The sequence below is a fragment of the Trichosurus vulpecula genome, chromosome 5, assembly GCF_011100635.1.
Source record: "Trichosurus vulpecula isolate mTriVul1 chromosome 5, mTriVul1.pri, whole genome shotgun sequence".
Lineage (NCBI taxonomy): Eukaryota > Metazoa > Chordata > Mammalia > Diprotodontia > Phalangeridae > Trichosurus > Trichosurus vulpecula.
In genome coordinates this window covers 299,914,043-299,984,144 of record NC_050577.1, presented here as the reverse complement: position 1 = coordinate 299,984,144, position 70,102 = coordinate 299,914,043, and the positions used below count along the sequence as shown (strand labels likewise).

General features: G+C 49.3%; 3 protein-coding genes across 3 annotated transcripts; 2 read left to right on the top strand and 1 right to left on the bottom strand.

The window, feature by feature from the left end:
• Positions 1-23,658: 23,658 nt before the first annotated feature.
• On the top strand, positions 23,659-27,813 carry SNU13 (small nuclear ribonucleoprotein 13). The gene is made up of 3 exons (XM_036760461.1): positions 23,659-23,866; positions 26,261-26,381; positions 27,436-27,813. Exons 1-3 carry the CDS (start codon positions 23,864-23,866, stop codon positions 27,696-27,698), a joined length of 387 nt encoding a protein of 128 aa, XP_036616356.1. The 5' UTR covers positions 23,659-23,863; the 3' UTR covers positions 27,699-27,813.
• Positions 27,814-28,783: 970 nt separating this feature from the next.
• XRCC6 (X-ray repair cross complementing 6) lies at positions 28,784-50,520 on the bottom strand. The gene is made up of 13 exons (XM_036761647.1): positions 49,609-50,520; positions 49,207-49,298; positions 46,941-47,053; positions 41,962-42,100; positions 41,218-41,472; positions 40,577-40,760; positions 38,976-39,162; positions 36,210-36,378; positions 34,728-34,889; positions 34,422-34,551; positions 33,377-33,477; positions 31,584-31,697; positions 28,784-29,039 (listed from the first exon to the last, which is right to left on the bottom strand). Exons 2-13 carry the CDS (start codon positions 49,283-49,285, stop codon positions 28,855-28,857), a joined length of 1,818 nt encoding a protein of 605 aa, XP_036617542.1. The 5' UTR covers positions 49,286-49,298; positions 49,609-50,520; the 3' UTR covers positions 28,784-28,854.
• A 648-nt stretch (positions 50,521-51,168) lies between these two features.
• Positions 51,169-68,354, top strand: DESI1 (desumoylating isopeptidase 1). Its single transcript, XM_036761645.1, has 6 exons — positions 51,169-51,537; positions 59,774-59,795; positions 60,839-60,908; positions 63,250-63,359; positions 64,176-64,298; positions 66,138-68,354. The coding sequence occupies exons 1-6, from the start codon at positions 51,450-51,452 to the stop codon at positions 66,229-66,231; spliced, it is 507 nt and encodes a 168-aa protein (XP_036617540.1). The 5' UTR covers positions 51,169-51,449; the 3' UTR covers positions 66,232-68,354.
• The last annotated feature ends 1,748 nt before the right edge of the window (positions 68,355-70,102 follow it).

Sequence of the window (70,102 nt, the reverse complement as noted above, 5' to 3'; positions counted from 1 at the left end):
CTCTCCTGACCTGCTCCTCCCGCAGTTAAGTACAGTGTTCTCAACAACATGGGGTCTCATCAGAGAAGCAGTGTGGGGTTTGGAATCAGGAGACCCGGATTCAAAGCCTTATTCTGTACCTCTTTTGTGACCTTGAGTCTGTTGCTTGACTTCTCGGGGGAGGGGAGTAGGTCTCAGTTTACCTATCTGTAAAATGAGGGTTTTGGCCCAGATGACCCCTGAGGACCCTTCTGGTTCTAAGTCTGTGAACCCCAAAGGATCATGCAACCTAATGGAGGAAAAACCCACAAGTAAGAAAAGCCTGAAAAAGCAACTTTTACTAGAAGCTTTGTCTCTTGACAAAGCAGGAAACACCAGGCATTCTCTGGCACAAGATCTGAATCTAGGGCCTATTTGTGGAAGTTGAGCCGGGTTAAAAGACCTCTCAGTCGCTTAACCCAGCTGGATTTTGTAGGTATTTGTTCACTCCGAGCGGTCTGTGCTGATGATCCCCCTGTCCCGTCATCACAGAAGGATTGATCTGGGGATGGAGAGTCCCTTTCCAAGTCCAGGGAAGCACAGCCCCTGGTGAATCCTCTGTGGTTAGACCCTTCAACCTCTTCTCTGTCCCAGGATCTCCCAGGGAGCCCATCCTGGGGTATTCCTGAGCTCCCAGCCCTTCTTAGGAGGTCAGGATCCTCTTGGCCTTGGTTGTGGCTGGAGACAGAGGTTGCTGAGCTGGCTTGCCTCGGAGACCAGGGCATCTTATTCATAAAGGCCGTGCCCAGTCTCATAGCTACAGTTCGAAAAGGTCCTTTGGTCCTGCCTGGGGAATAAGAGGAAGACCCTGACTCAGGCATCTTGCCTCCCTGAGACCAAGAAATCCTTTTTCTCTGTTCTACTGGCAAGAGGTGAACTTCTGAGCTGTGGCTCTGGAGGGTGTCCCCACCAGAATCACTCATGTTCTGCGATTGAGAGCCTGAAGGCATAGACCAGTGACACACCATTGCCCAGGGCAGAGCCTGGCTGTCTTGGAAGACCTTTGTGTTCAGCTCCTTTTTGCAGGGATCTTGGGGCCAATCCTTCATGCTGACCCCAGGACCTGGGCTCCCCAGCTTCGCAAAGACTTCCTGGGCTGCGTTAGAAGGGCCCGGCCTTGACTCTGAGCTGCTCCGCCTGCTTCTGGGAGAGGCCTCCTCTGTAGCCTCCTGACTGCCTCTCCACTCCCTGGCCATGACGGGTGGGGAGTCTTTGGTGCTGAATCCTATCTGTTCCCTAGTAGCACCTCCTAGGGGACAGTCTGGGCTGATTGGCAGCATGGCCCGAGACAGAGCCTCATCACAGAGATCTTGCAGCCCCCAGAGGTTTGAGGACTGTTTGGGCCCCTTAGCTCCATCCAGGCTGATGGAGAAGCCCCTCATGTCTGGACAACCTGGGTCATTTTTGTCTTTCCTCTTTCTGAGTGGCATGGGCAGCTTCCGGGCTTCTTCCTCTTGGCACTTGAGTCTCTCCTTGAATTGGATAAATGGCTGTAGCACAGAGTCAGGAGTGCCACTGGCAGTCTTTGGAAGGCTCGGGTCCTGACAGGTGGGGATCCCCCCTGCTTCGCAGGTACTATGGGTTGTCATCTCTCCCAGGTTAGGCTCACCTTCTTGGGTCTTTGACTCTTCCTTACTGGTGTCCTCCTTTTCTGGGCTGGAGCACTGCATGCCAGTATTAGAAGGTGAAGAGGGCCCCATCAGCTGAAACAACCACTCAGACTCCTGGATCCTTCGTGGGAGACCCCACTTCAGGTGGGCGATCTTACGTCGCATGAGGGATTCCAAAAGGAGCCGGGAGCTCTTCTTTAGGGTTGGCCGCTTTGGGGGCACAGTGTGAGTCGATGTAACTTCCTTGGAATTGGCATCTGAGGGTGTTGGGGCACAGTCACTCTCTTCTGGGGGCATAGCAAAAAGGGGAAGAGGATTCAGAGTCTGGCTTTCTTCACTCCACCCTGGGGGAGTTGTATCATGGTGGCTGAGCTCCAGAGTAGTACCCCCAGCTTGGCCACGCTGGTGTTGATACTGACCTGGCATGAAACCAATGCCACCTCCTGCCCTGTGCCCCCTTCCAGGGAAGTCCTCAAGGATGTCTTGAAGACTTTCCTCCCTTCTAGGGGGCTGGAGACCCTCCCACATTTGCACCAGTGGCTGTGTCAGAGGAGTGGTATCAGGGGACCCCTCAGCAGCCTCCAGTTCCTGTTCTGAGGCTTCTGAGTCAGCGTCTTCCAAAGCTGGGCCCCATGGGAAGCTGGTATCTTTATAGGTATGACTCTCCCATCCTGAGAAATCGGTTTGAGAACCAGCCTCTAAAACATCTTCACCTGCAACCAGCCCCTCCTCCACTCCCAAGGCCCGGGTCGTCAGGGTGCCTTCATCCCTGGTCAGCTGCTGGTCTTCTCTCTCTGGATCCTGTGCTTCAGGCCCTTCCACAAGCTGATCCACAGGCATGCATGGCCCTTCAATGGACAGCAGAGAGTGGCAAGGTATCCTCTCAAGAGCCAGTGGGGAATCAGGAATGCGGATTTCCTTTGAGACTGGGAGAGGTTCTGGAAGGATGACAGATGTTCTCACCGGGGCCTGCTCCATCCAGCCCGGCCCCTCCAGGACTTGGGACAGGGGGACCTTGTAGAGAAGTTGAGCCTGGATGTTGTAGAGCCCCCAAGCAAACCGCCAGCCCCCCAAGATGTGTAGCTCCTTATGGTATTCCTCCAGACACCTACAGGTGCTCGGGAAGAGTGGGGAGCAGACACCAGGCTCACCAGACTTCTCAAGTCCTGTGTGTCCTGACAGCTGGGAGAGCAGGAACTGGGCCCAGGAGTCCCGGAGCTTCTGGGGTGGTCCCCACTTTTGCCGGTGGACTAACTTCTGGACATGGATTTCCAGGCGCTTTTGTGTGCAGGGACAGATGGAGAGCCCAGGAGATGGCACAGGGATGGCTAAGTGGTACCAGGGGGGCACCGCCCTCTTCAGCAGTGACACCTGTGGGATGGAGAAGGCAGACAGCGTCAGGACAGAGGATGGACTTGCCACGGCCCCTTCCTCCACACCCTTACCTCCTATAGAACCTAATAGCCAGTGTAGCCCTCTGGGAGCCTGACCCCTGGCTTTCCCACATTCTAGCTATGCCACATGGGAGATGTCTCTCCCCCATGCCAAGCCTGTTTCCTCAACTATAAAGTGATAGAGTTAGCTAAAATGATCCCTGAAGACTTTGCCAGCTCTAAATCCTACAAGCTCTCTGACTTATCTCTGTAACAGTGCATGTAAGTCAGCCCTCCTCTGTTCCCTGTGGGTCTTGTTACTATCTGCCTTGACTGCAGATTTTCTCCACTCTTTGTCTGTTCTAGTCTATGAGAGCTCACATTTCTACAGTTTGTAAAGCACTTTCCTCACCACAGCCCTGTGGTGCAGATAAATATAATCCTCATTTTCCAGAGGAGGAAATACTTCTGTAGCAAACACATTCATCCTACCTAGCACCAAGTCTCCATTATTTTCATGTTCTAGCCCCTTCCATTCCCCACCCCACCATAGGGCCCTACCTCTAGTGGGTGTTCATTATCTTTGGACTCAGTGGCATGGTTGGGCAGAGAAGAATCCATCAACAAGCTTTTAGTAAGGACTTTCTATGTGCCAGGCAGGCCTTGTACTAGGCTCTGAGGACCTAAAGACAAAAAATATTCCCTGCCCTCCAGGAGCTTACCTTCTGTAGTGGAAGACACAGACACATGTAAGTGTATACAATGCCAACATGAAGCAAACTGGCAGATGAGATATTAGCAGCCACAGAGAGCAGGAAAGGCCTCAGGGAGAAGGTGATGCTTTAACCGAGCTTTGAAGGAAGCTCAGGATTCTAAGAGATGGAGGTGACAAAGGAGGGCATGGAGGACAAGACTGTGCAAAGTTGCCTTGCTGGGCAAAGGAATGCCCAATGTGAGGACCAGCAAGAAATCCAGTTGGACTGAAGCACTGAATGCTCAAAATGGGGTAAAGTGCTATAGGCCCAGAAATGTAGACTGGTTCTAGGTTGTGAGGGTTTAAATGCCAAGCAAAAAAGTTCGCATTTGATCTCCAGTGCCTAGAAGAGGACTGGCACGTAGAAGTCATTTAACAAATGCTTGTTGATCGGTTGAACCTTGAGGTAATAGGGAGCCACTGGAATTTATCGAGAAGGGCAGTGACATGGTAAGATGTTTGCCTTAGGAAAATCACTATGGCAGCTGAGGATAGACTGGAAAGAGCCCAGGGAGGTCAATTGGGAGGTTGTTACAGGTTGTTAATCCAGGTTAAAGGTAGTATAGGAGAAAAGGCAGGGACTTGCCTGAGCTCTCCCAAATTCCCTTCCAAACAAACTTTAAAATAATGCCTCCAAGTGAATTCTGGAGCAGAACCACCAACAAAAGGTGAAACAATTTTCCAGACCAAGACAATTTAGAAGGTCAGCAGAAAAGGTATAGACCTTTCCTACCTGTGAGAGAGGAGCACAGCACAGGCAATACCTGTCAAGACAGCAACAAGTCTCCAGGCACCTGTTTCCTCTGCAGTAGGCCGTGGGGGAAACTGAATCAGCAGCAGCAGCAGTTTCAGTAGCTCTCAGCCCGTAGATGGAAAGGGGCTTAGACAACTGGTCAGAAGGAGATTAAAGGGGGACTCTTTACTGGCATTGGGTTCAGGACTGTAGCACTGCCTATACTAGGAGCCAGGCCCAATACAGGATACAAGCCCAATAAGAATTCCTAGAAGCACTCAAAAAAGATTTAAAAAATCAAATAACAGATGTAGAGGAAAAATTGGGAAAAGAAATGAGACTGATGCAAGAAAATCATGAAAAAAGATTCAACCTCTCAGTAAAATAGGCACTCAAAAATACTGAAGAAAATAATACCTTAAAAAATAGAATAGATCAATACCTTAAAAAAAAACAGAATAGGCCAAAAGCTTGGTAAAATAGGCACCCAAAATACTGAAGATAACAATACCTTAAAAAGCAGAATTGGCCAGAATAGGAATAAAAATCCACTAAAGAGAAAAACTCTTTAAAATGCAGAATTGGCCAAATGGGAAAATATATACAAAGATTCAGTGAAGAACATCTTAAAAAACCAGAATTGGATACGTGGGAAAAGATGTACAAAAATTCACTGAAGAAAATAACTCCTTAAAAAGTAGAATTGGCCAAATGGAAAAGGAGGTACAAAAGCTCACCTCTTTAGTGAAAATAATTCCTTAAAAATTAGAATTGGGCAAAAAGAAGCTAATGACTCCATGAAATATCAAGAAACAATCAAAAAAATCAAAAGATTGAAAAAATAGAATCTCATTGGAAAAAGAACTGACCTGGAAAATAGACGCAGAAGAATTATTGAACCACCTGAAAGTCATGATAAAAACAAGTCTAGACATCATCTTTCAGGAAATTATCAAGGAAAATAGTCCTGATAGTCTAGAAGCAGAGAGTAAAATAGAAATGGAAAGAATCCACCAATCATCTCCTAAAATAGATCCCCGAATAAAAACTCTAAGGAATATTATAGCCAAATTCCAGAGCTCCCAAGTCAAGGAGAAAATATTGCAAGCATCCAGAAAGAAACAATTCAAATATCATGGAGCCACAATCAGAATAACACAAGATTTAGCAGTTTCTACTTTAAAGAATCAGAGGGCTTAGAATATGATATTCTGGAGAGCAAAAGAGCTAGGATTACAACCAAGAATCATCTACCCAGCAAAACTGAGTATAATCCTTCAGGGGGAAAAATTGATATTCAATGAGATAGAGAACTTTCAAGCATTCCTGATGAAAAGACCAGAGCTGAATAGAAAATCTGATTTTCAAATACAAGATTGAAGAGAAGTATAAAAAGGTAAACAGGAAAGAGAAATCATTAAGGATTTAAGAAGGTTAAACTATTTACATTCCAATATGAGGAGATGATACTTCTAAGTCCTAAGAACTTTATCATTATTAGAGAGAAAGAGTATATAGACAGAAGGCATGGATGTGAGTTGAAAATGATGGGATGATATCTAAAAAATTAAAATTAAGGAGTGAGAAAGAGGAATGCACTGGGAGAAGAGAGAGAAGTAGAATGGAAAATTATCTCATAAAAGAGGAGCAAAAGAGCTTGTACAGTGGAGGGGAAGATGGGGGACCTGGATCAGAACTCTTTCAAAGGGGGAATAACACACACTCAGTTGGGTATAGAAATCTATCTTACCCTATAGGAAAGTAAGAGAGGATGGGGATAAGAGAAAGGGGAGGGGGCTGAGAGAAGGGAGAGTAGATTGGGGGAGGCATTAGTTAGAAACAAAACACTTTTGAGGATGGACAGGGTGGAAGAAGAAAGAGAAAAGGATACATGGAGGAGGGGAATTGGATGCAGGGAAATACACAGCTATTAATCATAACTGAAAAAAATTTCTACAGCAAGTTTCTCTTATTTCTCAAATATATAAAGAACTGAGTCAGATTTATAAGAATATAAGTCTTTCCTCAGTTGATAAATGGTCAGTTGCATGGAAAAAATGCTCTAAATCACTGTTGATTAGAGAAATGCAAATTAAAACAACTCTGAGGTACCACTCCACACCAATCCAATTGATTAATTTGACAGAAAAGAAGAAAAATGAGAAATGTTGGAGGGGATGTGGGAAAATTGGGATACTAATTCACTGTTGGTGGACTTGTGAACTGATCCAACCATTCTGGAGAACAATTCGGAACTATGCCCAAAGAACTATAAAGCCATCCATACCCTTTGACCTAGCAATACCATTTCTAAATTTGTACCCAAAAGAGATTTTTTAAAAAAGGAAGAGGACCCATATGCACACAAGTATTGATAGCAGCTCTTTTTGTTATGGCAAAGAATAGGAAATTGAGAGGATGCTATCAACTGGGGAATGGCCAAACAAGCTGTGGTTTTATGATTGTGATAGAATACTATTGGGCTATAGGAAATGATGAGCAAGATGCTCTCAGAAAAAACCTGGAAAGACTTACATGAACTTACACAAAATGAAATGAGCAGAACCAGAACACTGTATACAGTATTGCGATATTGCACAATGATCAACTGCGAATGACTTAGCTACTGTCAGCAACACAATGATCTGAAACAATTTTGAAGGATTTAGGATGAAAAATGCTATCCTCCTCCAGAGAAAGAACTGATGGAGTCTGAATGCAGAGTAAAGCAGAATTTTTCTGTCTTTTCTTTTTGGAGGTTTTTTTGGTCTGTGTTTTCTTTCACAACATGACTAATACGGAAATATGCTTTGCATGCCTACACATGTATATAACCTTTATCGAATTGTTAGACTTCTCAAGGAGGGGAGAGGGGAGGGAGGGAAAGAATTGGGAACTCAAATTTTTTTAAATGAATGTTAAAATTTGTTTTTCCATGTAATTAGGGCAAATAATATTTTTAAAGGGTAATGAGGAGGCTTAAAGACCTTTGGCTCCATATTCTCAGTTTGTGAGATATGCACTGGGACTGGTTAGCAGCATCTTTTCCTTTCTTTTTTTTTGGCTTCATCAATGCCTTTTTAACAAAATATAAAAGTAATATTTATACTATTGTTTCCTAACTCACTTCCTAAGAATCTTCCCCTCTCCCCGCCCCCCAGCCTTGATTGCTCCTGGTCATAATGAAAAACAATTAAGCAAACCCAACACAATCTGGCATTGCAAATCTAGCTTAATAGGAGACTTTGGAGTCCAACACCTTCATTATACAAATGAGGGAATTGAGGTCCAGAAAAAAGTGAAGCTACTTCCCCTGTGTCATCAGAGAATTTTTCTGGCTTGGCTCTGTCACCACAATTGGTTTGAGACTGCAAGTCCCATCAGTAGCGAGAGCCTGCAGAATTCAGCTCCAGTGATTAACTGGTTAGTAATGAGAGAATTTCTGGCTCAGCTTTATTACCTTCGTTCACTTAAGATGAGCATGTCCAGTAACTAATGATAGCTCTGGTGTTGATAGTCTGCAGATTTCAGCTTTATCCCCGGTATTTACTGACCAGTTTATAAGTTCACCTGATGTAAGTCTTTCTTTTTTCCTCTCTGTTCTTTGATGTGTAAATCTTTACCTTCCTCTTCTACCCTCTGTAAAATTCCGTTGTATCCACCCTACCTATGTAACTAAAACCTACATATCAGCAGCAGGCTGCTCAGGGCCACTGTTGGTCTATGCTGAGCACATCGTGAATCAGTTATTAAAATGTTTCTGCTTGTCCGAAGTCTGATTGGCCTCAGTACTTATCGGTGAATCCTTGAACAATTTTTATGTTATGTGTGACATGAAGTTGACAGGTTAAAATCATGATAATGTTTTCTTAAGCGAGATGACTTTTTTAAGTAATCGGGGTTGTCCAGTAATGGAATAGGACGTCTTGAGCAAGGTTCGACCAGAGGATCGTTTGGAGGAATCGAGGATCTTTAAACTGGAGAAGAAAGGCTTTAGAAAGGATTCAATGACTATAGATAATTGTACCTCAGAGGTCACCTGGTACAGCCCCCACCTGAAGTATGAACAAACTGGTGAGGTGGGTGCTACTACCATCCCCATTTTACAGATGACGAGCCTGAGGCTGTGCCTAGGGTCACACACCTAGTAAGGGTCTAAGGTCAACTCTGAACTCAGGTCTTCCTCACTGTGCTCTGTGATGCCCCCCAGCTGCTGGCGCATTCTACTTTGGGACAATGCTTGTGTCAGGATTTGTTTTCCATTTCCTTTGCCCGTTTCTCTGTCCCACAGCATTTCCCATCTCTTCCAAATTCCTTCTCTGATCACTCCAGCCCAGGGGTTCCCAAACTTATTTGGCCTACTGCCCCCTTTAAAAAAGTTACTTAGCCCCCACCCCGATATCTACTTTCTTTAACCCTTGAGTACAGCCTTTTGATTGAGTCCAAGTTTTACAGAACAAATTCTTTTATGAAGAGGATTTGTTCTATGAAGTTCAGATTCTGTTAAAGGGCTACACTTGAGGACCTAGAGGGACATCTGTAGCCTCGAGTCCACCAGTTCCCCACCCGTAGTCTAGCCTGTCCAGTAGTTTGCATTCCCACTAGAAAAGAGGATGGCCTGGCCCCAGAAGACTGAATGATAAATCATTAGAGAAGATCCTCCATATTATAGTGTAAGCCCAGCATGTATGTGTCAAGCTCCCTGCCCCCTTTTTCCATGAATCTGTGTCATCTGTGTCTTTGTCTTTGTTGTGTTAACTGTGTTTGTTAGGTTATTTCCTCTGTCTTTCAATAAAAACTTTATTCTGTTGGGAGTGTGTTTTATTGCCAGTGTGAATCCGAATCCGAACCTAACCTAGCTTAATCTAACGATGACCCAAAGACCCTTGATTCTCAAGACTGCAGCGCACTCCTGGGAGACAAAGGAGAGGAGGAAATGGGCCAAGGGGTAGAAGTGCCCATACACAGGACTCTGAAAAGGGACAGGGCCTTTGGAGGTGGCACCATGGGGTGAAGGGACTGTACAACCATAACAGGAGAAAAGCTGCTTCCTGAGGTTGGCATCCTGGACAAAGACCTGATTGTCCCTCCCCTGGTTATGGCCAAGGTTCCCTGAGCCACGTGGTTCTCTGGGGAGTGCACAAGCCTTCCTTCCAGAGAACTAAGTCTGCATGTGCAACCAACTACTCTCTGTCCAGCTGCTTTTCAAGACTACATTCTCAGGGAATGATAGGTCAGATAGGCATGAACCAGCGATGACAAACCATCAGCCAGTCTTTCTTAAGGGGGTGTTTAAAAGAGGTCAAAGGAATGATCAGAGCCAGGAGAGTTCAGACCATATCAAAGATCTCAGTGACTCAGTAATCATCAGTCTTCTTTAATGCCATGTTAAAGGAACAAGGAGGGGCAGCTGGGTGGCACAGTGGGTAGAGTGCCAGGCCTGGAGTCAGGAAAATCTGAGTTCAAATCCAGCCTCAGACATTTATTAACTGTGTGGTCCCAGGCAAGTAATTTAATGCCTACCTCATCTGTAAAATGGAAACATACTGAAGAAGGAATGGGAAATGACTCCAGTGTCTTTGCCAAGTGGACACAGCTGAGTAAACATTTCATGAGACCGCAGGGCTTTGAGTTGCATGAGACTTCAGACATCATTAGATCCATCTCTGTCATTTTGCAGCTGAGGAAAGTAAGGCCTAGCAGGGAACAAGGACCTGGTCCCCCCAATTTGGGAGGAACTTCTAGAACCATCCCAGGCCAATCCCTCATTTTTATGTGGGGCCATAGTTGTGAGGTGATTTCCTCCAACTCACACAGGTAGAATCCCAAATCTAGACCTGGAATGGATCAAAGAGACCGGTTGGTCCAACCTCCTGCCCATTTTAGAGAAGAAGAAACTGAGACCCAGAAAAACAAAGTGACCCATGGGCATACCTTGTGCGGGATACCAGCTCAGGAGCTGGAGAGGTGCTCAGAACTTTCTCATGAGACAGAGGATCCTGAGGCCCAGTAAAGCCAAGTAAGGCGCCCAGGGTCCCCCAGAACCAAGGCTAGCAACTGGGCCCCCTGGCTCCCTAGCTTGGACTGTCTCCACCTGGCCCCCTAGAGTAAGTGCCTGCCAACCAGCTTCCTCCTTTATAGGAGGGGCCTCCCTCTAAGCCCACCCTTCACCTTCTGTGTGTCCTCTGCTGACTAGACTGTCCTAGGGCACAACAGTGGAGCCTGTACACTCATTCTTAGCATCAAAGAGGATGCTGGCTGAGGATTGCAAAGGAAATTAACTATGGTGAAGCAAAGCTGTCATTTTTTCCCTCGTCCAAGTTGCAGGCTCTCCCTGCTCCTCACCTCGAGGCCTTTCTCCTTGGTGGCCGGGTTCTTGGGGCCCCTGAACCTCTGCCGGACTTGCCAGAGCAGGAAGAGGCAAACGATGAAGAGGTTGCCGCAGCAGCGGGGGTCTCCGCAGCCACAGCCATCCGTCAGGAGGCCCTGCACAGGCTCCCACGACTTGTCCCAAAAGCGTCCAAACAGTGCACAGATACCCAATAGTGGCAGCAACATCTGGCACTTTCAAGGGCCAGGGCCTGAGCCAAGGTGGGCGATGGTGTGGCAGAGGAAGGGGGCAGAAAGGAGGTGTTAAGAGCTCGGTCCTGGGTCCTCAGACTTGATGTGGGGTCATCATTGCCTCATAGAAACCCAGGTTACTGAGGCCACCTCACAAAGGGGCTGCCCCCCCCCACCCCCTGCCCAGGCCCTGGCTGGCTGCCTAGTGGGGCCTCAGCAGGGAGGGCCTGGAGACTTTTTTTCCAAATGAGGGCAAAGAATTCTTCTGAGGAATCTGTTTTTAAATATTCCTAATGCCCAAGGGCAGAGAGGCAACTCTGGAACCACTCTGGGGCATCTGGAGGCAGTGAAATGTGACGGTAAAGACCTAAGCTGAGAAGCAAAAACTGAAAGCCCAAATCCGTTCTCTCTGCTTATTCCCAGAGTTCCCTTGGGCACCTGGAGTCACCTTAGGAAGTTTAGCTTTCCTCTCTGGCCCTAAGCAGACTGCCTTAGCCTCATCCTGAAGTGCTCCCAGCTCTGACAGCCACTCTTAGCTATTCTGAAGTCTGACGTTGGGTCCCAACATCTTCCAGCCTCTGGTCACTCTCTTCTCTAATAGTCTACATTCCTTCTTCTGTGTTCTCTGCTCTCTTGCAGCTCTATGTCCTATGTCTTAGGTCCCTCACCATTCTAGCCTGGAAGGCTCCTCCCAGCCCTAATACGCCATTCAAGGCCCCCCCTCCCCCCAGCTGCCATGCTTTGTCCTAAGGTTGCTCCTAACTCTGATTGTCCACGTTCTAAGGTCCTAACTCTGACTTTCCAAGTTCTAGGGTCCCTTCCACCTTCAAATACAATGAACACTGCCTTCTGCAGAATTCCTGCATGTGACCCCTGGATGGGGGCGGGAAAGTGGGGAAGCTTCAATATCCATTATTCATTCCTTTGATCTACGACAGGGATAATAATCCCCTGGTTCTCTGGGTACTGTGCAGCTGGAGTAAAGGGCACTTCATAGATCGTTCTGGCAGACTGACACTTTCCAGGACACAGCCACCATGTTTAGTAATCCACTTTTCTTTGTTATCTGAACACCAGTCTAACCCCAAAGGTCCCTTCCCTGGCTGTTAGGGCATAATGGCCACAGATGGCGCAGTGGGGGATCAAGCACCAGCTATGGAGTCAAGAAATTGGACCCAGATGCCTACTAGCTGTGTGATCTTGGGCGAGTCATTTGCTTGCCCTCTGTAACCTCTCTTTGCCTCAGTTTTCTTATCTGTAAAATGAGGATAATAATGCCACCTGGTCACAGGGTTGTTGCGAGGACCAAATGAGATTATATCTTTATAGTGCCTAGCATGTAGTAAGTGCTATACAAACGTTTGCTAATATTATTATAAGCTTGTATTTATTTGGTCTGGGCAGCTGGACGGGGCAGTGGATAGAGTGCCAGGCCTGGAATCAGGAAGACACTTCCTAGTTCTGTGACCCTGGGCAAGTCACTTCACCCTGTTTGCCTCAGTTTCCTCCTCTATAAAATGAGCTGGAGAAGGAAACAGCAAACCACTATGGGATCTCTGCCAAGAAGACCCCCAATGGGGTCATGAAGAGTCAGATATGACTGAAAAACAAGTCAACAACAAATTTATTTGGTCTGCCTGGGCAAGATGTATATGGCCTCATAGGTTTTCTGAGATGTTACTTGTGTGAAGAATTGAACCTCTGGAATCTTGCCCACTGCCCTCCAAGGCAGACAAGGATTCTTGCCCTGAGGGGAGCAGGGGAAGGGCCCTGAAGCAGAGCCGCAGGCTCTGAGACTAGGGTATTGGACTAGAAGAATCTCATCCACCCGCCCCTCTAAATTCTGCTGGTCGAGGGGAACAGCTTTTAGGTTCAGAACAAAAAAGTCATTTCCCTGGTTGCTAGGCCTTAGCTTACCTGCCTCCCCACCAAGTGACATTATGCAAAAAACTATCATAAATAGAAACTAGAGAAGTTACATAGATTCGAATATAATAGAAAATGCACAAGAGGGAATGAGCTCTTTGAATGGGAGTGAGATGAGGTCTGCCTCTGCCAGGAGAAAGGCCCTGATCTCACCGAGACCAGAATTTCCTGTAGTCTCTAGTGAGGGATGTGCTGAGTAACCTGCTTCCCGAAGCGTCTTTCACTTCCAAAGTCATTTTTTCCCTTCCTTCCTTCCTTCCTTCCTTCCTTCCTTCCTTCCTTCCTTCCTTTCTTTCTTTCTTTCTTCCTTTCTTTCTTGTGTTTCCTGGTATCTTCTCCCATCATCATAGTTATCCCATGTGTTAGAAACATACTCACATTGTCTAGGAATAAGCAAGACTCGTTGGGAAATCAGGAACATTTTATTTATAATTTACATTTGTTCCCCCTGAATAAATGGGTACCTCCCCTGAACAGAGAAAAGGAGAAAGTACAAAGGACTCACACGGACACCAGTCCTTTAATAGACCCTCACCTCGAATCTCCCGTCAGGCTCTTCATTGGCCAGATACAACCCCCTGACTGCCTACGTCAAGCCCTCCTGAAATGACTCATTTAAGCATGCATACAAGTCTCTGACCTTTCACCTGACCAACCTGAGGCCTGGTTTCTGCTAAAGCTGGGGTGGGGGAGGCGGGGAAGTACACCTTCAATTCTGTGGAAACAAAACTTCTCCTCCCATTTCTTACAATTTCCTCCCTCTTGTTTTATTCAAATTTTTGTTTCCAAATTTTTTAATACTCCCTTACTCTCTTTCTCATCTGATTTTTCCCCTTAACCATTACCCTTTTAAGTAAATATGGGAAGAGGTTAAGGTTGATCACTGCATTGACAAATCAAAGGGGGCAGTCCCCTTTGTAAATACAGATATAGAGACCCAAAAGAAAACGATAATGCAATTGTCCCTTTAAGATTCAAAAGTCTCTTCCCATAAGGCTGTCTGGCAGGGAACAACATTAGTGAAGTCTTCTGGTCCTTGGTATTTGTTCCAGCCATCTCCAGCATCTTCTTCTTGCCTTCTTGTAGGAACCAGCTTTCTTTCCATTCTCCTACAAAAGTTACCTCAGCACAATTTTAAGTTACCATTTCTAATCCTTATACCCTAATCATTTTTACAGATTCAAAATTGGAACTTTGGCTAATTGTCATGTTTAAGAAATGCACCTCAGAACCCAGTTTCTTATACTTTACATTAACTCATTATTAATTTCCTCACCAGGAGGGTGATATACCACTAAGGAATTAACAGGCTCCAGCACATACATAAACACATTAAATAATCAATTATTAACAGAGTACATATAACATCATAAACTTTTAGTCATGCCATGTTTCTTTGATGGCATTTACAAAATAAACCACAAGCCATTCTTCTTTTAACATTACTAATTGTAACAAAACTTTAGACAAGCATGATATTAGCCAAATAACAGTATTCTCACGAGCCCTTGACCTAATTGTCTCCATACCATTACCAAGAAAACACCTAACTTATACAAGGCCCTATACAAGGCCCCTATAAACCATCCTAACTTATACAGGAACGCTAGTCCCAGTCCTATGGTAATCTAAGATGTTCCATAATCAATTATTTTAATAGATTTGTTACTGTACTTACAAAACCTTCTGATTATAGAAATTTGCCACCAAGAGAGTAGGGACTTAGAGTAAGGGGACCATATTTTCCCCAGCTTCCTATCAACTCCAGGTAGAGGTTGTGTCAAACTGCAAGCTGCATTGAGCCAGGCCTAGTCTGCCAGGTTTCAGTTAAGGCATAATGTCAAGAGGGTCGCACCTCAGCACATGCAAAAATGCCTTCTCAACTTTACCATGAACTCATACCTCCAGCTCATGCCTGCCCTCCCACAGGGCTGCTGGCATATTGGGTCAGCCTTCCTTGATACTCACACCTGGAGTTAGACTCAGAAAAAGAGTCAGTTAACAGTCCCATTGAGTCTTTGAATGGCAAGTTCCAATGATCAGTTTAAATATGACTGTGATCTCACGTTGCTTAAGGAACATCCTTAAAGCTAGCTCTAAATAGCTTGCATGCATTTCCTCCCTTGTTCATAAAATCTTCTCGTTAAGATCCTAAGTTATTGCTCTAACACATTTGCATCAGTTTCTCCTCTATTCTTCTATTTTTCTCTAATTATGCCTGATCTGAAAGAATTGAACCATAACTATGTTTTAGACGATGGAATGAATTCAAATCCACATTTAACTTTTCCCATCAATACAAAAATATTTTACAACCTAGCTCTCTTAAAGAGACTTACATTGAAATTGTTTTCCCTAAACCAAAGATGTCTCTGATTTAGTTCCAGTGATTAATTACACTATTTGTATTAATACCGAATTGCTCTTATATCACTTTAAAATATCTAAGGACCCTATCCCACATAGATACAATATAACTTTAAATCCCAGCCTTTGTCTATGGGATAATGATTCAACCTTACATTTGTATTCTTTATTTCACAAACTTCTTTTTCCCTTTGTCCAAACTACCCCCACCAATATCCAGAAACAACACTATCTTTCATTTGACTATACAAGAGCACCAATGTAAACAGTCGTTTGATTAAAACAACAAGATTTCACATGTTTACATTTATCCATTTTTCCATTTTTCCCCATAAAACCAACTACTTTCACAGTGGTAACAGATTCTGGCAGATACCTTCCCTTTTGTCACTACCTGCTTATTTCTGATTACAGAGACCTGCCATATCATCTCCCCCTGAGAGTGGGTTCTTTTACATCAGATGGCAAGCTTTACTAATGAAAACTACCAAACCAAACCCCATCTCAAGTCTACTCTAATCTTATCGGTTCTGCTGACTTTAAGAAGCCAGGTTTGGAGGCTTCTGACCCCTACTGTTCTCTTTCTTTCAGTAAAAACTCAAATCCCAGTAACTGCTGCTCCTCCCCCTTCCTTCCCTTCTGACAGGTGGGCAAAGGCAAAACTCTTTCTTCTTATCTAAACTAAGGAGGGGGTGGAGGGAGGAGTAAGGAATTCACAGACTGTGGGTTTCAAAACTCCTTACTCAAAAATCTAGAATAAGATATTGAATGGGCCTTTCTTGGGGTACTTAAAACACATGCTTTAACCACCCTCCCCCAAGGCCTCTATAGATAAGCATTAATTCCCAAAGTATAAGGTTCTCACCCAGAAACTCAGAAAATTCACAGTAGGTTTGGACTGCAACCAATTAGCTTACAACTGGAAATTCAGCAGGCCTTCTGAAAATTATACGAAAGATTTTACAAAACATCCTGATATAAACAGGGATTGTCACTAAACTTTCATAAAGAAAAATTGTTTGGACATCTCTAAAATGAGATGTGTCTCTCTCTTTCTTTTTTTTTTTTTAATTTTTTTTGTCTCTCTCTTTCTTAAAGCAAAATAACCTTTAAACATTGGGATTCATTCACAAATTCCCAAAGTGCCCTCACAAATTAGTCCATAAACCTCCAGATTAGCATACATAAATATATTTTAGATGATACAGGCTTGAAAATCACACCCCTATATTTTTCAAAGTATTATGACAACTCGATTCTTTCTTATTACAGAATCTCTAGGCATCACAAAGTTTCCAAATTTTCTATTCACAAAACCTCTTGTACATAACATTACAACAGGAGATTCTCATAAAGTCTTAGTTAAGTTAACAGCAGGCACCAGTGCATACATAAATACATTAAATAATCAATTTTGAACAGAGTACATATAACATCATAAACTTTTAGTTATGCCATGTTTCTTTGATGGCATTTACAAAATAAACCACAATCTCATAAATGCTGTTAAGTGACGGCAAAGCAATTTTCACTGAACAATAACAGCTTTTTAACCCATTAATCATTTTTTACAATTCTTAACAACATTTAAACCATACAAATGTATGTTTGAACCATATAAATTTAATGCCTTAAACATTTTTATGTATTTAAAACTTGCATAACCAAAGATAACAGTTTCAAACTATCATATTTTATCACACCCTTTTTTAAAAGATCAATTCATATACAACAAAATTCAGACCTCACAAGGGTCTCTCAAATTTTAAACCCTAAGAGAACTCTAAAACTACAATTTAGAAATAAGATGACTCCAATTACATTTTCAGATTATCACATATTGAAATTATTGATCCTAATTTGGCACCTACTTTCTCCAAGCTTCATCTTATGCATTCCAATCCCTGACTCCAATTCTTCAGAGTTTTTACAAAAAGGTTTGAATTAACAAAAGGGCTAAGGAATTTGAAAGAGGTGGGCCACTTCCCTTTCAAGGAAAATGACCAAGCTAAAACATTCTTAGCTTCCCCTCCCTTTGTCTGCCTCAGCATGAGAGGGGGATCCCTTTCACTTGCTGAGGAGGATTGACAAAGGTGAGTTGAAGAACACAGGATTATCCATAATAAAGATCTCAGCCCTAGGTGAATTCTAATTTTCAGGTGGCCAGCCTCCTCAACTGCTTTGGAATGCAGTTTAATTTCCTGCCACTAGCCAACAGTAAGACTTCATATTTTTTATATAATCTCTGTGGAAACAAAATTCAGTCATACCTTACATGGGCAAAGCATAATGATTATACAAATCAAAATCTTTCTCAGTTAATACGCAGATTCAATAAAACCTTTCATCACTAACTAATCAGCCCTATTTTCCAATCAGGTTACAAGTTTCTTTTAGCTCAGCTCCTGATTGACACACCCAGTCTTCTAAGGTGGAATGGGGGGGAGGGGGTGGCCCTTGGACCTAGAGCCGTGTGGTATATTTCCCACTTCTATCTCTCTTTCTTTCCCAATCTTTACTGAAACATTTTACTCTCTGTATCTCCAATTTCAATCTTTCTTTTTTAATCTTGACCCAAACTACCTCAAACATTTCAAATAAATGAAAAAAATATTATACTCACCAGGTTTCTTCTCCAACTGCTTTTTACCTTAAAACTTAAGAATTAAATGACTAGCAATTTAATCACATTCTAAACAGACCACTGAACCTCTTAAAGTGATCATCCAATTTTCATACAGACCCCTTTACTTCTCTTCTACAGTTTAAACACTTGCTTGATGTTAGATAGACTGAGTTTAGTGAAAATATGTAGATTTTTAACCTTTAGGACCCAATCAAACCTTAATTAAGAGCTCCCAGCTTTCTTCTCTTTCGAATTCAGTCATAACTTCTAAGAGCTCTCTTCCTTTATGTTTTCTTGTCCTCCCTCAACCCCGCAAACTCAACAGAGCCAATCATCACAAGGACTCCCTGTTTCTTGTTCAGGATTTCTTGAGAGCTTGCTCCAGGGTGTAGAGCAGAATTTCCCTTATCTCGAAGACTGGGAAGGAGGCACTGCCTGCCTTCCTCCCCACAGATTAAGGTCTGGCCAAACTGTCTTGGTCCAGAAATCGGGGTGCCAAGGCTTAGAGTCTGAGAAGTCTTATTCAAGAGCCCCCCATAAGGGTCCCCCCCCCAAACTCAAGCCTCCCGGTCTCCCCAATATCTAGCCAGACTCAACCGACCCCACCTGCACAGTGTCACCCAAGCTTCCCTTGGGTTCATGCACAAACTTATGTGACCGCAATCGCTCACAGCCAAATCACTTTCCCCAGGTCAACCCACCAGTGCTTTTCTTCAAAGCACTAGGAGAAATCCATTCTCCCCACCTAGGTCAAATATTTTAAGAACTCTTTTCCCCATTCCAAGCAAATCTTATTTCTCAACTTGGAGCGAATCCAGACACGACAAAACAGGACTCCCCCACCTTGCTCAGGCACCTGACTTGTGCTGTCTATGGTCATTTTCCTTCCCCTTTCCCCCTTTATTCACGTTCCTGGGTTCCCAAAGATTCCAGAAAAATACTCCCAGGAAATTAGCTATCTGAAGAAGGAAATTTTCACCTGCAGATACTAGGGCCCACTGCAAAAGAGTGGGGGCGCCACCCATTGAAATACCTCTTTCTTCTGATGCTATATTGATCCTGGACGAGCCCCCAACTGTTAGAAACATACATTGTCTAGGAATAAGCAAGACTTGTTGGGAAGTCAGGAACGTTTTAATTATAATTTACATTTATTCCCCCTGAATAAATGGGTACCTCCCCTGAACAGAGAAAAGGAGAAAGTACAAAGGACTCACACGGACACCAGTCCTTTAATAGACCCTCACCTCGAATCTCCTGTCAGGCTCTTCATTGGCCAGATACAACCCCCTGACTGCCTACGTCAAGCCCTCCTCAAATGGCTCATTTAAGCATGCATGCAAGTCTCTGACCTTTCACCTGACCAACCTGAGGCCTGGTTTCTGCTAAAGCTGGGGTGGGGGAGGCGGGGAAGTACACCTTCAATTCTGTGGAAACAAAACTCCTCCTCCCATTTCTTACACACGGATCCCTCCCACAGAGCCATGCCACATAACAAATTGTATTTTTTAGAGGAAAAAATGTCAGCACAACTGATGATATATTGAAAAAGTTTGAAAACACAAGCAAGTCTGCCTTTCTTTCTCCAAATGTCTGTAATTTATCCCACAGCATAGGTCCTGCCTGACTCTCTGAGAATGACTGTCTTTCTTCTCCAAAGCTTGTGAATGGATGGTCCCCTTCTGAGTCACCAAAGTAAGCTCAGTGTTCTCTCCACCAGTAAGAGTCATCAGCATGTAGTACTGACAGCGAGCAAGACACGCTACAGAGTACAAGTTTTAAATGGAGAATTTATTAGCCGGCATCCGTTCCGGGGCGATAAACAGCCCAAATCAGAATGGCCAAGAGTAGGGGTGAAGGAGTCATATTTATACAGAAAAATCAAGGTGCAGTGGTTAATTATCTCTTGAAACTTACATATGTTATTTTTAGCAGATTCGGCAAGCCTGTGTTATTTCACTTTTTATGACCATGACACAAGAAGAGGAACTTCCTTAATGGAATACGTTGTAAATACAACAAATTAGATAGTTGTCAAAGGGTCAACTGAAATTACAACCCAGGATCTCTGTGTCCAATTTGCCATTAACATTCCACAACATGGTATATGTTCATAAAATATCAGGATAAGGAAAAGTCACATAATTCAAGATAATGTCTGGGGCTGAGGTTTTCACCCTTAATGGCCATAGACAGACCAAGGGATGCTCCATCTGGGTTCATTGACATGAGACAGAGACATCTCTGAACCTACTGAGGGAACAAAGAGACTGTTAGGGTTAGGCTTTTCTTCTAGTTAATTAGTTCAGGCTCTAGTATTGAGCAGTCATGGGGCCCCAGGGACATTTGCTGAACGCCAAATGGCAGAGTCTTAGTCCATCCTTTCTTATGCAGACTGGGGGTTTTATCAGGGGCTGTGGGGCAGGCATCTACAGCAATAACAAGTACCACAAGCATACCAAATGTGGCCATTTGTGTCCCAGCACTTGGCCCAGGGCTGCCTAGCACATACTTGATGGATTGAGGCCAAGTTCAAGCTCTAGATCTAAGACCCTGTGAATGAATAAACCAATCAATCAATGATCATTTATTAAGTACTTTTACTAAGTGCCAAAACCCTGGAGAGTCCAAGCAAATACAGGGAGGTAATGGTGTACAAGGGAGGTCCATACTAGGTGCTAGGTGCTGGGTGTACAAAGAAAAAGACATCGCTTCCAACTCCCTCTTTTTACTGAGGAGGAAACTGAGGCCTGGAGAGGTCAAGTGATCTGTCCAAGGTCACACGACCATTATGTAGGAGAGCAGGGTTCCATTTTATTCCACTGATATCCATTGAAAGCTTGGTGCTTGCAGAGAACCCTGGGCCAGGCTCTGGGGCAGAGGCCACCCCTCTCTGGTGTTGTAAAACAGCCTCAAGAAAAGCCACTAGATTTGGCAAGGTCTCTGGGCTCCTGACAGGGCAGGAGGGCAGCTATGTGACTGGTGATGAAGTGGCCATCTCAAGCCTTGGCCAGTTTTCTTTTTCAAAAACAAAACAAAATGGTTTTAGGGACGCCTAACACTCAGAGGAGTGTTCCCTGAAATTGAACCCTCTCTTGTAACAAAGAATTAGAGCTTGGCCCCAGCGCCTTCCCCTGTGAGGGAGGCTTCTCCGGGCTGTTTCAACAATCCGGCTAGCAGCTTCTGTGGGGGTGTAAGATCTACCCACAGCCAGCACCCGGAAAGCTGCCAACAGCACAGGTTCTTTTGATCTGCTTAACTAAGGAAAGCAAGGTGAAGGGTTGACAAGTTTACTTTAATCCAGCATACAGACAGCTTTCACTTAGTTCAGGGGAAAAATCCAGCACCCTGAACTTCAGAACAAAATACAAACAAATTACAAACATCAACAGACAGACCCAATACAGATTCATAGTTACCAACATCTAGGTTCATCCCGGGAGCTCAGAACAAGGGCTGGCCCAGAGTCACACGAGCCACCACTGCTGTGAGTAAGAGAGCTCCAAAGAACAAACAGCCAACCCCTGGTTTTTATATCTTTTTCACTGTCAGGGGTGAGTCACACGTGCGACTCACCCACGTGACCTAGAATTGTCACAGAGAGGCAGACTTAAACCCATGTGGTCTAAAAGCCTCTGCTCTCCCAGACATGTAAATGAGGCCCTCTCTGGAGTTATCCCCACCTTGGGCCCCACCTTACTTGCCAATCCACACCCACTAAGGTTTTACCCTAATGGGGCTCTGGGCCTGGGGCTTAGCACCTAGTAAGACACTGAATTAATCAAAGGAAACAAAGGCCAAACTCTTCAAGGGTACTTGTTGAACTAAGTGCTAAGGAGCCCATTTTGATTACTAACACACGGGCTTAAGGAAAAAGAACTGCCACTGTGTCCTTTCTGACGAGACAGGCAACATTCTTCATTTAGAGTCATCAGCTAGAGCCGCCATTTATAGTATTCTTCTGGCTCTGCCATAATTAGCCTTTGAAATCCTAGGTAGTCGCTCCGCTCTGCCACTCTGAGCCTCAGTTTCCCTATCTGTACACTAAGACAGTCTGACTAGGCCAGGGGTTCTTAGCCTTTTTTGTATCATGGCCTTCTCAAATAGGGGCAGCTGGGTAGCACACTGGGTACAGTGCCAGACCCGGAGTCAGGAAGACTCAAGTTTAAATCCAGCCTCAAGTTGTGACCCTGGGCAAGTCACTTCATCCTGTTTGCCTCAGTTTCCTCATCTGTAAAATGAGCTGGAGAAGGAAATGGCCAACCACTCCAGCGCTATATTTTCCAAGAAAACTCCAAATGGGGTCACGAAGAGTCAGACCAGACAGAGAAGTCTGAACAACTCCTCAGACCATCTGGTGAAACCTGTGAACTGCTCTCGGAATCATGTTCTTTCAATGCATACAATAACATACTTAAAATTACAAAGGAAAACAGTTCTATTCCAGTCAAGATGCACTTTTATAGTGCCTACTATAAAACGTACAGTGTCGGGCATGGTACTATGCACCGGGATATACAAAAAGACAGCTGTGACCCCTGTCCCCAAGGTTCTTACAATCTAAGGGGGCGGGGGAAATGTGGCGACAACTACTTCCGGGGGGTGTCCCCAAAATCTTTAAGAACAATAAAACCAGCGCACTAAGATTTTTGGACCGCCCAATACATCAAGATTCACACAGGTTCAATTGGAGCTCACCCCCAGAGGGAGGAGGCACGAGCTTTAAGGGGCACGGTTCAGACCTCGAAGGAGGTGAGATTTTAGCTGAGACTTGAAGGCATGGGGAGGCCAGGAGGCAGAGACTTCGAGGGAGGGATATATTTCTGGGGCACTGAGGGCAGCCAGTAAAAAAGCTCGGAGGCGGGAGATGGAGGGTATTGTACAAGAAATTGCAAGGAGGCTGGCGCTATACGGAAATAGTTATTAAAATATATATCTAGTGTCGACCTGAAAGTTTGGTTAAAGGAGGCAAAACAAGCTAGGTGATATATAAATTCATATAGTTTATTCCCTTGAAGCTAGCGGACGCACGAGCATGGAATCAGAAGCAACCTTCTGATTGACTGGAAGAATAAAGACAAGGTTTGAGTAACAATTCCAACTCCAGTTTATCATCTCCGTTCAAAAGAAAGGAAGTTCTTAGGTAAACAAGACAATTGACCACGTAGGGTCGCTTAGAGATGCGAATGTCTCTAGCCCACTGTTCGCTGCAGACATTCTGTCACCAACCGGAAAGATATCCTTTGTCAATCTTATCCGGTCTTTGAAGTTGCTGACACAGAACGGGGGATTTTTAGAATAGGGCAAAGCAGTTTGAATTGGGTTTCAAATAATCTGAAAGGATTGGCAGATATATGTGTGTATATGTGTGCGTGTTTGTTTTTTTTAAAACCCCACGTTAAGATGACCTTGCCTAGGGGACTTTCCAACTTCAATCTTGAAGTATGGGAAGAGCTGTTTCTGGGAAAGGAGGAGCAGACCCTTAAGCGTGGCTCCAGAAGGCAGAAGGGGGACCCAGAGCGCTACAAGCTGGAGCCGGTTGGGTAAATGAATGACGTAAAGATTACACGAATACATGCATCTGTAACACAACGATCCGGCGCGAGATTTCTCCCGGATGGTTAAGGAGCTGAATCCCCAAGCCACCAGCCGGGGACATCCGGCAGCAGAGAGCAAAGAGGAGGCGGGGCGGAGCGGTCTGGAGAGGAGGGGAAAGGCCGATGGGTTCCGCGCGTGGCTCCGCCCTCTTTCCCAGCAGCCTCATTCCCGGGGGCCCCGAGCGGGGCCTTTTCCACTCCAGGCATCCTCCGTGAAGCTTTCGAGCCGAGAGGACTCATCCTGTTCCCGCGATCCCAGCGCTCTTCCGAGGAGGGATCGGACAGCAGGATCGCGAGGATGGTGAGTGCTGCGGACCCGGCAGGGTGGGCGGCGGGCAGGGCCGGGCCGGGCCGCTTGCGTGTGCTGCGGCGGCGGGGCCGGGCCGGGGCTCTGCGCGCACGGAGCGGGCGCAGAGCTCGGGAAGTGGAAAAATCGTGGCCCATCCGGCGGCGCCCTCGAGTGACGACGTTCAGAGGCCGGGAGGAAGGGAGGGCGGGGCGGCTCGGAGCTCGAGGCTCGGGAAGCGGAAACATTGTATCCTCTGCCGGACTCGCAGCCCTCTAGGAGGCGGGTGGGGGTGGGGGTGGGGAGACCGCGGAGGCTGAGAAAGTGGAAACTTTGCGTTCGATCCCCGACCCCCGCCGCGCAGGCTCCCGGGGGAGTTCGGAGGAGGCGAGCGAGGTCGAGCCTCCCCTCCCGGCCTGGAGGCGCCCTCGGCGGCTCCACGTGGGAGCGAGGCGGGAAGAGCCGTAGGGCAGAGCGGCCGAGCCGGGCGCGGCTTCCAATTGTCCCAGTTTACCGCGTGGGCCCCCGCGCACGTGGAGAAGCGTGGCCGGATGCCGCCCGCGTCCCGCACGTGTTGGGGCTTGTGGCGGTGGGCAGCCGTCTGGTGAAGCGAGCGCGGGACCAGGTGTTTGGGCACCCCGGTTCGAATCCGCCTCGACGCTTTTCTAGTCGCTTGTGCCTTAGTTTTCCGATCGGTAAAATAGACGTGGTAACAATTAGTGCGGACGAGCTGCAGGGGGGAAAAGCGATTAACCCCAGCAGTCTGGTAAGATGTGAGGATTTCCGTGGTAGTCAGAGTCCAGCGTCCCTTCCCGGCTCTGTGGGGTTGCTTGGCCCTTCGGCACCCTGGCTGCCTCCTTACATCCGCCCTGGGTCCGAGGGAGCCACGTGGGAGGACCAGGGTCCCCAGAGGCTTGTCTTCTCGTGGCACCTTTGTCAGCACCCAGGGCTGCCGACTAGAAGGGAGAACAGACTCCTGGGTGGTTACTGGGCCACAGAGAGCCCCCATGGTTTGCCCAGGGTCCCGCAGCCAGGAGCTGTGGTGGGCACCCTCCTTATCTGGACCTGGTGCCTAGTGGGTTTGTTGAACTGAACCCCATCTTATCCTTATGTGTGCAGTGAACAGCACCCGGGATTTGGAGGCTGAGGACAGGAAGGTCAGGAGGAGACTGAGGTGGGCTCCAAACGTCAGGCAGAAGCCTTTTTGTCCTGGGAGCGATAGGGATCCACCTAAGGTTTTTGAGTAAGGAAGGAACCTGTGCTTTATTAGATTGTTCTGGCTGATGCGGGAAGGAGAGGGTGATGGGCAGACCTAAGGGAGCAGGGAGGGTTTTGGCTGAGGGGAGAGAATGAAATTGATCGGAAGGGTTGGGGAAGGGGGCGCCTGGATGGACAGCATGGCCCTGAGGCTAGCTTTATATGACATCTCGTTTGTAAAATGAAGGGGTGGGACTAGATTATCGCACAGGGCATTTCTGACTCCCAGACCGAAGGGGAACTGAGTCACAGCCCTGGCTTCCCTCATCCCCCCAGCCTCAGCTTCCTCATAGGAGGGTAATTTGAGGTTTTGTGCTTGCTTTCTTGTTGATTGGGGGCCCTTATTAAGGCAGAGTTTCTGGTCTAAGGTTTGAGGGGCCCCTGTGAGCACCCTGTAAGCAGGAGTTAGGCACCCTGATCCCAGATCTTGGCCCCCAGGGCTGTTGGTATTCTGGGTGAGGCATTCAATGCTGTCGATGTCACTCAGTGATAATTCTTTGGGGTTTGGGCTGCTCCAGCTGGCACTGAGCCCCTGTCCTCTTCGAATGCCAAGGCCAGGGCACCTGGGGAATTTTTGTCCCTTTGGTACTGGGGCATTCTGTTGTGCTATTCTCCAGGTTGCACCACTGTGGTGTCTCCCCCTGACTGGGGGTCCCCTGAGCCTTGGAGAATGCCTTAGCCCTCTGCCTCCCCTGGTGGCATTTGGGAAATGCTGCTGAGTATGCACTTCTCCCTCTGATTAGTGGCTGGGGACTGGAATGGAAGACAGAATTGGTCCCTGCCCACTAGGGGCTGACTCTTTACCAGCTGTAAATACAGAATAGATGTGCCTAACACCTGACCAGTCAGGCTGGGCTTCTTGGAGGTGATGGCATGAAGGAAGCTTGAGGCCAGGAGGGAGCCGTGAGAGACTGTCCTCCAAGGCTCAGAGCTGGCATGGCAGGTGGAGAATGCTTTGCCAACCTGAAAGCCCTCTAGAAATGCCAGCTACTGATTATACCATCAGGAGCCCTGGTGGGCAGGGGGAGGGAATCGCTGGGCACAGGGTGTGCCCGGAAGGTCCTACCTTGCTTCCCCACAAGATGCTCCCTTCTCTTGACCTATAAGTGTTGCTAATGAAGCCTTGACCCCAGCTGTCTTCCCCTTTCCCAGACTGAGGCCGAAGTGAACCCCAAAGCTTACCCGTTGGCAGATGCCCAGCTCACCAAAAAGCTTCTGGACCTGGTACAGCAGTCCTGTAACTACAAGCAGCTGCGGAAGGGCGCCAATGAAGGTGAGGTGCTGGCTGGCATATGCCACTGGCCGTCCTGCTTGGGGGTGGGGGGAGCAGGGAAGGGATTGGGCTAGGACTGGGGGCGGCGGCTAGATGAAGGGATGAGCATTTGGGCCAAGCTCTGGGCATGCAAAGCAGGCCACCCGTGCTCTCAAGAAGCTCCCATTCTGAGCAGAGGGATGACACCCGGAGCTCTGTCCGTGGAGGGACAAGCCCCAGGGATTTCAGGTGTAGTAGCAGTCAAGCTGTTACTCGATGTAATTTCTGATTCCACTGACAAGGCTTGGGGGGCTTTTCGTGGGCCTGGGCGGGGTGAATGACTGGGTAGGGCATTTCTCACTCAGACCCTGATTTAGTCCTCAAGAGAAGGAAGAGATCTGTAAGCCCAGGGTTCAAAGCCCAGCTTGGCTTTTTCCTTTGACTATTCTGTGTGACCTGACCCACATCAGAGGGTCACAGATTGAGAGCTGGAAAGGACCTATCATCAATCCTTCCCATTTCATACATGATGAAACTGAGGCCCGGAGAGGTCAAGTCAGCCTCCTGGAGATGGGGCTTCCGGGCTGCTGGTCCCCATCCAGCTCTGGCTCCTGTAGCAGTCTCTGGGCCGCTGGTCCTTTAAAACGAGATCACTGGGGTCCTCACCTTTTTGTATCATGGGCACCTCTAGTGATCTGATGAAGCTGATGGGCCCCTCAGAAGCATGGTTTTAAACAACTGAAGAAAATAATAGATTTCGTTGAGATTAGTGAAAACCTGGGGTTCAGAAACCTGGCTGGACCAAGCAGTCCCTTCACACTCCCCCGGTGATTCCCTGTAGGCCTGCAGCCTGGGCAGCTTGGCCAGACTTCCCATGGTCCCCTCTAGAAGAGCAGGGTGTGTGGGTTTCCTTTGGGGCCCTGGCTGCCTCCCTTGGGAGCCTCAAAGCTCAGGCCCAATAAGTAGGAAGGCTCCCCAGGGAGCCCCAGTGATTAGAAGGGGGTTGGTCCAACTAGCTAGTCCTCCTCAGGCTGCCTGGAGAGGCTCTTCCTTGAAGCTTGATTTTTTTCCCCAGCCACCAAGACCCTCAACAGAGGCATCTCAGAGTTCATCGTGATGGCCGCCGACGCTGAGCCCCTGGAGATCATTCTCCACCTCCCGCTGTTGTGTGAGGACAAGAACGTCCCCTATGTGTTCGTGCGCTCCAAGCAAGCTCTGGGACGGGCTTGTGGTGTCTCCCGGCCGGTCATCGCCTGCTCGGTCACCATCAAGGAGGGCTCCCAGCTGAAGCCCCAGATTCAGTCCGTCCAGCAGTCAATCGAGAGACTCTTAGTCTGAGGCTGCCTGTGGCTCAGCTGGGGATCTGACCGGGGAGGGCTGTGGTCATGTGGGGTGTGGGCAGAGACTGTTCTCAGGTGACTTTCAATGTTAAACATTTTTATGGCTGTTAGAACTGGTCGGGTCTTTTTTTCACTCTCCTTTTCCCTGCTTCATTTTGTGGTATTCATTTCTATAGGCCCTGGGGTCACAAGAGCTTGACCTTTGGGGGATGGGGGAGAGGAGGGTCCCATTCATATTTGTCCCAGCAGCTGCCACCAGCCAGGGACAAGCTACCATGACACTCCTGGCAGTAGTATCTGGCATGTAGGCCACTATCAATGCACATTCCCTTCCTCCACTACCAAACAGAAACCAGCCCCTTTCCCACCAAGGTGCTAGCTTTTCTTGCTCCTTGGCAGGCTGCCCACTTTCATAATGGTTACAGATTGAAAGCCTCCATTTACCCTCCCACAGCTGTGGGCCCACTCCCCTTGTGGCATCACTATAGATTGTGACCCTGAGTCGTGTCAGACCATGAGGAGTTCAAGGGGCCTTCCATTCTCTCAATTTTACTTCCTAATGACCTTCTATATTCCATATCCTTGAATCTAAATCAGATTTTAGAATTTTTTGCAATGCATTTTATTTTTTAAAAATTAGAATTGTTTTTAAATGCATGAAACAAAACACAGGATCACTAAGGCAACTAACTACTGAAATGCAAAAAGTTCAGAAACCCCCAGTTAAGAATCCCTAGTCCAGGTCATTGTCGCTGAGAAGCTACAGCATTTTTGGAAAAGCCGCTTCTGGCCTCGTGTAGTCTGGGAGGATTCCCTGCAGGTGTAGTGTGGACCCAGGGTACAAAAGACAAAGGGGCAGGAAGGGAACCACCCATACGGAGTAGAAAGGTCAAAGACTGGGCCTGTGCTCCCAGAGAGGAACCTCGCAGCACTGGCCACTGGAGAGGAGAGAACGACCCCCTCTGCCCACTCCCCTGTCTTTCTGAAAGGCACTTGGGGCCAGTTCCCTGAATCTGCAAGAGGAAAAAGGGAAGATGCTTTCAATGACTTGTTAAGAATAGGAGAGAAGAACCCTGACACTGGTCCCAAAGAAAAGCAGTTCTCTTTATTGGTGAACAAGAGAGGCGGGGCAAGATCAAGGATCCAAGGGCCCATCAGGCCGCCTGGAAATGCTGCGTCAGCAGGTCCAGGAGCTCTTGCTTCTTGGTGCTGCTGGCCTTGAGCCGGTACGTGCGGCAAGCCTCTTTGAGGACGGACACTGTGAGCTTGCCCAGGGTGCCCTTCTGAACGTGGGCCTTGAGCTCCTCTTCGGACAGCTTCTCTCCAGGATCGCTGCTGTCTGTTGATGGAAAATGAAGAAGGAAAGGATGCTACCTCAGCCACGGCCCAGCTGGAAGCCTCTCCATTAAAGCCCCTACTATGTGCAATGCCAAGATGAAGAGCCAGCTGACCACCTTTACTTAAGGAGAGGTGATGGGGCAGGGGGGAAAGCAGGTGGGATGAGGAGGGAACACATGCCAGGTGGGAGTTGGCAGGGAATGTCACAGGGGTCAGCTGGGGGCCACAATGAACAGGGCCTGTTTGCCTTTTACTTGAGGAGCGGCTGGGAAGCCAGTCTTGGAACAGCCAGACCAGATGAAGGGAATGGAGAGGAGAATGGAAAAGGCTTTGAGGTGGGTGGGAATGAGGCAGGACTGAGCACAGGGAGAATCATAGACTGAGGTCAAGGAGGAGTTTTTGAACAAAGAAGAAAGTGGGGGAAAAATAAAAGGCCTTGAGGGAACATTCTATGAAACTTCTGATGTGGGAGTCTCCCACTTGGTTAGAATGTCACCTAGGCAGCTGAGGACGTGTAGGCTCATGGGGTTTAGAGCAGCAAGGAGCCAGCGAACAGCATTCATTAAGCACCTATTGTGTGCCAGGCACTAGAGCAGGAAGGATGAATACTGGCCCTGCTCTCAGTGAGTGACCCTCTCTCTATTCAAGAACCACCCGATCAGCCACCCTCATGAGAAAAATCATCCTCCAGAGGCAGAAAAAGCTCTAGGAAATGAGGGGGGAAGGGTAGAAAAGGAGACCCAGAAAAAAAAAATGACTTCAAGTTCAGAAAGGTGAGAACCATCTGGCATCCAGGAAGCTGGAACGAACAGAAATGAAAGCTCATAAACTTGGGGAGCAACCGCAAGAGACTCCTGGTGGACAAGGACCAGGCCCGGGCCTGGGAGCCCAGGTTCTCCCAAAGTCATCCAGGGCCACAGACCCAGGGAGCATCAGGCAGGAGCAGAACCCAAGTCTTCCTGGCTCAGAGGCCAGCATCTCCGGGCTGTGCTAATTAAATAGAAGGCTGAAGAGCTACATGGGAATTCAAAGCAAATCCTCTCAAGCTCAGACACAAACCTGAGAACTACTGGTCTCCCAGGAAAATCTGAATCCTATCATTTGATCATATTTCAAGAAATTTAATTCAAAAAGCTTTTAAAAGCACCTACTATGTGCCAGGCACCGTGCTAGGTTCTAGGGATACAGTACCCTTGAGGAGATTAGATTCTACAGGAAATCAGAATTCCACAAGGTGGTTCTGGACTATAAAGGAGAAATTTGGCCTCGAAGCTGCCTCTGCAGCCCGCCTCTTCAGACTGATCCCTGTGACCCTCAGAGCAGTTTTAGTGAAAGGTGGGAATGAGGGTCAGATTGCCAAAGATAAAGGAGCAGGTGGGTGGAAGGAGGCAGGGGCAGCAGCTGCACAAGTCTGCCTGAGAAGGGGAAAGGAGGGGCTGCCCAGCATGTGCACCAGGTGTTCCTGCAATCCAGGAGACCCGAGAATGCCGCAGAGGGTGGTGCCAGCCTGGGGTCCATCCCAGGAACCTCCATCTGGGCCAGACTCCCTGTGTGAGACCTCTGTGGCTTGAAAACCTCTGCGGAGCAGCTGTGATCTGTACAGGTAAGGGGCTTTCCTCACTAAGCTCTACCCCAATGAGAAATCAGAGGTCGGGATAAAGCAAAGTGCAAGGTGTGGGCCTCAAAAATAGTATGTCATGGGGCAGCTAGGTGGCGCGGTGAGTCAGGAGGACCTGAGTTCAAATCTGGCCTCAGACACTTGACACATGTACCAGCTGTGTGACCCTGGGCAAGTCACTTAACCCGAATTGCCCCAAATTCCCCCTCCAAAAACAAAGTACATCATGGGGGAAACCAGCCCAAGGAATTTTCTCCAGGGTGAGGGGGCACAACAGGCAAACAGCCGACCTCACACATAATCCGGCAGTGGGCCCTACGGGGGTGAGATGAGGGGCAAGGCCGATCCACAAGGACGCCGAGGGGAGGCTGAAGGCTCAGAATGGCAGCTGAAGAGCTTGTGTCTTAGGCTAAAGGCAAAGGGAGTCAATGACACTTTTTGAGCTGGGGAAGCAGAAGGTCAGACCGGTGCTTTCAAAGACGATTTTGGCAGCTCTGTGGGGGAAGGATTGCAGGGAGAAAGTCCAGTGGGGGGAAGCTATGTTGGAGGGGGATGCTTGACAAGACTGACCAAAAGACTGGATGGGGGGAGGGAGAGAAGGGCAAGCCAGGGGTGACCCATTTCAACAGAATAAGAAATTCTGTTCTGAACGTGGTGGGTGACATCCGAGGTGATTACAACCAAAGTCAAAGGGAGATGTCCCCCTCCCCCCAAGGCAGTCAGGGCCAGAGCAGCTGACCTCAGGAGAGATGGCAGGCGGACCAAGGGAGGAAGCGGGAGGCCACCCACAATACACCACCATCCCTGTTTCAAACTGCTGCCTGTCACTTCCTGCCCTCGGTCTCCTGGTCAGGAGCTTCCTCCTTCATTAGCCTCTGAGGGCGGATAAGGTGAGAGCAGGAGCAGCAGCTGGCCTCCACACCTCACCTCTTTTCCGCTTCTCGGCCTTCCTCTCAGGGTTGTAGTCAGGGGGGTAGACGAGCTCCTTGAACTCCTCCACCAGGCTGCCCAGCCTGAGGTCCATTGCTTCAACCTTGGGCACTGCAAGAGTGGAGGGAAGTGGTGGGAAGATGAGCCCAAAGGATCAGAGCTGGAGGGCACGGAGGCACCTCAGGAGCCTAGTAATCGATGCCCCCACAGAAGAGGGAACCTAGGGCCCAGGGAGAGGCTGCGCTTGCCCAGTGACAAGGATAGTGGTGGGGGCAGGATCTGAGTTCAAGTCCTGATTCCAGACCTAGTCCAAGCCATTTCATCTCGAAGACTAGGAAACTAAAGCCAGAAAAGGCACTGTGATTTAACCAAGGTAAGTGGTGGAGCCAAGATTAGAACCCAGGCCTTTGGACCCTGTTACAGTGAGGCACACCCTGTGAGAACAGGTGAAGCCCGTATAACTGGGATCAATGGGAGTCACTTCTGCAAAGAGAGGGAGGCTGGGCCACCCGCAAGCCCTGCTCAGCTTCCCCCTGCTGGCCAACGTGGCCCCACTGCCACATAAGGCTCTCAGATCTGGTGTGGACTGCCCTCTCCGCAGAGCAAAAGAACACTGAGGGTGGAGAGGGGCAGGAGCCTCACACATCAGGGCCTTCCCAGAGCTCTTCTAGTCTGTCCCAGGGGGGCACGGAGCTAAGACATCACCTAAGACATCACATGGGATCATCCAGAGAAGACATTTCTCCCATCAAGGGGCTTTACAAACTGGAGCCCCCAACAACAAATAAAAACATTAATGTTTTAAAGCAGCCCCCAAGTCTCCATGACTCAACTGTGAATCTGTGCCCAGGTAGTCAGCGCACAGGTAGCGTGCCGGCCGGCCCCACAGAAAGCGTTATAGCCATGACCACAGAGGGCTCCAGCTGCCACTCAGAGCCAGACCCGCAGGCCTGCTCTGCTGACTGACCCAGCCCCGGACGGCTGAGCACCAAGCACGGGACATCCGACCCTCACCACCACCACAGGTTAGGCACACACTGGCATCTCTCACAGGGAAGAGGAAGCCAAGGCCAGGGAGGGCAGGTCTGGGCCGCTCCCCTGAGGCGATGTGTTCTCCCTTCTGTCAAGGGCAGCCCGGACTTGGGCAAGGCTGAGGCTGCATCCCGGCAGCAGGCCCTGCTCTCTCATCTGTAAATGAAGGGGCCTGAACCAGAGGGTGGTAGAAGCCTCATCTAATTCCGAATCCTCTGGCTCCAAGGTGAACGGTCCTGTGTACCCTATGCTGCCACTTAGGCAGTCACTCAGCCAGCATTTATTGACTACTGCCTGCACTGTGCGCTACATGCCAAGGGGCCAGAAGAGCAGAACCAAGGTCCCTGGCCTCAAGCAGTTCATACTCTGAGGACAATACATTAATGTACAGGGTAGATGGAACCGTATCAGAACCCGAGGGGCAGAAGGCACACTACAGCAGAGGGCCCAAGCTGGGCAGGGCTTCAGACAGGACACAGAACGCTTCCCCCTCTGCTGCCTTGTGCTCCAGTCTCCCTCACCAGCCAAAGGCCCTATGTTTCCATGGCCACAGACCCTCTTTTACCAGAACAAGAATTCCACAGGGAGGCCTGGAGACAGGCCAAGGTCAAGGTCAGGGAATGAGGAACACCTTGGACCCCAGCCCCTCCCCTCAGTCCCCTGGGAGAGGCCACTCTGATCATGGAGGGATCCCAGATCAATCACCCGTAAAACCCCGCTCGGAGCCTCCCTGCATGGGAGAAGCACAGTGACCTTACATGTCAGGTCTGGGGCGTACTCAGGCTCCGTCAGGTCCAGTGCCAAGGCCTCCAGGTTTCTGAAATGCTGCTGCAGCACAGGGTTCTCAAAGCTGTCACTCCTGGAAACCAAAGCCCAGTAGGGCAGACGCCCAATGAGCAGAGACCAGCACCAACACACAAAGGCGCCCAGCTGTACCCAGCCCTAAGGTCTTGGGGGTGGGTAGCAGAGGCATCAGTGAGGGTAGGGGGGAGATGCCCCGAAGGGCATCCCTTTTATCCCCACCCATCCCCACCCCCATGCAGGCAGGCAGAAGTGCCACTTCTGTGTCTGCAGCTGCCACTCAATCACTGGGACCCCAAGCAAGCCATTCCCTCCTGCTGTGGGGACTGGAGTGAGAAGGCCTTGGGAGCCCAGCCAAGCCCACGCAGGCAGGACACTGGTCCCCACAGAAAGGGCAGAGGCATGGAGGCAGGCAGGTGGCCCGCAGGCCCTGACACCACATTAGTCTATGTGAGAAAGCTTTGCACCCTGCTCCCATCTGCCTCGACTGAAAAGTCAGCTCCTTGGCCCAAGGTGGCGCAAACTCTGCACTCTCATACTTGCCCCTGGCTCTGTTCGTCCATGTTACTTTCTAAAGGAAATCCAATCCCATTTAATAGCAGCAGCAGCAGCAGCTCCTTCTCAGAGGCCTGGACCGACAGTGAGGGCCTGTGGCACCATCGCTGCCCATCTCTGCCAGAACTCCAGAACTCATCACAAGGGGGTAGCAAGGGCTCCTAGGACAACCCCTGGCTTCAAGGTAAGAGAATCTGGACCTTTCTCTCATTTTGTTAGATGACTTTTCAAAGTGACAAGAAAACAGCCTGTATTAAATAAAGTGACCCCAGGGAAGATGTCCCCCAAATGGATCCCCAGGCTCCTGAGCTCTGCCGGGCAGCACCATGTTGTGGCGGGGCAGGTGGTCCATCCCTGCAGGGCTCAAATGAGGGCCCTCACTGGTCTTGGAGTGGGCCTCTGCTTCTGCCCGCTGCCCTGCTCCTCTCTCGGGGCAGCCACACTCACCGATACTTGAAACGCAGTTTCTGGACAATCGCCTTCATCTTGGCCACCTGCTCTGGGTTGGCGGTGACTTTCTCAGTAAAGGGCACCTTCCTTTTGTCATCAGCATAGGGCAGGAAGACGAGCTCAAAGCCTGCAGGTGTAAGAGACAAGGTCCAAATGCCATCTGCCCAGAACATCCCAGGCAGGGTCCAGAGCGACGTGCCAAGCATCTTGGTCAGACCAAACAGCCGATGACGCAGTGGCTCAGGCCAGACCAGCCGCAGCGAAGGCACAGCGAGGAAGGGTGGGAGGATTGCATCTGCTTACCTGGAGGAGTCACCTGAACTCTCTGGGCATCCAGCAATTCCTCCTGGGGCACCAGGGCCACAAAACATGGGGGGCTGTTCTGGCGGGGGGTGTATCTGCACAGTGCCAACACCTCCTTCTCCAGGCACTTGGTGAGTAAAGCACTGAACAGGGTTGTACTTCCTGGGGGGGGAAGCCCAAAAGGTCCAGATTTCAAATGACTTGCACAGCTGTGCTCCTAGGCATCTAAGCCAGGAGTCAGGAAGACCTGAGTTCAAATGTGACCTCAGGCACTTAATAGCTGAGTGAACCTGACCAAGCTGCTTCGCCGCTGTCTGCCTTGGTTTTCTCATCTGCAAAATGGGGTAACAACGGTCCTTACCTCCCAGGGTTATCCTGAGGATAAAATGGGCTATTTCTAACACACTCAGCACAGTGTCTGGCATGCAGTAGGTGCTCAATAAATGCATCTTCCACCTCCCTCCCCAGCCAACAGTAAGATATTTTTCGGGTAGAGGGCAAGGTCAGGAAACCCCCAAAATGACTTTATAAGAATAGTCTGGGAAGCCTTGTCTGAAATGCTGCAGAGCCAAGAAGGCTGAGAACAGCTCGCCCCGTCAACAACAGTGTGAAAGACAAATTTGGGAAGGCTCAAGAACCCCCCTCAGAGGCAGGACCAAGGAGAGGAAGCCGGCCTCCACCTCCCAGCCACCGAGGGCAGGCCCAATCAGCAGAGGCGGGCACGTATTTCCGGTCCATCAGGACACCGGTGTTTGGTGTCGCTTTACGTCATTGTGAGAAAGACTGGGGGTTTTCCCCCCAGGAGAAGCAGGAGGGAAAAAAAAATGAATGTCTGAAAAAAATTAATTAAGAAAAAAATGACTTCTAATTAACTTAGTTTCCCTTCCCAGGGTCCATGCCAGCATGAGCCTCCATTGCTAAGGAGACTCAACATTATCAGGCTTAATGGCTCATTCCCCTCATTAGAAAGGGGACCAGCTTGGTTCCTGAAAACAAAAGGGTCACACTCACACATTCTGAAGGACAAGAACTGCTGCTCACTCTGTAAACCAGGGGTTCTTTAAAAAAAACTAATTAAAATTCATTCTTTTCAAACAATTAAAATCTGTCTTCTCTCAATCCCATCTTACCCCATCTGAAGTGAGAAAAAAAGGAAAAGAAAACCCATTAACAAACACATGTAGTTAAATAAAATGAATTCCTGCACTGGTCACATCCACATAGAACCATTCCCCACCTGCCTGGACACATATTTCATCACAAGTCCTCTGGAATCGTGGCTGGGCACTGGTGAACCCTGGGTTCTTCCTGTTCAGTCCATGACCTTGCTTTTTTACTATTCTGATCACTGTATTTCAATAGAATTGGTTTCCTCTGTAAGCCCAGCTATTTAATTTTATTCATTTAAAAATGGAATCCCATGAGCCCAAAATGGCAAGAGCCCCAGGGCTGACTTTGCAGGCAGTACAACCCCTCACTCACCATTAACCAGGGATTCCTCTGGGTACACAAACAGAGAAGGCCTCAGGAAATGATGCTGCTTCAGCATAAACAGAGGCTTGAAGCCAATGAGAACCAAGCCGGGCTCATCAAATTTCTTCAGCTCTTCCGTCTCCTCCTTCTCCATCACAATCTGACGGCCTCCATAGACCTGAAAGAAGAGAGACCTCAGGAGGGAAGGCCAAGGAGCAGGCTGAGGCTCAGTGGGCCACTTCCTCCATCTTTAAACCCCAAACCACACTCATTTAACCTGGCTCCAGCTTTGGGTGACTGAGAGCCAGAATTCGAATGACTGAAGGAAATCCTGCATTAGCTTCATGGGCACAGGGGATACAAAACCATCCAGGCTTTCGCAGGTGCTTGAGATAAAAGGAAATAACCCAGGATCAGATAATGTCATGAACTCTGCCGAAATGGCTATAGAACTGTGCATACCCTTTGACCCAGCAATACTGTTTCCCAAAAACATCGTAAAAAAGGGAAAAGTACCAAGATATTTATAGCAGCTCTTTTTGTGGTGGCCAAGAACTGAAAATTGAGGGGATGCCCACCACTGGGGAACGGCTGACCAGACTGTGGTATATGAATATAATGGAATACTACTGTTCCGTAAGTAATGATGAGCAGGCAGATTTCAGAAAACCCGGACTTAAGTGAACTGAGCAGACCCAGGAGAGCACTGTACACAGTGACAGCCTCCGGGCATCCAGCAATTCCTCCTGGGGCACCAGGGCCACAAAACATGGGGCGCGTATCTTCACAGTGCCAACACCTCCTTCTCCAGGCACTTGGTGAGTGAACAGGGCTGTACTTCCGGTGGGGGGAGGCCCAAAAGGTCCAGATTTCAAACAATTTGCACAGCTGTGCTCCTAGGCATCTGAGCCAGGAGTCAGGAAGACCTGAGTTCAAATCTGAGGGATGGGGCACTGCACCTGTGCAATCATCAACTCTCACTGGCTTAGCTCTTCCTTTAAGACAATCCCAAAAGATCCACGATGGAGAGTGCTACCACATCCAGAGAAAAAGTCATGGCAGTTTGAATGCTTTCTTTTCCTGGCTTTCCCCTTTTCTTCTGATTCTTCTTTCATGACGTGACTAATGTGGACATGTATTTAACATGATTGTACATGTATAACCTGTATTAGATTGCGTGACATCTTGGGGAGGGAGAAAAAACTCTGAAACTCCAAATCTGAGAAAAGAGAACGCTGAAAACTATCTTTACATATAACTGGAAAAAGTAAAATACTGTCAAGCAGAAAAAAAAATCACATCATTTGAGCGAGCTGGCTCCCTGCCGCCTCTGGCTCTGAATGACAAATGGCTGGGAAGTGGCCGCTGGGAAGCCTGTCTCCTCCAAGACTGAAGTCACGCCTCCTCTGCTGATGCTGACCACCCCAACACCAATCCAAACAACGCTTGATTTCTGGTCCTCCCAGATTCATTCCGGTTTCAGCCTGTATTTATCTAAATCCCAGACACTCTCCCGCATTCTTCTCATGGAGGAAGACCACATTCCATTGAACATTTTTCATCTTGGTACTGCAAGGTCCCCAAACCCATTTCACAGATCGGAGAGATGAAAAGATGGGAAGGGACACGGCCCCAGGACTAGAAGCAACTGTCTGTCCCACACTCAGCCCGTGCCATCAATCTTTACTTCAGGCCACGTTAAGCCACAAGAGAAACAGAGGCGGGTCGGCAGATGGGATTTCCCGACAGGCCAAACATTCTCACTAGGGCCTGGTCCTTTAAGTGAGCCCTGTAAGGGCTTCAGTCATCGTGGACCGATCGAGGACTTGGACTCGAGAGAGCCACATCCCATCAGTGGTCAGGGAGGTGATCTCCACTGGAGATTCCTGAAAAGTCAGTTATTTGACAAACACGTATTAAGTGCTGTTGCCAGGCAGTGGGGTTGCAAAGACAAAAAAACACCCCTGTTCAACACCTTGGTGAGATCGAGGTGGTTGGACCAGAGGATGCTGAAGATCTTTGTCTTCAAACTAGAAAGCTCCAACACACCTGGCCCTGCTGAGAGATGCTGGCTCTCTTTGATTATTAGCATACCCACACCCTTACATCACTCCAGGGACTAGATCTCCTTTTCACAGCTCAGCTGGGATAAGCCAGATACGAGGTGGAGGAGGAGACACACATTTTGGGGCATAATAATATGGGGATTTGTTTTCCCTGACTGTGCATGTTTGTTTCAAGGATTTTGTTTTTTTTCTTTTAAATTGGAGGGTAGGGGGAGAAGAGAAAATAAGTGTCTGTAAATTTAAAAGTCAATTCATCCAGTCTGGCCCATCCTTCACACTCCCCCTCCCCTGCCCACCGTGACAAACACCCTTGTAGTAGCTTCCTGACAGGAGAAAGAAGTTATGGGGGAGGGGGGGAGTTATGGCTGCTAATGGCCACCCTCGTGACTGTTAGAACTGAACAGGCTGACTTAGCTGTGCTGTGGGGTTGTTTTGGGGAAGATCCCAGCAGGGGTCCAAGAGGGTTTGGGATGGCGAGTTTCCAGGCTGTGATACTGTGTGTGGAATGTTTTACTGCCGTGATAGACTGGATAAATGGCTTGTGGGATCTGGTTCTCTGGTGTCTGAATAAATGGTTTACTTCTTCTGCCTTCTACATGGAGAGTCTCTCATACCTTGCGATACAGAACCACACAGGCACTTTGACAATTCCCATCTACGTTGTTATTCCTGCCTTACTGTTACAGCCCCAGGAGCATGGGGGAGTTACCTGAGCCCTCTTGGTGTCGCTGGGCAGGAGCAGGCCACCCGTTTCCACGTTAAATGTTCGGGTCTTGGTTTTCACCTGTTCGTTTGTTTCCCGATACAGCCTGACAGGAGGAGGCTTGAAAGCCTTCTGGACCATATTAAAAATGCCAACGGTCAGGGCCACATCCTTGCCCAGTTTTAGCTTCAGTCTGAGGAGAAAGAGCAGAGCCAGAAGGACTTAAAATAGTAACAGCAAGCTTTACGTATCATTTTGAGATTTACAAACTGATTTACAAATATGGTCTCATCTGATCTTCACAACAACCCTGGGAGATAAGTGCCATTATGATCCATTCTACAGATGAGGAAACTGAGGCAGAGGTTAAGTAACTTGCCTGGGGCCAACCAGTTAGCAAGTGTATTGAGGCAGGATTTGAATTCAGACCTTCGGGCTCCAGGCCCAGGGTTCTGTGCACTGCAGCACCCCCTCCCTCTCTGGTTAAGTGCTGTGGGCTCTCCTTGGTAACCCTCCCTGGGTTCCATCCCACTCATCAGTTCTGCATTAGGTTTGGAGAGTGCCCTGCTGAGGGCATTTTGGGGAGCCCACTTTAAACATGGGAGGTTCTTGTAGGCTTGTTCCCGCATCAAGGACCAAGTTCCAGGAGAAAATGCTCCAAGGCAACATGATGCAGTACAGAGAGGATAAAACTATGAGGCCCAGGACCTGAGTTCAAATCCTGAGACTTTGGGCAGTTCACATAACCTCAGTCTTCTCATCTCTATAATAAGTTGGACACCAATGTGCCCCCCTCACTGGGCTGTGAAGAAACAGCCTAGTGCTACAGTGCTGGAGGGAGGATATCTGGATTCCAGCCTTCCCTGGATGCCCGGTGAACTGCGTGTCCTCAGGACAGAGGATGTCACACCTGGAGGGGGAGGGTGCCGGGCAACTTCTGACTCAAAGTTCTAGGTTACCAGGCATGGACTCTCCAGTGAAAAGATCACAGAGCAGAGTCAGGGGAGAGAGTGCCCCAAGCCCCTGCACCCACATGAGAGGGGCAGCATTGGAAGGTTTAAGGCTGAGTCTTTTCTACCTTTTTCATTCTGTGGTCCTTCAAACCTCACCTCTACCTTTTATGAAATAAAGAGAGACAGACCACCACTGTCTTTTTGCTTCAAGGCCAGAGTCTAGAGAGGGAGGAAGGCCCAGAAGAAACAAACTCAGCCATGAAGAAGCTCAGAATCACCCCCAAACTCACGGAATTGCCAGGAAGCCCCTTCACGCTTTCCCAATAACCTTCCAAAGATGATGCCCAGAAGCCCTGGCCCAGAGCTAAGGGCACATGCTAGCAGGAATGGGGGGAGGAGAGGACTCTAATGGCAGCAAAGATCTCTGGGAAACTTGGTCAATCAAATGACCACTTCAGGGTCCATGTTGGGCCTAACACAATAGGAGACTGGTTTCTTTTACACAGAAAGGAGAAATGCCTCCTCGGCCCATCCAACAACAGCAAACCGTGAGGATCAAAGAGAATGTCTTTGTCAGAGATGACTATGGTCTGCCCACACGACAGCCCTGCATAAATGGCCAACAAAAACCTTTGGGGCCATTCCTGGGCTTACCTGGCCAAAGGGCGTTTCCGGGTCTCCTTGATCCGAACCTTCCTCAGGAGGTCTTCTAGCCTGCCTGACTCCTCAAAGTGAACCCCAAGGTCCTCATCCTCGGCTGGGGTGATGATGTCCCTGTAGAATAAGGAAATATCAAACCCCCCAGGCTTCTTCAGGTTCATAAGGTCGAGGATGATACCTGTTGCCAGAGCAGAAGAAAGTGGTGAGGGCAAATTAGTACCAGCCACCCAAAACCCCACTTTCCTGCCACTAATCTCAACTCTGTCTCTTAAAGGGCTCCAATAAGCAGTGAGGTGGGAGAGCCCTGGAGGGAACAAACTGAACATAAGCTCCTGGAAGGCAAGGAGATTTTCATTTTTTTGTGTCAGTATCTCCAGAACCAAGCTCAATGTCTGGCATACAGTTGGTGCTTAATAACTGGTGCGGAGAAATTCTTCCTACGGCAGTATCTCAACCCTAAGAGGCAGGATTTTTACCTGCCATCTCTCTAAAGCATGGAAGTAAATGCTCTCATTGAGCCCGATGCTCTGTGTGCCAGGTCCTGCCCAACATTAGCCACTTCTATCGATCCCTTAGCTCCCGTGCCCTGGTCAGTGCCTCTCTCTAGAGGGCTGCGTCTCAGTTGCCTCACCCACCTGTGTCACGGAGGTCGCTGGCTTTGGTCTTGGCCTGATTGGCCTTGGCGCTATCCTTGCCATGAGGATTGTCATCATTGGTGAATAGCATGATCCGCTTGTGACTCATCTTGAGCCGGACCCCACTGAAGAGGTTGGCGCAGACCCAGAGGGCCTCACTCAGGGAATAGTCTGAGCCATGGCCAATCAGTTCCTGGAAATGTTTCTCTCCTTTTTCTCCCTTAAACTGGTCAAGCTCAAGTATTCGTTTTGCACCTAGGTGTGGGGGCCAAAAGGAAAAGATCAACAGAAGAATAATGGGCATGCACGCTATTCATGAGTATTTATTAGCACCAACCACGTGCTGGGCATTTTGCTAGGCAGAAACAAACATGGCCTCTGGCACAGCCAATCCCCACCCGAGGAGCAGGCTGCTTTTTCCAAGCCCAGGCCCTCTTAAATCCTACGCCAAGCATCCAAGGATCCACCTTGAAAAAGGGAGATTGAATCCTATCAAAGGCAGGACACCAACTTGCTCATATTCTTAACCCCTCTTGGTTCAGAGACGGATGACTTGGAGTCGGATTTACAGCTAGAAGGGACCTCAACTCATCTAATTATGCAGTACAGAGTAGGAAGCCCAGGCCCAGGGAGCACCAATACAGCCAAGGTCAAACAGAGTCAAGTAGCAGTTGGCCCTCAGAGCCCGTGCCCCACATTCTTCCACAGAGCAGAAACAGCCTCGAGTGTCTCAACGTGTCATACCTGGGGTATCCAACTCGTGAAGGACATAAACACTTTTGAAATTCACCGAGTTCTTGTCTTTGTCAGTGCCATAGAAGACCACGGCCAAGAGGTCTCGGTCACTGCCAATGATCTTGCTGGTATACACACTCTGGATGCACTGGGGGAAAGCACAGGGAAGGGACACCAAGGGAGAGTCAAGGCCAATCCTCATTAGGCAAAACCTGGGGCTGAGCCCTGGAGACACCAAGAGAAAAGTAGGAGCTTGCAGGACAGCAACAAAACTGAGAGACACCAATTCACAGAAGAAACCTCCGAGCAGAATCCCCCTTGCTGGGTGTCACTGGGGGCACCGCAGGGTCCATATTTCAGACTTCCATAGGGAGCCTGGTCTAGCCCATCCCTGACCAGGCATGCTCCTACAGCAGCCTGAGATGTGGTCACTCAGCCTTTGCTCGATGCCCTCCGGGGAAAGGGGAGACCACCACTTCCTGAGAAGCTCATTCCACTCAGGGCAACTCCGATAACGCAGCTCAGACCAGAGTGAATCAGGCACCTTCTTCACCCTGAGTAGCTCTTTATAAGATGGAAGGTCGAGAAAGGGGGGTGACAACCCAGGACTGAATATCCATGTGGCACGAGCCAAAAAACCCAGGCTAACCCCAAGTCTCTTCCTGGGAGGGCAGAGTCTACTATAATTAAAAAGTAAAGGCAACAGCCTGGTTCCCAGGAGATTCTAATTCAAACGGTCATTACAAAGCCATCAATCTGCTGGCTTTCTAGCCATGGCCCTAGGCCCAGATTCCCATCAGATTTTATGAGCTCTAGGAGCCTTCATTCTCCCTGCCGTTTGAACCTGAAGTTCACTTCACTGATGTAATAAGATGATGGATGGATGGGGCGGGGGGGGGGGGGGGGGGACAGGACAGGGGATGGGCCCTAGATTTCACTTTGAGAATTCTAAAATGCAATGCAAATGTAGGTTCCTTCAATTGTCATTTGCTAAACTGGGCCTGGGCTGGCTGTGGTTTGTCTGCTCCTCTCTCCTTTGCACCCAAGCTATTATTACTATAAGAATGGTCATTTGTCTTTTTTTCTTTAACCATTTTCTCATGGTTACCAGAAAGAAGCAGTAGAAAGGGGATGACCAAATGGCTAGCCACCCATATCCCCTAAGAGAACGAACACGAACACACACACACACACACACATAGCTTCCTCCCCCAAGAGTTTTCCTTAGAGCACCATACTACATCCCCCAAATTCACCTTCTCTTCTAGAATAAACTGACCCCTGTCCATCCGCTCTCAGTGGGAGTAACCCTACACAAAAGTCAAACTTCTGGGAACAGAGAAAATAGGGCCCTTTCAGGTTGAAGGTGCCACTCCCAATGACGGCCTACAGGGGTTACAAGAAAAACACAACTTCCTCAAATCTGTGATTCTCAGTCTCTATTCGAAGATATCCTAAGGGGGAAATGAGGAGTATTGGTCCATAGAGCCTCCGGTCACTCACTATCCCAGGCTTACAGGCAATCAAGGGTCAAGAAAGACACTGGGCTTTCATGAAGTCAGCATCGAGAAGAGCAGCCCCCAAATGTAACCTCTTCTCAAGTCTAGTCTTAATGACCAACCAGGTGGGTGGAATACCAAGGATCACATTTACTAAGTCCTGTTTTTCACCATGCTAACAAATTTTCACCTAAATATCTGAAACTACTTAATAAATGCTATCATGCACATGGCAGGTCCAGGTAAGCACCGGGCTATGTAAGCTGTGGAAAACTCAGTGAGATCTGGGACAGACTGAGTACAGACTAACAGGCTACACTAGGCACCCAACATTCAGGCCAGATAACTACTGGATGAAAAGGCAAGGAAGAACCAGGAAGGGCACACACTAACAAGCAGCCTAAGTCAGCTTTCAAATAGTCAACAGCAAAGTTTGAGCTTGGTGCTGGGGGAAGGACACCCTGTCTGACAGGAAGGTGACGGGCAGAAATCAGGTTTAGACAAACTTCTTATACCACACACTTCCATAAACTCAAAACAGATCCACAACCTAAGTATAAAAGGTCACACACCAGGGCAAAAAAAAAAAAAAAAAAGAAAATCCAGAGCCTTTAACAACTGCAGCCAGGTGGAGAATTCCTAACCAAGTAAGGTAGAGAAAAGATCATAAAAAGCTTTAAAAAAATCGACTGAAAAATTTAAAAAGCTGTTGCATGAATAAAATCAAGGAAGAGAGAATTAGAAGAGAAACAGTAGAGCAAAGAAAATCTTTTCCTCAAATGTCAGTGATAATGGTCTGCTATCCACAACACAAACACATTCAAGGCATCAAGAGCCACTGCCAAGTAAGACGAATGTTCAAAGGATGTGGAGCTTCCAAAAGAAGACCTGTGAATTATAAATGAGCATATGAAAAATACTCCAAATAGTCAACAGTAAAAGAAATGCAAATTACGGAATTCCAAGGCTTCACCCTGCACCCAGTAAATAGCAAAGATGACCACAGAAGGGAACGGAGGATGGTGAAACAGCTGCGGCCAGATTGGCAGGATCCCGACGTGCTGACCGGAGCTGGGAAGCAGCCTAAACCGTGCTGCGTCAGAGTCTGAATTACACAAATATGCCCACTGACCCACCACATGTCCCAAGGAAGTCAAAGATGGGGGGAGAGAGGTCCACTGTGTACCAAGGCATTCACGTCACTCTGTGGTAGCAAAGCACTGGAAACAGGGTAGTTGTCCATGACTGGAGAAAGGCAGAAAAAACTCAGCACCACAAAGCAAATGCGACATTACTGCGCAGTAAGACGCGACAAATATTTCAGGGAATCGAGAGAGCCGGGGGAAGATCTGTGAGGACGGAGGCAATCATCAGTACCACGAGAAATTACATATGATGACTTTAACGATGGAAGTGACAGGTCCCAGAAAGGAAGGTGACCTCTGAGTAGTGGAGAAAACCAACGACTCCCCAGAGAACAAGCAATGAAACACACCCACTCCTTCACAGCAGAGCTGGGGGGCTACCAGGGCAAAATACAGTAACAGGAACTGCACTGGCTTTTCTGCTGACCTGATTTTGTGTCATAAGGGAGGTTCAGTGGGGAGGGGAAGACAACTGAATAAAAAAAAAAGACATCAATAAAACATACGGGCAGCACCAGAATTAAGCCTTGGAGGAAGACCAAGAATATGGGGGGGGGGGAGAATAATGAGGGCACATTGCAAGGGTTGGGGGGGGGGGCCTTCTTTTTTTTTTTTTTTTTGCAAATGCACAGATGACAAGTTTGGTAACAGCTGGTAGTTGAGTTTGGCCAGAATGAAAGGTACATGAAGGGAAGTGGTATAAAGTAAGTATGAGCCAGTCCATGAAGGACCTTGAAGGCCAGTTTTATGTTACTTTAGAAGCCGATGGGAGCTCCAGGGGGGTTTCTGATCAGGAAAAAGACTTCTCAAGGCTGTGCCTGACAATTATTTTGGCTTCAACATGGAGGATGCACTGAGAAAAGAGACAGGCTAGAAGCTGGGAAGGGCAGCTAAGAGGTGACGATGGCCAGAATGAGGATGTGGGAAGCCACGTGAGAGAGAACAGAGAATGGGATGGGCCTGGTAACTGAGAGAACACAGGGAGTGGACTCTGAGGTCACCAATGTGAACGCCTTGAGATGACGGCAGGCAAACAGGGAAACATGGAAAGGGAACAGGCGGGGTGGGGAAAGGGTGCTGGAGGGCCTCCTGCTCTAGCTGATCCATTCCCTCCGCCACAGAGGAAGTCCTGGACAAGAAACCCAGAGCGACTCTTGTCAGCCTGCTTACCACATCTGTACGGCAGAGAGCTAGATGTCCCCCCGGCCCCAGCACATGCAGACTGGCTCAGCACCCAGACCAAGCTGCCCACATTGTACTTCCTGGGCCTTGAAGCCTTCCACCCGATCTAGAGCAACCTTCTTGTAAGTGTGTGATGAGCCCATGGACACTGGGAAATTTACAAATTAATTTTTAACCGGGAATTCAGGCACCATGGGCAGCCAGTCCTGAGGAGTCAGTTTTGCCGCCCCCTTCCTTTATTCTCTTTCCTCCCTTCATCCAGTTGTAATCCTCAAGGATTCCAAAGCTTCTTCTGAGGTGAGCTACCAGGTCATAATGCCTTACTTCTCTACCACTGCCTGAGAATACCTGGGGAATACCCCCCATACACATTGAAGATGAGAACTTGCCCTGGGCTGTAATCTCCATAAGCTGATCTGATGGAAAAAAAATTCAAAAATAAAGTCTGTATTCCCTTCTGACAAAAACAGCAAACTAAAAATGGCAGACTGGTCAAATCTAGCATTTCCTAAATGTAGTAAGACTGAACGCCCTAATAAAAAGGCTTACCAGAACCCTTTCTTACCAGAATCAAAAGGAGATTTGAACAGTTGAACAGTATCTACCATATGTGCAGAGATTTTATCATACATAAATGACAGAAAAAGATAGCCTATGCACCAAATCGTAAAACAATGTTTTAAAACATATGACCAACAGCAACTCCACAGGGCTCCTGATCTGGGGGGGAGGGGGATGATGCCAAGGTGCGGAATTCTGGGGACCTGGCAAACGGGCGGACATGTTTGGTTTGACGATGCTTATTTGTTACAGAGACTGTTTGATTTTTTTCTTGGGGAAGACGGGAAGGAAGAAGAAATCAAGTAATAAGGGCACTCATGAAAAGAAGGTTATTGAAGCTTTTTAAAAAAAACAGAACCAAAGTTCGGAAGGAAACAAGTGAGGAGGACAGCTCCGGAAGCCACAGATGTTAATGCTCCTTTCCCGTGCCACTTTATATATGGAATTTTTTTGGTGTTCATTAAATTCAGAATTCTAAAAACTTTAAAAAAAAGACATCTTGTGCTCCAGATGACTAATGTAGCCAACTCAATCAAGCCAACTTTTCAAGCACAACCGTTCAGAAGTTGGAGCTTCGTCTGGAGGTAAAAGACAACCTTACCTGGATGGTTAGGTCAAAAGAAGTTCCTCGATCTTCATCCTGGGCCTCAAACATAGCCTTGGAGGCATCAACCAAGAAAATCAAACTGTCCCGTCCAGAATACTTATAGCTTCCTAAAAGGGAAAATATTTAAAAACAATTTGAATTTATGTTGCAACTGCCAAGGACTGAGATGGTTTCTTTTTCATTAAAAAAGACGTTACGGACTCAAGTATCAGTAATAACATGCCTTCTGGGGTCACAGCTGATCTCTAGTAGAAGACTTTGGGAATAACTTTCAATATCACTGTAGTCTCACCTCCCTTCCAAGTCTATTCATTCTATGCGTGCAGGGGTTAAGTGCTCCTGAGGTGGCTGAGCTGAGCCCCCCTGGAGCCGTGGCTCCAGCGTGTCACCTGGGCAAACAGCAGGTATCGGATAAATGCTTGCTGATTGATTCTAATGCTTCTAAGTTCTTCCTTCTTGAACAAAATGAAATATGCCTCCCTGTACATCCCTTGACCCAGTCTTTCTGTTCATAAGATTTTTTAAAAAGATCACACAATTCTGGGACTAGAAAGGACCTGAGAAATCATTTAAGCTAAGCTCTTTTTTTGGGCTCAGGAAGTAAAGTTACACCTGGGATGGGGTTAGGGGATCCACCCTTGACACCCCAGAGGGGGCTTTTCCACTTTGTCACTCATTTAGGTCTCCCTCCGTGAAGTACTTAGCACAAACGGAGCACCCAGTGTCTACACTGTACTAAGGGTATAACTGCTCTACAGAACGTTTCCTCTACGGAAGTGCTAGTGTGGCAGCCAGACAGAAAAACTGAATTACAACAAATCTGACAGTAACAGCAACCACACTGGCACACTTAGGATGGCTGCTGGTGCAGGTTCTTTTATCTGCTTTACTAAGGAAAGCAACTTTAAAGGGGTCAAGGATCTTCTTTAATTATGTAAAATACAAACAGATGAAATACAGAGAAGAGAAATACAGACCAACACACAGGGCTCTACTGCCTGAATCAAAAGGATATTGCAATATATACTTTACATTCATCACTGAATCAGGAGCCTTTACCCCTGAGCAGTGGGGGTGGAGGTCCAGGGGCTACTCGGAGTCGCCACTGGGGAATCACCAGATCCTCCTCATAAGCGAGACCCCAAAGCGAAAAGCTCACCTCTCAGAATATATAGCTCAGAGCCAGAAGGCATCAGGACTCTCCTGACTCAGTGCCTAATTAGAAATTAACAAGTGTGTAAACCTTCCCACAAGTAAGATTCCCTTAATGGGCGGGGAAAGATCTTATTCCCCATTAACCTTACAGTAAACAAGGGACGACAATCATAAAAAACATGTTCAGGCCACTTGGCGGAGTTAAAAGGAACCTTACGTAAAGGTGGAATCCAAGTCCAGCCTGAAGCTTTTCTTTTTTTTAAAGGATGTACCTGACCCCAGCTGGCTGGTCAACAGAATCAGTGGACAAAGATGCGAAGGTCCAGCCTGAGCCCAAGGCAGAGATACAAAGAGCAAAACTGTCTTATACTTGTCACTGCACGCCTGGGGGAGGGGGAGGGCTTTTCTGATTATCCCAATTCAAATCACCATTTATCATAACCCTTCTCATGGGAAAGGCACTGTGCAAATATGAAAAAAAGCTGCACAGATAAATGTGATACAAAGTAAAATGTTAATACCAAAAAAGCAGCCGGCAAGGTACAGGGTGACTTTCCCTTCTGGGCGGCCCCTTGTTATACCTTTGAATTTTCACGATGCTTTCCCAGGCCTGGGACTATGAGGCAGAGGGTTGCGACCCGGCAGAGGAAGCGGGATGGTAAGAATGGGACATCCCAGGAGGGAGAGTACGAATGGCTGCCCCAGAGCTGGGAGGTCAAAGCTTTCAGCATAGAAGTGGAAAGAGGACCGCAGACAAACAGACGCGAAGTGACGTCGAACCACATAAAGAGGGAACCGGACGAGACAATCAAAGGCGAATAATGCCCACTTATAAAAAGCCAGCTTAGCCCCCACGAGGAGCTGCGAGAAGGTAGCTCCCCTTTGCCAGGCGGGGGTCCAGGGGTGCGGAACGCGCGTACCGCGTCAGGGGTGTCTGATGGGGTTTCTCTTCCTCTTTTAACAAACGATGCACTTGTTACGAGGGACGGCTCTCGGGGAGGGGGAAGCACTGGGGAGACAATCTAGGCAACGTACAAACCAGAGACGTCACTAAGCCTCTCTTTCCTGAAATGCCGCCCGGACGGACCGCTGCCCTTCCACTTACCTTCCGCCTCGGCCCCCTCCTCCGGCTCCGGCTCCTCCTCCTCGCCCTCGTTTCTGTAGTACGACTCCCACCCGGACATGATCCTCGGGGGCCTTTAAACCAGAACAGGGAGCTCACAGAAGGACAGGCTTCCCACGCCGGGACCCCCGCCCCCCCATACACAGCGGGGCCTTTCTGGGGTAACGCATGGTAGCTGCGGGGGCGGGCAACCCCAGCCCTTCGTGAGCGGGTGCCCGACCCCCGGCTCGGCGATGAAGGGGGTGGCCCTCCCAGACCCCAGCCCCGTGAACCGGATGGCCCCCGCCCCCAGCCTCCCTCCCGGGGGCAGCCAGCTCGCGGACGCTCGGAAACGAGGCTGGGGCGCATGGCCGGTGAGGGGGCCCAGCGCGCGCCCATGCCTACCCGGAGCCCAGAGAATGAGGGTGCAGCGCGAAAACCGACGAGGAGACAACTCCAGCGGAGACTTTCCCTCCAGTGCGCACGCGCGAGATGCCGCTGTCCACCAATCTGCTCGCTCCGCGGCGCAGGGACCGCGGCCCCGCACGTGCAGCCCTCCTCCCCCGCCTCCTTAGTCTCTAATCCAAACAATCAAAGCCCCGCCCCTTCGCCGGCGTCCGTGGGAGGAAGTCTGGGGAAACGGTAGCGTAGCGCACATGCGCAGACGGTAAGGCCCGGTCCTGCTCCCTGTGCAGCCCCAAGTCGGAGCACTCTTCCGGGAATACCTCCTCTGTTCCTTCGCACCGGCTGTACGCGAGGCCTGGAGCGTGCTCCCTCTTCTCCTCTCCTGAAATCTCTACGTTTCTTCTAGAACAGCCAAGTGCCCACTCCTACAGGAAACCCGTCGCGATCGACGCAGCTTAGTCCTCTCCTACACAATCACTTTGTATCTATTTCTTTTTCTGTGTACGTATAATAAAATCCAAGCGCTCCTCGAGGACAGAATCACCCCCATATTTGAAACCAGAGCCTAGGACCGCACCTTAAGTGCCTACGATGTACTTGGTAAAGCAGCTAGGGGGCCCAATGGACAGAGCACCGGACCCGGACCCTCATGAGCACAGAGGATACAAACATTTCTATTGAGGGAGGAATGGATATGGACTACAAGCCAGGTAGATGCAAAATAAATACGAAGTAATGGGGGTGGTGAGAAACTCCACAGGCTGGGTGAAATGCCAAAGGAGCTTACAGCACATGCGTAGAAACTACCTTCCCCCCCAGCTCACCCACTACTTGGGCGACTTTCTTCCAGGGGAGCCTCACTCTTCCGCAGGCGTGGGGAAAAGTTTCATCTTGCACATGCGCAAGAAATCCTACACACTTGCCACGCGGGCTGGGAAATCAACAAGGCCCCGCCCCCGCTGTTTTCTAGTTGGGCTGGGGCAGCACCGCACTTGCGCAGTCCGGTCCTCGCGCCCTCATTCTCCTCCCCTCGGCTTTCCGGCGCCGCCTCCTCGTTGTAACACCCTGTTGGTATTCAGAAGTTTTTCAGTTGTGTCTGACTCGCGTTTGGGGCCTTCTTGAAGTTGCTGTTTGTACCTTCTCCGGCTCAGTGTACAGATGAGGAGACCAAGGCAAACAGTGAAGTGACTTATTTGTCCGGGGTTACAAGCTAGTGTCTGAGGTCAGACTTGTACCCAGGATCATGAGTCTTCCTGACTCCAGGCCCAATAATAGGGCATTCGCAGGGCAACTCCTCCTTCGGAGGCGCCCCTCCCAAACCCCAACACGTTCTCAACCGCAAACGGGCAGGTAGCGGTGGACATGCGCAGTGAGCCTTCCCCTTGAGCTGCGCCACCCGTCCTCCCCTCTCGGAGTGCGCCGGGAGGAGGCGCGGGCCTTGCCCTCCCCCCATCGGCTTCGGGAGGAGGAGACGCGGAGGGCGCTGGCGCACATGCGCGGCAGGTTCTTGGGTTCCTTCCCTCCTCCGCCCTCGGGCCCGTGACGTCGCCGGGCGGGCCTGGGGGCGGGGCGTCGTGGCGTGGGCGGTGTCGCGCAGGCGCAGCGGGGTTCAGGCGGCATCCCGCCCCTCGGCCCTCTGTCACCTCACAGTCGGCGTTGCCGGGGCGCGTGCGGCCCCGTGCGGCTGAGCAGCCCGCGCAGCGCAGCTCCGGTCCGAGTCCCCCAGCCCCCGACGCCGCCGGGCCTCTGCCCACCGCCCCGGTCGGTGCGGCACGGAAACGTAGAAGACGACGCCGCCGCCGCCCCCGCCGCAGCTGCCCTCGGGGCCGCCGCCGGCGTCGATGGAGCCGACGAACCTGTACCCGGTGAAGCTGTACGTGTACGACCTGTCCAAGGGCCTGGCCCGGCGCCTGAGCCCCATCATGCTGGGTGAGCGCCCGGCATCGAGGGGGCCCCCACCCGAGGAGCCCCAGGCCGGGGGCGGTGGTGAGCTCCCTGCTCGGGTGACCTTGGGCTCGTAGCTGCCCCCCAACGGCCTCGCTTTTCTTCTTCGTAAAGCGAGGCGGGGGCTGGGGAGGGGCGGGGGTCCTGTCCAGGGAGAAGCAGGAGGCGGGCGTGGGGTTCGGCCATCCCTAGGCTCTGTGAGTGACCGCAGGACTTGAAGGGGTGCCCCCCCCCCCCGCCCCATGGCCTTGCTGGTTCCCACTGGGCTGGGTCAGGAAGGGGTGATGGAGGGAGCAGCTTCCCGGGCCCAGGGGCGCCAGCCGGCCCCTTCCCCCAGCTGTGCAGATTACAGTACAGATGCGCCAGATGCTCGAGGGGGTGGGGTCCCCACATGGGCACAAGCCTGGTGGGGGGGGCGAGGACCCAAGGAGAGCCCAAGTTGGGGCAAGTCCGGGAAGAAGAACCCGGGCCGGGGTTCTGAGCAGTTGGGAGAGGTGCAGAAGGCTCTCAAGAGAGGAAGTGATCAGACCTTCCTGATTTGGGGGGAAGGTTGATAGCTGCTGTGTGAGGGGAAAAATTAGGTTAGCCAGGGAGGGAGGTACACTAGTAAATTGCCTACTTTCTAAAAAGGAAAACCTAAATTCAAGACCTAGTGTGATGGGATGACAACATTCCTCAGAATTCTGTGGAACAAACAGATTTCTGATTCCATTTATTTCAAGCCACACTTAACAAAACTCCACATTCACACGGGCCATTTAGGGTTGGATTTGCTCGGCTGCACCCTGCTTCCTGGGTCACTGGCCCCCACACCTTGCAAGTCTCCCTTATATCTGTGAATTCTTTATTTTTTATGGAGCCAGGGGGCCAAAGGTCAAGACTGAAAAGCTGTTCCTATAGGCATATTCTTAATACTTTTCCAGTTTTAACTTGAGTTGAACATGATTTTGACTGATTGCTAGAGGAAAAAACCAGGAAGTGTGAGAGTCACAGATTTAAAACAGTCACTGAGGGAGGTGCTTAGTCCTCTAGTCACTGATGGTTACAGCCAAGTTACAAAAGATAAACAAAGAACTTGGATTGGAGCCATGTAGTTTGCCCATTCATAATGAGAAGGCAAATTGATGGGTTTCCTGGATGCATGGAAGAGGAAGTTTGAACAACTTTCTGCTTCTCAGACTGGGGGGATTCCCATCTTGGCCCAGGGGAAGGCTCTTCTAGTAATGTGCCCCCATTCCCAATTCTTCCTCCCTTCTGGGCCTCTATAATGCCAGGGGGCTGGAAGGGTGTCTCTCCTCTTCTCCTTTAGGCCACCTGGAAGGTAGTATTAGCAACCTTTGGAATTGAAGACCAGACACCATGAACTTCCTCCCAAGCCTTAAGGCCACATTAATCCGTATTTCATCCAGTTCTCATTCCCAGCCAAAGTATGTGGCTATTCCTCCTACCCAACACCAAGGGCAGTTTCTCTTCTCCTGGGCCACTCATGGTTTTGTCGTTTTAAGAGTGTCCTTGCCTCCTTTCACCTGGCCCGATGGCCTTCTGGCTGTCTGGTGGGACTCCAGCACCGTCTGGAGGCGAGAGCCATGGATTTGAAGACTTGCTCCACCACTTAGTACACATCTCTTTGCCTCAGGTTTCAAACAAAAACCAACCCAACGCCGTTATTACCTGCTTCCCAGGGCAATTGTGAGAAAGACTTGTCAACCTTAAAGGGTTGTCTTGCAAGTGGGAGCTGCTGTATTTTCACCTTGCCCTTCTTCAGCCTCTTTGATGACTAAATTCTGGCCCTTCTTTCAAGAACACAGAACCAGTCCTGGCTAGAAGGGACCTTCCCCACTCCTCCATTTTACGGAGGAGGAAGCTGAGGCCCCAGGAAGCTAAACCGATGGCTTGCCCAAGGTGCTAGGTAATAAGCATCAGAGACAGAATTTGAACCGTGTCCTCTGGCTCCAGAGCCCCTACTTTCTCTACAGTACGGCCTCCACATTCCTTTGGGCCAAGTGGAAAGTGTTTCTGAAGTTAGCCATTGTTTTTCAGAGATGGAAGTAAATGCCTCCATTGTTCAAGCTGAAAATATTCTGTCCTCCAAATCTTTCTGGATTCGCATTAATGTTACCTTTGTCACTCATCGTTTTGTAGATTTCTGTCGTCTTCCTGATATTTTTAGTTTGCCCTCCTTCCCTCCCCCATCCCTTTAAGGATTTCAGTGCTTCTTCCCTGAATCTCTCTGTCTTCATTACAGTGTAAGATCAGAATTATAATAAACGAGGGCACATCTTGTTGCCTGCTACTTCGCACACGGTACAGGCTCTGGACGATGTGATTAATACATTAAGCTCTTGTGGCCACTTTCTCGGATGGCATAGTCCGTCACTGCCTGTGGAAACTCTCCTAAAGTTTGTCCTTAGTGCTCACACTCCCAGTAGGTGTAGACAGGTAATCATATGCCTTCTTTTCTTTTCAACCTTGCAAGATACAAAATCCACTGTTATAACTGTCCTTCGGTCCTGCCCCTTAGATCTGCAGTCTGAATTCTGGTGACTTCCTCCTGTGTTAAGGGGTATAAAAGGGAGTGTGGTGTTCTCATGACCGGGAAACTTTGCCCTCCTCCAGCCCTTTGCTAGCTGTGTGATCTGAGATGCTTGCCTGCTGCAATACAGGGTTCACTTGCATATTTTTTTGCCAAGCTCATCTCAAGATTATTCTGTGATCTAAGGACATGGGGACTTAGGCTGTATGGTTTATGGCTCAATTCAGTCATATTGATGAATATCGTATGTGCTTTGGGGGGGTGATACAAAAGAAGAGCCATGGAGTCTGTAATCTTTGTCATTTATAAACATGATTCATGACGGTTGATACAAAGACAGCTTTTAAGAAAATGCCAAATTGTTAGCTCAAAGCAGTAAGTGCCAATAAGAGAAAGACTGTGGGCCAGAGTAGCCTTGCACTGTATGATCCAGTTAAACCTCTTCAGATTTTTCTTCATGCTTTAATAACCATCTATCAGGTTCTATATTGGATTCTTATCTGACTAATGCAATTCCTTTTCTTTAATATTTTTTCGCCAGCTACATGTAAAAACAATTTTTAACATTGGGTTTTTTTTTTTAATTTTGAGTTCCAAATTCTGTTCTTGCCTCTCTCCTCATCCCCCTCCCCAAGACAGTAATCAAGCTGATGTAGGTTATACATGTAATGCAGTTTCTTCATCTGTAAAATGGAGATAGCGTTAATACATCCCAATTTCCTGGTTGTTTTACTGCAAGGCATAACTTAATAAATTCTTGGCAGACGCTGTAACAATCCTGATTTAACATATAATCCCCTCAAGCACTGGAGAAGGAAGTCACCAGTGGATTATTTATTAAGAAAAATTAATTCCTTTGCTGGAAAGTAGCATAAAACTTTTACCTTTTGGGGAAAATATCATCATAAGCTGGAAGGGTTCCTTTAGAGGCCATTACAGCTGAAGAAACTGAGGTCCAGAGATTTGACTGATTAACATGTTCAAGGTCAGTTAGTGTGAGAGGAGACGGGGATCTTTGGCCTTGAGGCCTCTCTGCAGCCTTAACTTAAATGTTCGGTTTGGATTCAGTCAAGGGCTGCACTTGAGGACCTAGAGGGCCGAAGGTTCCCCACCCCTGGTCTAGGAGATGGGAATTCAAGTATGTCCAGAGATGCCATTTTGATTTCGTGCCATACTTTCTCATTCTCAAAGCTGATCTGCATCACTGCTCCTGCTGAGGAATCGCTTCCTTTCACCTCATCCCCACTTCACAGCCACCTTTAGGAACAAGGACCCACCGTTGAAGTCCCATGCTCACCTCCTGCAGGCTTTGCCCTCTGTGGCTGGCCTGGGACAGAATATTGAAAGGTTTCGGTTGTTGCCGATTTTCCAGGTTCAGTTGCACAAAGCAAACATTAAGTGCTTCGGGGAATGAATGGGGAAGCAGGCTAACTCCACCAGCCAATCAGGGTCTCCCCTCCATCCTCAGTCACAGTGGGGTTCCAGACGGGCGTCGGTCCTTAGAGCCCCTCGTCCTCCTCTTCTTTCACCACTGCTTCTCATAAAAGTTGACCAGGAAAAAAGGAAACCAAATGGCAGCGTTGACAAATGGGTGCCCGTCTGTAAAGATTTCTGTCATTTTGATCCCAATAATTTTTTCCCCCTCTAAATTACACTAGTGATGGTGCTGTGTCCTTGGACACAGATTAAATAAACGCTTGGCCACTAGAGCATGTTTTGAGTCTGGATCCATTCCCAAATTCTCTCTTAGACCTCCTTGTGACACCTGACCTACATCAATGAGAGATGCCTGGCAGGATTGGGCAGCCAGGAGGGGCTGAGAGGTGAGCTAGGGCAGAACCTCATTGGCCTACCTGGGTCACAGGCCTCCAGTGACCTTGACCTCCCTCGAAGGCCTCTTTCACACCAGACTTCAGTTGGCTAGACTAAATGCCATAGGCTTTTCCAAGTTACGGAAATGGATGTGAGCACAGCCTTTCCCCCACCCTGAGTGAAAGGAAGCTTTGTTTTAGATGCAAACTTTGGTGCTGGAAAAGCTATGGAGCAGGAGAAAGCACCTGTCACTGCGTCTTAGGGAAGAGATAGGAATGAAGCAGTAGCTGACGCATACCAGCCAGGCTGGCCTGGCAGCCACAGCTGGGTCACTAAGGGTGACTTGCTTCTGTTGGGTTTGTTTTCTTCCCGAAACTACCTAAAGACCGTCCTTATCTCCCTGGTCTTCGTGTCGCCCCCGCGCGTCAGTAAGGAAGCTGTCGTTACCCCGTTTCACTACAGAGTGTGGGGTGGAGGCCCTCAGAATCCTTCTCATGGTAGAGAATGCTGGACCCACCCTCCCTTCGTGTGGCCACAGCGAGCCTCCTTGGTATTTCGGGCTCCCCTGGGGCGGGGGGGTTCCCCACTCTACCACGGGCCGGCTCCAGCCGCATGGGGCTTGTCTTACAATTCAGCTTCTTGCGGCCCTTCGTTGGTGGAGGGTCGATCCACCGTGTGCCTCTCCATCATCGCCCTTTCATAATGTAATAACAATATAGCACCATTTATGTCGGGCTTAAGGTGGGCAAGGCACAGATGTCTCACTTGAACCTCATGACAGCCCTGGGAGGTGGATGCAGTTATTGTCCATTTCACAGATGAGGAAACTGAGGCAGACAGTCATTCAATGACTTACCCAAGATCACCCAGCTGGTAAGTGCCCGACGGCCTGCCGCCCGTGATGCCCCAGCCTGAACCCTTTGGCCGCCTACTCCCTGAGGTGCCCAGAGAACTCAGCACCTTTCGCTGCATCACCTCCAGCATGGCGCTCCTGGGGCTCGCTTGGCCTGCATCAGCAGCTGCCTCCATCTTATTTCTTTTGTGCCTTCATTTCGCCCTCTCTGAGCAGGGGCTGAGTCCTGATGGAGCAGCTCTGCCGCCGTGGCACCGGTCGGAGAAGCATCTGTTGGTCGGCCTCCTTCCTGTTTCCTTCTTAACCATCCTCAGCATGGTCTGGCTCAGTTGGATCTCTTGAGAAGCTTTGCTATAAACTCATTTGCTGCTTCTCGAGGCTTTCTGAGGTGACATCTGCTCCTCCTTGCCCATTTCTTCACTGGCACCACTGTTGGCATCCGTGCCTCTCCACAGGAGGATACTTTGGCTGGTCCGTGGAAAACAGACATTGGGGGGAAAGGAGACAGAAATGACTTAAATGAGCGGCCTCGAGTCTAGGAAATTGTGACCGGTTGCTGCTTAATCTGTCTGGACCAGCCGTGGATTCTCCACTAGCTTCCTGGGCTGGCCAGGAAGCTGCTACTTCTGTGATCCCGACGCCAGGGACAGTCCCTGAGGCCTGGGGTGGCTGGAGCTCATCTCCCCTCAGAGTTGCCTCTGGAATCAGGAAGGAGAAATTCTTCTTTTCTGCTTCACAGCCACTTTTCTGCTATCTTGTGTCAAAACTTCTCTTTTCCTGTTGAGGGTGCCAGCATCCCACCCACCCACATTCCTCACGTGAGAGTCATTCTTCACTCCCCCTCACCGGAGTCCTGTGAAGTTCCTATCATCCCCTCCCCTCAGTCACAAAGATCTGCCCCCTTAGCTCAGGGCCGTCTGCCTTTCCCTGCTTGGGCTCCTTGCTTCCTTTGTTCCTTCTTTCTCTCCCTTCCCATCTCTCTCAGCTTCCACTGTCTCCTTAAAGGGTGGGTGTGACTGTCTATCATTTCCCTGTTAGAAAACCTTCGAGGACAAAATTCAGACTCTTCTTCACCTCGTCACACAAAGCCTTCACAGCCTGCCTCTTGTCTGTTTTTCCAGCCTTCTTGCGCATCACTCCCTGTCGCCCACTCAACATCCCAGCCGTCCTAAGCTATCCGTGGTCCTGCTGTTCCCCTTGGTGGATGGACCACCTCTGCCACTCAGTGCATTTCCACAAGCTGTGCTCCATCCCTGAGAGCCCTCCTCATCTCCACCTGTGTCAGAATCCTTCTCGTGCCTTCTCTGATGTGTCAGTTCTCCCAGGTGCCTTTGCCCACTCCTTCCTAACATGACCTTGGATAGTGATCTCCATCTGTGCATACGCTGTACTTCACAATAGAATGCAGGGGGCCAGGCACCATTCCGGTCTTCTCTTTGGGTGTTCAGTGGTCAGCTCAGGACTCCATCCACAGAGCAGGCCTTCATTGCTTTGTGAAATTCAGTTCGGCACAGCCCCCACATCTGGTTTTAACAACACAAGGTTGAAATACCAATATATGCCAGAGGCCCTTTAGGGAAATTTTTCCCTTTGTTTCTTTTTCCCTTTCTGCTAAATCCTAAATTCTGCATCTGTCCTGTTTCCCTGTATTACTTTGGGCATTGGGGAGGGCCTTTAGCCCATTTCCCAAAGGGGACCATAATGTGCAATAATTAGATGTCAACGGGCTAAGTCACTGAAGGAGAGTAATTTTTTTAATTCATTTTCTTTCTAAAGATCAGTAAAAACTTTAAAAAAAGGAACAAGGGTTTCCATCTTCGATTTCACAGTTCACCTTGGAAGGCAAATAGCATTAGTACCATGTGAATAAGGGGTTTTTCAAGGTTCTCCACCATTTTCTGGAAGCCTCCAGGGTGAGGAACCTGCTTATGTGACCTTCTAGGTCCTTGGGTGCAGCCTTTTGACTGAGTCCAAGTTTTACAGAACAGATCTTTTTGTTAAGGGGATTTGTTCTATGAAGTTTGGATTCGGTGGAAAGGACACACTTGAGGACCCCGAGGCCACAGGTTCCCCACCCCTGCCCCTCCTGGCCCTTGTCTGGAAAAAGGCAGATTTCCTCTTTTCCTATGAGAGGGGGTAGGTACATTAGGTGTGACTTTGGAGATTATGCAGAGATGAGCCAGAGCGCAGGGCAAGTTGGGGTGCATCTGTGTCAGTGCATTGAGTCAGAATGCTGTCTAGGTGTTCTTGGTTGTGGCCCATGATCACCTTCCCTCTACTAAATGTACCGGAATTCCACATTCACATCATGGACCAAGAACTCGAAACCTTTTTATAAACCTGGAATATATTCTAGTGAGTTTATTAACCAGGCGGTCCTGGAATTGCATAAAAACAATCCGGGCTCTAGCAGAAGCTCTTAGCAAATAGCAACCGCGTGGCAAGATTTAATGACTGAGGTTGGGAGGGGGAGTAAGCCCTCTGGTGTGCTGTTGGGACTCTAAAAGGGTGAGCCATGCTGACAGTATCCATTAAGAATTAGAACTGGTCATACTTTTTGACCCAGTGATTCTCTCCCTAGGACTTTATTATAAAAATATCATGAGGGGGGGGGCGGGGAAAGGCCCTCTATGTATACTTATAAAGGCCACATTTGTAATTGCAGAAAAAGGACCCACTAAGTCTAAAAACTGGAGAACGAATGTCTGAAAGAGTATTGCATATTAGCGTAAAGAAATGGGAAGGCTTGTATGCAGTAACTCATTGCCAGATCCCCTACACCCACACGTATTTGGTAAAGCCAAGTTAAAGGCGGCTGACCTGTGTCCAGATTCAGGGTTTGTGGCAGGAAGACACTTCTGCTCTTGTGACGACAATTTGGTATAATACAACAAGGGTTTTAGGGATAGTTTTACTTCTTACTCTTTTGACAATTTTTGGATCATTTGTTTTGTTGGTCATTATTAGTAAATTCACGTAGTCCAGGCTCAAATAGTTAATTAAATATCTTCTTCTTTTCACAGGGAAACAGCTGGAAGGCATCTGGTAAGTCGTTGAACTTTTCAGTCTTGACTGGGTCGATTGGTTTATGGAACATGCAAGTGCCACCGTGCAGTGGAGTGTGCTGCAGTCCCCGGTTTTTATTCTGACTTGACACGTAGACCCACTTCCCATTTAGCTTAAACTTTGAAGATATAAGAATTGACTCCATTCCAAGAAGCAGTACGGTGTGATGGGAGGACCTTGGCCTGGCATCGGAAGCCCTGAATTCTGGTCCTCTTTCTGACTTTTGCTAGCTTCGTGACCTCTCTGGGCCTCCGTTCTCTCGTCTTTATGGTCACATCCAAACCCAGTGTTCTGTGAATTGAGTTTGGAAGGGCGGAGGGGAATCCTGCCCACCAGGCGCCCGCTGGCGACCGTGCCTACCAACCACTCAGCCTTCAGACCTCCTGTCTCTGTTTTATAGCTTGTGCTCTTGTAGCATCCCTCTCTGCCAAATGCCCTGAGAGAGCAAGTGAGGCCCCTTAAGCCTGGGTTAAATATTAGGTTGACTGTTACTATTTTGCCAATAATCGGATCCCAGAGCGTGGGCACTTTTCCGTGGACTTGATCCATATTCAGGCTTGTTGGGCCCTCTCTTCAAAACTGACCCAAGGTAGCTGCGAAGGAAGTTGGAAAGGCTTTTAGGAATCCACCGTACCATGCAGAGTCACATTCTCAAAGTGTCCTCAGGAAGCTCAAGCATCTCATTGGACGGCTTCACAAACTGGTCTCCAATCCCTCTCTCCCCACCCTGCCACCTGAGGGTGGAGGTAGGTGAGGGTTGGTGGTTGGGTTTTATTAACTGTTGAGATTTCTGTGTGCTTTGCAAGCTTCCTTCCAGAAAATGGTCTGGAAATGACCTGAGGAACAATCGCCCCTCCCCGTTTCCCCCTGCCAGTGAGGTGCCTACACATGCCACCTTTTGTGCATCTTAACAGAACTGCTGCCGTGCAGGCACAGGCGCCCTCCTGGAAACCTGAGTGTTTCTCTCCAGGTGCTTTTGCATGTCAGTTTCCCACTTACCCTTGCTTTCCTCTCCATGGCAGGCACACCTCCATAGTTGTTCACAAGGATGAATTCTTCTTCGGCAGTGGAGGCATTTCCAGCTGTCCGCCTGTAAGTGCCTCCCCTCTGGGACCCTTTCCTTTGCTGCCTCTGATCCTGCTGCGCTTCCTACAACAGGAGAATGGATTGGGTTACTCATTAGCTGCCTACTGAATGCCGTACAAATGCTTTAAAAGCTATATTTCTGAGGCTTCTTACATACTGTCCCGTACCAAATTTACCATCTCTCAGGGGTATTCTTGCCAGTCTGCTGAAGTTGTGAGTGAAGGCCAGTGATTGGGTAGATCTTCTCTAGAGGGTTTATAAAGAGATACGGACAAGAATCATACAGAGCTGAAAGGTCTGTGAGCTGCCGACTGCCCTGTGGAGGGGTGGGGGGAGGGCACCCTCATCAGTGAGGCTATGGCTCCGTTGGGTCCTGTTTTGCTGCCTGGTCACTCTTGATTGTCTCTTCCCTTGGCTCTCTGGAGTAATCAGAGAGACCCTGGTACCTGAGATTTGATCGTGTACTGACAGGGGCAGTCAGCACTTCAAAAGCAACCATTGGCCCAACCTTCCAAATAATAATTACAACTTAATTGTCCATAAAAATGTTTTATCCTACCCAATGTTTGTATTTATCACAATATCTTATCCTACCAAAGGAAGAAGTGGCACATTTTTTCATGGGTATGACTGTAGATAAACGGATTGTTAAATGAATTGCCTTCTGGTGCCCTGGACCCTCCATTTCTGAATCAGAGAGTCAGGGACCACGTGACTGTACACACCTACCTCACAAATTACATGGAGAAGCAGCCTGGATTAGAAAGCAGTCTAGTGGAAAGCAGGTTTAGATCTTCACAGCATATACTGCCATAAGCTCAGATGGATACATGAGCTACAGTTAACGAGAGATTACAGGGAAAGGAAAGAAAAGACTTTTCCCAACTATGGGTGAGGAATAGAGATGATCACAAAAGATCCAGTGGATGGTTCTGATTACATAAAATTCAGAAGCTTTCGCCCAAGCAGAATCCAGGCAGCTAGAGGTAAAAAAAAACAAGAGGTAAAAAATCTTTGATGCAAATTATTCTGCTAAAGATGCGAAAGTCCAAGGAAAAGACGTGGAGGAAATCAATAGAAACAGTAAAAGAAGAGCCGTTCCCTGATCGGAATGTAAGCTATCGACAACCATGGGGAACAAGGAGAAGAAAGTCACTGGGGGCCTGTGATGAGTCACAGGCTGTGAAAAGCAGCACAGCCATCCCCCGGAGCTGGCGGAACAGGATCCTGATGCATGTGGAAGGGGCAGGGCCACTCATCTTGGAAAGCAATTGGGCAGTCTGCTGCTGGGGGAGGCGAGGTCACATAGACAGAAAGGACCCAGGGCACCAGAGGGTTTGTTGTTGTGTCCAAAAACTGGAAACGCAGCGAGCTTCCTTCAGTGAGGCAGCAGCTGAACAAAATGAGATGTTATGATGTAAAAAATGATGCCTGACGGATTCAGAGAAGTGCGCGGATGGATATCTGTGTGATTTATGCCGGGTTAGATAAGCAGAGCCAGGAGATGGGTTTTCCCAGTGCCCACAGTAATGTAAATGAAGGCGCTTTGGGACACTTCAGAACTCTGGCCAGGGCAATGACCAGTCCTGGCTTTAGAAGCAATTGCCGGCCTGGAGGCGCAGAAGGAGATGTGTCTTTCAGATGCAGCCAACACCTTGGTTTGCTTTCCTGATTTGTTACAAGGGAGAGCTTCTTGAGGGTGGGGAATAATCAAGCTAAAAAAATGTGACAAATGAAACATTTGGAAACTCCCCAGAGGAGAACAGAAGTGAGTTCAGATGGGGACCCAGACACAAGCAAAGAGGCTTTATTACTGTTAGGTTGTATAATAGACACATAAGCTCTACACAGTAGACTTGCACGGATTCATAGACAGGCGTTTTAGTTCTTTGTCTCCCTAAATGTTCATCTTTTAAGTTTGCAATTTAAAAAAAATTTAAAGAAAGAAAAAAAAGCTTTCTGGCTAGCATGAGGCTGGGAAATGGGCACTGGAAAGTGCTCAGATCCCCGAGCAGTGCTTGGGCTGCTCAGCCACGTTGAACCGGAGGAGCATCAGCGTCCCCAGCTGTGACCTGTCCGTCCGGAAGAGTTTGAGGTCTAAGAAGGGGCCGCTGCTTGACTCTGCCTTATGTTTCTGACCATGGTGGAGGACCGCCCTGGGCTCCAATCGTGGCTCTGCTCCTCTGCCTCACACATCACTTCCCGTCTGCAGGCCTTGGTGCCCCCTCTGACCTCAAAGGTCTCTCCAGCTCTAGATAGACAATCTTGTGGTTGTCCCTTTTCAGAGGTTCTGGGGAAATTCTCAGGGATTGGTGACTGACCTAATACTGTTGGCTTGCCCTTGCAGGGAGGGACGCTGCTTGGGCCCCCTGACTCAGTAGTAGAAGTGGGAAGCACTGAAGTTACCGAAGAAATCTTCCTGGAATACCTGTCCTCCCTGGGGGAGTCCCTGTTCCGGTGAGTTAAGGGCAGCCCTGAGCACTGGAGAGGAGTCTGGGTCAGGTGGGGTGGAGAGGGGAGAGGGCATTGTGGAGACGGTGACTCGGGGCCTTCACAGCCCTCCTGTCTAAGCTGGCCAGGGGGAGCACACCTGCCACATCCTCATGTTGTGGCTTCCCAGATTCTCTCGGCCACAGAACAGTTTGGGGCCCATCATTGGGGGTGGAGGGCAGACCTGGCAAGTATAAGACCCCTCAAAACTTGTTTTCAGACCATCCCAGTGGGAAGGGAGGGCGCTGGGGACGAGGGTTGTAGAAATAAAACACCCTGTCCACTTTGTATGGTTCTCACAAAACCCCAATCTCCATTTCTTGGAGCCCCAGGGTTCCCTGACACGAGGTTTGTAAAATGCTGATCTGGTCCATCCTGCTTGTTTTCCAGAAGAGGAAATTAAGTGTCAGAGGAGGGGGAGTGACTTGCCCAAGGTCATGCAGGTGGTGAAGGTTGGAGGCAGGCTAGAACCGAGTCTTCTGACTCCTGATCCAGGAGTCCTTCCCTTCCACCAGGCTGGCTCCCTTAAATGAGCTGACTGATACTTCCCTTGGTTTTTTGTGGTTCACAAAACACTCTCTCCACACTTTCTCCTTTGGTCCTCATAGACCTGTGAAGTAAATGGTCCTGCAGAAGTCCTCCCCATTTCATAGAGAGGGGCCCAGGTGTCTGCGGTGGGATGCACAGGGCCCGAGGAGGCTAAGGAAGCCTGCCCTTGCTGACTTTTAGAGGGTTCTGTTTTGGGGGTGCTCACAGCTCCTGTCTCCCCCTTTCCACGGACAGAGGCGAGGCCTACAATCTCTTTGAGCACAACTGTAACACGTTCAGCAACGAAGTGGCCCAGTTCCTGACTGGAAAGAAGATTCCCTCTTACATCACGGACCTCCCATCTGAAGTCCTCTCCACGTGAGTACTGCACCCCCTCATCGCCTGCCATCTAGGGGGCTCTTGAGGCGGCTCCAGGGCCTCATCTCACCCTGATGTGGATGGGGTGAGGCCAGGAGCTCGGGCAGGACCTGCTTGACATCACTGATGTCATCCTCATTGGGCCTCTGCCTGTTGGATGCTCAGTCCGAAAATGCTTGTCACTGGGCAGGTGTGGTTGGAGCAGCTGGTTCTGACTGGTCTGAGGGGGCCACAGTCAGCCTGGGCCGGGGCAGGATTCTGGCAGGTTCTTGGGGGCAGGGGAGGGCTTATGGTTTGGAGGACCTAGGGAGACACATGGGAGTAGAATTAACTGGTTTAGGACATCTTGGCTCCCTCCACTCTGTGAGCTTCTGCTTTTGACACCCCTCAGAGCTTCCTCCTGTTCCTTCTGTGATGGGGGCTGTGGCACTTTGCCTTAGTACTCCTGCCTTGACTCTGACCCAGCCACAGCTCCCATTCCCCAAGGGCTTTCCTCACAAACACCTGGTGAGGCAAGAAGGAAGATTGTCCCCGTTGTACAGATGAGCATACTCGAGGGCCACGAGAGCTGATGGGACTTGCTCTAAATTGCTGGTAATGCACAGCGCAGGCCTTGAGGGTCTGCCTGGATCCGGTGTTCTTTCCCCAGCACCCCACTGTGGTTGCCTCCAGGACATCCCCTGGTCTCACTTTCCAGTCCAGGGATTGCAGTTTCTGTGTAGGGCAGAGAACAGAAACTCGGGGCCAGAAGGGCCGCCCACAGGGCCCTTGATCAGCTCAGAGAAGATACTGGTTCCCAGGAAGACAGTGATCGCTCACAGGGCCAAAACATGGCCCTTGGAGGAGGGACCAGCTCCTTCTCAGGTGTCATAGCCCGGCAAGGACAGTGCTTGGGAGATAGATGTAAGAGCCAAGGACAGAGGAAGACCAAGGGCATGAGTATCAGGACAGCACCCAGGCCCTCCTAGCCTCGGAGGGCTGCAGGCCCCCAGGCCTTCCCAGCAACAGGCTGGCCTGCTAACCAAGCCCTCAGACTCCTTAGTGCCAACTCACTTCAAGGGCCTGCCTCCATTTGCATTGGCTTTCCCCCAGGTGACCTGTGGGACTGAGCAGGTAGAGCCCTTAGGAGCAGGCCCAGTGGGATTGATGCAAGCACTTCTTCCTTCCTGGGGTTGACTCCTGTCTTCTGGTGCCAGGATGGGCCCTATTGGCAGGATTTGGGGTACAGCATGGAAGCTGGTGCTATGCCAAGTTCTCAGCTTGTGTGTGTTGGCATGGGGAAGGGCCGGATCATCCGGCCCTGCCTGAGCAGACTCCGGGCACCTGATTGTAGTTTTCAGAAGCCACGCTTGTCCTTGGAGATTCTGAGGAGCATAAGTGGGCACTCTTGGTGTGCTTGCCTCTGAAAGGCTCCAAACTCCTGTGTTTTTGTCAAAGGGACACTGGAACTCCTTGAGCCAGATTCAGGGAGCAGAGTAGGTCCTTGAGGAAGTGGCACTTACAGTTTCTGGTCACTGGGGTCCAAGTGAATGCCATCGCTGAGTCCCAGCAGGGCTCCCTAGAACATGGATTTCTGACGGGGTCAGTCCCTGTATGGCCTGATCCACACAGATCCAGGCAGCCCCCAGGGAGTTTCTGGGAGGGGAGGGAGGAAAAGAGGGAGGAGAAGGAGGTGTGTGCACATCCCAAGCCTGGAAGTGGAGGGATTTCCAAGAACAAGCCCAGGGTGACTGAGTCCTGGAGGCTGGCCAGCATCACTAAGTAAGCTGTGCCTGCCTCTGTGCTGGAGGAGAGAGTGTTGTGGCAAAGTCTTCCCTCCTCTCTCATCTTCTCCCACAGGCCCTTCGGACAGGCTCTGCGGCCCCTCCTGGACTCTATCCAGATCCAGCCCCCTGGTGGAAACACCTTTGGCAGACCCAATGGCCAAAGCTAACGGGCCTAGGAGGGAGCACTGCGCCTCACCTCGCCGCCGTCGACTCTCCAGGGCTTTTCCTTTTTAAAAAAACAAACCCTACCAGATTTCTATTTTATAATTTTACATCAGAGCTAACAACCAGGGGAAGGCTTTTTAAATGTCCCAGGGAAGGAGATCATCGGGCTGCATGTAGGACAATGCTGCTAAAAACCAGAAGCAATGCCATCCCTTCTAACAGTATTATACTAATTTATTAAGGCTGTCTTGTCTGTGAGTTCACTTTTGACGCTGTTTGCTAAGCGTCCCCCACTCCGCAAAAGGGGGAGGTTGCTGAACCGGAAGAAGGTGGGGCCCCTCAGGGGCAGTCCAGGCTTCCAGGCCCAGGGAGACATTGTCCACCTAGAGCCCCTTACCATGGGGAGGCAGGTGAGTGGTGTGGCTGGCCCAGGCTTCCAAAGGTTGTGGGTAAGAGCGCCTGCGACTTTGTTGTCTTTGGGCCAGAGGAGACTCGGGAAGGAAGGAGACGTTCAAACTGTAGAACCGAAAGCCATCGTCTTCACCTCCTTGAGTCTGCCCGCTTTATGCAGAGTGGCTCCTGCTCACCATAGGCTGAGGCAGTCGGGAGTGCTGGCGCCTGGCCTCTCGCTGATCAGGTACAGCCTTGATCGCCCTGTCCCTCCTTACCTCCCCACCCCTACATAGTCCTATCTAGGCAGCCAAGGGGAGAGTGCTCCCTGGCCTCAGGCCGTGTTGCTCTGAGCATCCAAAGAGAAGGAATGATGCAGAATCTGGGTGGCAAATGAGTTTAACTCTGTGTGTCTGATAGGAATTCTTCCAATGTCCCAAAAGCATTTTGAAGACACACTTTGGTTTCTTTCCATCCTGGACCTGGCTGCAGGAGAGGCGGAGGGGTGGGTGGGTTGGAGCCCCCTTCTGAAGGATTCCCAAATCTCCCTTCTTTCTGAGCCCTCCCAGGCTGTATGAGAAGCCCCAGATCCCCTCCCCCCACACTGCAGCCCAGAGCCTTTGGCCTGCCTCAAACACTCCCTGCTGCCTCAGCCTGGCAGCGGCTTGGATGTCTTCTCATCTCCGATTTGTGGCCCCCACCAGCCCTAACAGGGAAAGCAGTTCTTAAGGTTCTAGCCTCTCTCAGGTGTTATGCATGTGACCCAAAGTGTCTCAGGGACAGCCGGGGATGATGTCATAGGATGTGCTCGTCCATTGAGAACAGCCCAGTTCTCTTGGAGGCCCGGTACTGGGAAGCAAGGCAGGGGAAGGGGCTTCCTCGTTGACCACAGGGCACAAATGGTCCTAAAGAGACCAGGAGTGGCAGGTTTGGGGCCCACCAGGAGTGCACAGCCTAGGCCGTGACCATGGTCTCTCTGCCAGTCCAGCCCTCACGGGGGGGGATCACGACCTCCCCACTGGGCTCCTTTTGTTCTCCATGTCTCCTCTCTACCCCTTTTGTTCCGTCCAGAGGCAGGAATGTAACAGCTCCTTTGCAGTGCCTAGAAGCGCTGAGCCCCTTTCAGCCCCCATGGGGAGGGAGATTGGGGGGGCACTCAGGGCAATGGGCAGAAAAGGAGCTGGTGTGGACAACTGCCTTGTGAAGGAGAAGCCCTGTGTTGGGGGGGGGGGGTTGGTTGGAGAAAGGTTTTGAATGTTTTTTTTTTCCCAATTGAGCATTTGTGTTCTCCCCCTCCTAGCCCCCTCCACTGAAAAAGAAGTGGGGGAGCTACTTTACCAGTTAAGCATTGCTATGTGCAGCAAATCCCACGTTGCCCGTGGCCAAACATGTATCTGAGATCCTCTGCCCGAGGGGCAGCTCCTTCTCACGCATCTTCTTGATAACTAAGTGACCATTGAACTCTAGAAGCTCAGGCACCGGTCAGCGCTGCGTGGCCTCCCCTCCCCCCAGACTCAGGACTGTGCCCTCTGTGGCCCACAGGGCCAAGTAGTCTCAGGAGGGGGGCAGGCTGTTGGGTCGGGCGTGCCTCCCCTTTCCTGAAAGAAGCCTGTACTCTGCCATGTCCCTTTCCCTCCACCAAGCCAAGCGAGTAACCGTATCTGGGATGGAGGTGTTTGCTAGCTGATCTGTTTCTATAATGCAATAAACTCGGGTCCACCACCCACTCTCTCTCTCTGTGTCCTGTTTGCCTCCTATTTCTGTTGAGGGAACGGGGGCGTGGGCACCTTGCTTGTCCAACAGTTTGCATCATAGGAACCTAGGGCCCTGCTCCACGCACCTGCCTTAGCTCAGTCCCCAAAGTGCCCATTTGCCAAGGGGAGTGGGGCTTCTAATCAGTTTCTGTTAGATTATACTCCCTTTCCCTTGCCTCAGTTTCCTTAGCTGGGCTAGAAGGGATCTGTGACTAGATTGCTTTGTCATCCCTTCTTCGGGGTGAGAGGGCATAAGCATTTATAGAGCACGTACTGTGTGCCTGGCATGGTGCTAATCATTGCTTTAAAAACTCCTCATTTGATCTTTAACAACCCTATAAAAGAATGCTCCAAACCACTCATAATGAGAGAGATGCAAAGCAGACCAACCCTGAGGTTTCACCTCACATCCGGCAGAATTGTCCAAGATGACAAAAGACAGGGCTCAAGTTAGAGGGCCCGTGGGCAGATGGGCACTAGACAATGTGCGTCGGTGCTCGGGCTTGGAATAGCGGTTTGGAATGGCCATAGCTTTGGACCAGGAGACCCCACAGATAGGGAGCAAGTCCCTGTGCCCAGCAGGAAAGGACAGGGAGCCGATGCCCATCGACCATAGGGGAATGGAATTTGATGTCCCTGCCGTAAAGGAGGAAGACTGACCCGATCTCAGTGAAGTCAGAACCAAGGATGGCGGCCATGTAACTGGGAAAGACCAAGCGTACCACACATGCAAAGGGGACAAGGAAGGTCATGCCCAACCAGCTCCTCCCTGAGGTTGGGGAGGCCACTCGGTAGAGCAGCGCATGCTTCCACGTTTCCAGCAGATCCAGTGGATTTGCTGATCTGTTTTCTTTTTCCTTTTTGTTTTTTTAAATAAACTTTGTTATAGGCGATGACTCTTGGGGATGCTGGGAGAAATGTGATGTGATGTGAAAAACCAAGCTATAATGATAGAATAATAAATGTCTGCCATCGCCCTACTGCATCTGGCTTTCCAGATCAAAGTCGGGATGCAGTGACCACAATGGCCAGTGGGTGGTGATGTGGGTCCATCTTCGCAGATTCCATATTGTCTTTTACCCCATAGAGAACATTCAGGGGAAGGAAAGAGAATGGGTAGATTAATGGAGCACCCTAGAATAAAATGGGGGAGGCAAGACTTGGATTGGGTGGAGAGACCGCTGAGTGTGCCTGAGGAGGGAAACCCTGAAGCAAAGGGGCCCGGGAGGAGAGTGCAGTTAAAAGGGTGGTGGCATGAATCGGTGCCATGGCCTGGGCACTAGATTGGAGAGTCAGGAATGCCAGGTTGCGGGCTCAGTTCTTTCTCTCGCTGGCTGCTGACTCTGGGGTGAGTCAAGTTCTAATCTCTGGACCTTTCTCCAGTCCTTCCCAAATGGGGTGGGGGCCAAAGGGTAGAGGATGCTGATGTTCACGCATCCATCACACAGAAAGGGGACCACCAGGAGTGTCCTTCCAGTCTCCCTCTGTGCCCTGTGCCCGTGACGTAGATTCGCAGCATATTGCGCATCCGTAAGCCTCATTAACAGGTCTAGTAGTCAACACTGAACAGACACCCTTGGGAGCCGGGGCAGGACCCAGCGAGGAGGTTCAGTTACCAGGTACCGTCTGAAGAGGGTTACAGAACCATGGAATTATCGTCTCTGGGCCTTTGGAGCTCATCTCATTTTTCAGGTGGATAGACTGAGGCCACATGCCTGAGGTCTGAATT

Coding starts and splice junctions, on each gene's coding strand:
- SNU13 (XM_036760461.1), top strand. Junction 26,382..27,435: donor GCGGAAGGGCGCCAATGAAG/GTGAGGTGCTGG, acceptor TTTTTTCCCCAG/CCACCAAGACCCTCAACAGA.
- DESI1 (XM_036761645.1), top strand. CDS start 51,450: ATGGAGCCGACGAACCTGTACCCGGTGAAGCTGTACGTGTACGACCTG. Junction 59,796..60,838: donor AAACAGCTGGAAGGCATCTG/GTAAGTCGTTGA, acceptor TCTCCATGGCAG/GCACACCTCCATAGTTGTTC. Junction 64,299..66,137: donor CCATCTGAAGTCCTCTCCAC/GTGAGTACTGCA, acceptor CTTCTCCCACAG/GCCCTTCGGACAGGCTCTGC.
- XRCC6 (XM_036761647.1), bottom strand. CDS start 49,285: ATGTCCGGGTGGGAGTCGTACTACAGAAACGAGGGCGAGGAGGAGGAG. Junction 41,473..41,961: donor TCACGAGTTGGATACCCCAG/GTATGACACGTT, acceptor CCCCACACCTAG/GTGCAAAACGAATACTTGAG. Junction 36,379..38,975: donor GCGACACCAAGAGGGCTCAG/GTAACTCCCCCA, acceptor CTCTTCTTTCAG/GTCTATGGAGGCCGTCAGAT.